The sequence below is a fragment of the Mchenga conophoros genome, linkage group LG3 (genome assembly GCF_057382185.1).
Source record: "Mchenga conophoros isolate Kocher_MC1m ecotype Shallow Benthic linkage group LG3, M_conophoros_male_GT1.1, whole genome shotgun sequence".
Lineage (NCBI taxonomy): Eukaryota > Metazoa > Chordata > Actinopteri > Cichliformes > Cichlidae > Mchenga > Mchenga conophoros.
Window position 1 is genome coordinate 57,586,604 of NC_140528.1, and position 72,089 is coordinate 57,658,692.

The 72,089-nt window shown below is 40.9% G+C and overlaps 3 protein-coding genes across 3 annotated transcripts in view; all 3 read right to left on the reverse strand.

Moving 5' to 3' along the window:
- LOC146579721 (adhesion G protein-coupled receptor F4-like) overlaps positions 1-1,362 on the reverse strand; it is an 11,221-nt gene extending 9,859 nt beyond the window's left edge. Inside the window, exons 1-3 of the mRNA XM_085264298.1 lie at positions 1,248-1,362; positions 846-1,111; positions 700-752 (exon numbers count right to left, since the gene is read on the reverse strand). Of these exons, the coding sequence (XP_085120424.1) occupies positions 700-752; positions 846-1,052 (260 nt within the window). The 5' untranslated portion in view covers positions 1,053-1,111; positions 1,248-1,362. The remainder of the gene's footprint in view (positions 1-699; positions 753-845; positions 1,112-1,247) is intronic.
- Positions 1,363-3,856: 2,494 nt separating this feature from the next.
- LOC146579722 (adhesion G protein-coupled receptor F5-like) lies at positions 3,857-10,298 on the reverse strand. Its single transcript, XM_085264285.1, has 7 exons — positions 10,262-10,298; positions 8,535-8,564; positions 8,051-8,089; positions 7,811-7,849; positions 5,435-5,590; positions 5,171-5,338; positions 3,857-4,212 (listed from the first exon to the last, which is right to left on the reverse strand). The coding sequence occupies exons 4-7, from the start codon at positions 7,827-7,829 to the stop codon at positions 4,175-4,177; spliced, it is 381 nt and encodes a 126-aa protein (XP_085120411.1). The 5' UTR covers positions 7,830-7,849; positions 8,051-8,089; positions 8,535-8,564; positions 10,262-10,298; the 3' UTR covers positions 3,857-4,174.
- LOC146579723 (scavenger receptor cysteine-rich type 1 protein M160-like) lies at positions 9,870-50,052 on the reverse strand. The gene is given in 26 exon segments (XM_085267987.1): positions 9,870-9,881; positions 10,262-10,429; positions 10,596-10,681; positions 14,907-15,074; positions 15,174-15,329; positions 21,251-21,418; positions 21,515-21,670; positions 22,408-22,437; positions 28,065-28,376; positions 28,501-28,839; positions 28,933-29,247; positions 35,774-36,085; positions 36,210-36,533; positions 36,627-36,945; positions 37,022-37,383; positions 38,629-38,940; positions 39,065-39,412; positions 39,506-39,820; positions 42,282-42,593; positions 42,718-43,050; positions 43,136-43,462; positions 43,583-43,906; positions 44,007-44,321; positions 45,050-45,808; positions 45,902-46,213; positions 49,995-50,052. Coding segments are annotated over 26 exon segments (6,942 nt in total).
- Positions 50,053-72,089: the final 22,037 nt, after the last annotated feature.

Consider the following 72,089-nt stretch of genomic DNA (forward strand, 5'->3'; position numbering starts at 1 on the left):
ATTCTTATTTAAAGTAAGGCTCCATTTTAAAACAAAAGAAAATAATAAAATTTGAAAATTTTGTCCTTCAAATTAAGTGGCTAACCTCAGAAAAATTAAATGAATTGGGAAAGAATTTAAATTTCCCCTTTTGTGTTTCACATCCTGACTAAACAGTCTCAACCAGTTTTGCAGATAATAAATCTCATCTTAAGTCTTAATAACTATAGAGTAGCAGGGGCTCACTTTCTCCCCCCTCTTTTAATCAACTTCCGATATTTAGTTTTGATTAAGTTCACTGTGCAGAAAACTCACATTTGTGTGTGGTGCCACACATGGTTAAGATGGATAGGGTGACTTTACTCATAATGGAGGAAGTTATCTCAGGGTGCATTTGGAATAAAAAATGGCAGTTTCTAAGGCCCCAGGTATGTAAAGGTTGTTCTACTTCTTTACTCTTTTGTGTACTTCTTTCTTCAATTCAATTCATTCAGTGCCTTCAACACATCAGTTGTTCTTGGAGGTTGGTAACTAATCTCATAGGGTGGGGATGATGATATTCCCCCCATAACACTTTTGCATAACGTTTTTGCAAAGTCCGTTTTTGTGAACGGACTTTGCAAAAACAAGTGGAATGTTTCAATAACCATACCATAAAAGGAGTGAAGAAAAAACCTTGTTAGGAATTGTGTAGTAATAAAAAAAGACACTGTGAGTTACCGGAATTTAATTAATTTTGCTTGTATTCCTTGATTCAGTCCTTCTTCTGTGATCTGTTTGAGACAGTGGCAAAAACAGGGAATAAATATTAGTAGAAGGAGAAAAAGAGAAAACTAAATAACAAAGAAAAAAAGGCAAAGACTTACGGTTTTGCTAACAGTTTTGTGAAAGTCATTGGTTTCTTGATTGTATTCTTCCTTGAATTCAACATCCATAGTTATTTCAAATGTCTGTGTCATTGGTGTAGTTGTTGTGGTTGTTGTTGTTGTGGTTGTTGTTGTTGTTGTTGTTGTGTTTGGCATTGTTGTTGTTGTTATGTTTGGCATTGTTGTTGTTGTTGTTGGTGTTGGCATTGTTGTAGTTGTCACTGATGGTAATGTAGTTGTATTTGGTGTTATACATGGATTGAAAGCTGTGGAGAATAAATTAAGATCCAAGAAAAAAGAAGGAAATTAACACCAGAGAATTCCAACAGAAATAAATGTATTAAAGATATATTTGAATACATCATATTCAGGTCACATAAAAATTATTTACTGAATTCTTACTTGAGATTGGTTCACAAATTTCTCCACCAGGAGGAAGCTTGTTGATGCACCCACAGGTTTCTGAGGTGACATTACTGCATGCACCATATTCGTCACACTTGTCACATGACCAAGCAAACTGGTCCTCACACTGACACTGCTGCCCTCCCGTAGAGACTGGAGAGCACCCTTTTCAAGACAGTTAAAAGAATGACAAAACAAAGCTCATTCATATAGCACTATATAAAAATAGCGCAAAAATCACATAAATAAGATCAAGTCCTTACATGTGGTGAAGTTCAAGTCTTTTACTGTTAAAAACTCAATTTGAGGAGAGATGACATTTTTCATAACGTCTCTGAGTACAACAGTGATATTTGGGGGCACATTGGTTGCTGAGATGTGCAATTCAACTGCTATATAGAAGACCACTGGTGCTGTGAAGGAGAAAATGAGTGAATGCATCACATGAACCTGTCACAATGATGGGACACAATAAAATGTTGACAACAAGCTCCCATATCAAAAAAAAAAAAAGCAATTTCCACATGGTCAAAATCCTGTTGGCAGCAATCTACAATTAAATTTACCCCAGCTCTCAGTTACACGAGTCACTTGGCAAACAGATTCATTTTTAGATCATTTAAATAGCTGAATTGTTACAACAAAAGAGATTCGATTTATTTAGATTTTACAGTGCAAGTGATAATCTGGAGCATTGTACATTTCAAATATCATACCATTTGTTGATGTAGGTGTTGTTGTTGATGGTGTTGTGACTGTAAAAAAAGAAGAAAAAAAAAGCAGCAGTTCAGGTTTCACCATACTTTTAAATATGTATATTTTTTCTTTTCCCACGCAGCCAGAGAATCTAACGTACATGCTGCAACACTACATATTATATCTTAAACCCAAGTGTTTGCTTTATGGACATGAAACAGAACACTTAAAATCTTTTCAATCAACATATGAGCAGACATGTTGACACACATATTTATTGACAGTTGAAGTGATTTGGTCTGATATTAACACTGTGTGAGCTTTGACACAAAAGCATTTTAAATTTATACAGTCCTGATCAAAATTTTAAGACCACTTTAAAAATGGCAAAAAAATCATATTTTGCATGGTTGGGTCTTAACAATGTTCTTCAACGTGCAACAAGAAGAAATGGAAATGAGACAATTCATTTTTTGAGCATGCAATTTATTGAAAACAATGCTTACACTGAAACAGGCTGTTTAACAGCTGATCAAAAGAACAAAAATCAGAGTTCCAAACATGATCTCAGTAATGAGTAGCTCCACTGTTATTGTCGATCACTTCAAAAATTTATTGCAGAATCCTTGATGCAAGCATTTCCAGGAGGTGAGTGGAAACATTTCTCCAAGTGGTGAAGACAGCCGCTCAATGGACATCTACTGTCTGGAATTGTTGTCCATCTTTTAAACTTCCCTTGCCATCCATGCCCAAAGGTTCTCAATTGGAGGATCTAGATCAGGGGATCACGTAGGATGGTCCAAAAAAGACTGATGTTATTCTCCGGAAAGAAGTCCCTTGCCCTTGTGTACTGTAGCGTTGTCCAGTCGTTACCACACAGACAAGGGCCTCAGTCATCAGGGATGCTCTCTGCAACATCTGGACATAGCCAGGGGCTATGTTTGACACCCCTGCACCTCCTGAGGCTCCATTGTTCCACTGAAGAAAAAGAGCACCCCAGACTATTATGGTGTCACCACCACTGTGGTGCATAGAAAACATCTGAAGTGGCATCTGCTTGGATTTTTTCTCATCAGAGAATAAAACTTTCTTCCACCTTTCAATGTCCAGTGTTTGGTGCTCTCTTGCAAAGTCCAAACAGTCAGTTCTGTGGCGTTCCAGGACAAAAGGCCTTTGAAGATGTTTTTTTATATTTGAAGACCTTCAGTCTCAGATGTCATCTGATGGTTATGGGTTTGCAGTTGGTACCAGTAACGGCCTGAATTTGAGTCGCGGATCGTCCAGTGTCTTGAGGGACAGCCAATTGGATCCTGTGGCTCACTGCAGGAGAAATTGTTTGTTTCTTCCACTCAACTTTTTTGTTCCATAACCCTCAGAATCATTTAAGAAATTCCAAATGACTGTCCCACCTCAGCAGTGATGGTGCACTGCCAGAGACCCTGCTTATAGTGTTTAGCAACCCGAGCATGTTGAAAAAGGGAAACATTTTTTGCCTTTCCCATCAGAACTTAATGACAGTGTGACAGAAAATGACAGTGAATCCACATTTTTGCAAAGATCTGGCATTTTAAAGGCAAGTGGTCCTAAACTTTTCTTAAGTTGTAAAACAGCCTGTTTCAGTTTAAGCGTTGTTTTCAATAAATTCACATTCAAAAAATGTATTTGTGTCACTTCCGTTTCTTCTTGTTGCGTGTTGAAGATCTACCTGAAATCTTGTTAAGATCCATCCATGCAAAATGTGATTTTTTGAGATTTTTCAAGTGGTCCTAAACTTTTGATTGGGACTGTACATGAATATATAAAAAATTTAAAAAAAAACAAAAAAACAAAATCAAATAAAATGCAAGTGATGATCAGGCGCTCACAAAAACATTTATGCTTTACATTTCATATGTTGTAGTAGGCATTGTTATTACTGGTGTTGTGACTGTGAAAACAGAAAAAAGCAGCAGTTCAGATTTCAGCACACTTTTTTGTGTTGTAGATTAATATTTTTAAATGCAGCCACAGAATCTAATTTAAATTACCCTTGCAATGTACATATTATGTCTTTAATATCAAGTGTTTGCTTTAAGGACAGGAGTGCTGTGCTTACATATCATCACCATATAAGCCTTGGTGAAATTGTTGAAAGACTTTAGGTTAGTAAATACAGTGACTACAAATTTTTTAGTGATATTTACTGCAAAACAATACTTTAAAGAAGGAACAAGGAAAGCAAGAATTGTTCACATACCTGGAGTTGTTGTTGGACATGGAGAAATATCTGTGGAGGAAATTCAGGGTTGCAATGTTTATTTTTTAGTATATGACAAAAATTATTAACAGCAAAGAAGACAAAAAAAACCACAAATGACAAAGACAAAAAAAAAACAAATACAAGAACACACCGTTATTTTTAACAACAGAAAGTTTACACTGAAGTTTAATAGATGATTCTAAGTAACCGTAGCTATATATTGATGAGCACATCCTGGCCAGATACATTTAATAAGGTCGTTGGTGACAGCACTTTTCTGAAGCAACCGCGAGAAGATTTCAGTGCTTACTTGTGATTGGTTTACGAAACTCTCCATTAGAAGGACGGAAATATCATCGAATTTTATGTGAAGAATAACATGAAGATGTAATGAAGGGATTTTAGAGTTTAGAGTGGGCGAGTAGGGATAGATATAGATAGAATAATGTGGTGTGGCTTGACATTGGGTGAGTCTATTTAAGAAATTGGATGCATTCCACTTTGCAATAAGTGAAATTCACCACGGACCATGATGGACCTTTTGTGCATTTCCACAAAAGGTATTTAAGGTATTTATTTAATCAGCAACACTGCTCTTATCATCTTAATTCCCATAGAAGCAGTAATATTTTATTAACAGCAGCTTACTTGCGAATTTTAAGTAAGCTCAACAAATATAAGCAAACACAAATTTTGTCTGTGCAGTTTGGATCATGGAGTATCTTGCTATTGCAAATGTACCGTTTCTCTATTTTCTATGGAGAGTAAACAGGAACCTTAATATGCAATAAACAATATAGAGAAAAACATAAGATAGAGAGGACTGGAGAGAAGAAGTTGAAGCTGAAGTTTTGTTTTTTTGCCATACTGTAAAAAGAGTTTAAAAAACAAAACAGGATAATAATTATTTTTGGTTGGTTTGCAATATTGGGGGTGTCTGTGCTGCAGAGCAAAGAGTTAGAAACTGGCTGTGACAGAGGCTTACTTGCGATTGGTTCACAGAACTCTCCACCAGGAGGAAGCCCTTGGATGCATTCACAGGTTTGGGAGGTGACATTACTGCATGCACCGTATCGGCCACACTTCTCACATGACCAGGCAAACTGGTCCTCACATTGACACTGCAGTCCTCCAGTGGAGTTTGGATAGCACCCTGATAAAGACATTTAAGACAATCACCAAACACAGCTCATAAATCATGCACCAGAGTATGAACACATTTAAATGTGACTGAGCACAAAATTCTTACATGTGGTGAAGTTCAAGTCTTCTATTATTAAAGACCCAGTGATGTTTTGGGGAAAGGACACATTTCTCACATAGCCTCTGAATAGATCAATGAAATTTGGGGGCAGACTGGATATTGGGAAGAGCAAGTTCAAGTCTATATTAAACTCCACTGGCTCTGTAGAGGGGACAAGAAGAAAATCATCACAAAACTCTTTCACAAATATGAGAAACAACATTTACATAAATTGTTTATGAACAAACACCCCATCTAAGATGTTTCTACTTCTTTTGAGATGCACAGGATCAGAAGAAGTACAGAAGTGAAGGGCCACACCTCTTAATTTTTTAATTCAGATTTTTTTCAGCTCCATTTTCACAGGTGTAAAAAACAAAACAAAAGAGCATCTAGCCATGCAGTCACCTTTTTCAAACATTTATGAAAGGATGGATCATTCTAAAGAGCTCACTAACTCAATAACTACTGAGGTCCAAACCTCCTCTGGCATCAGCTTAAAGACATGAGTGTCCTTGGCTGGGCAGCTGCAGCTGCTCCAATCGAACATAAATTAGTTAATTTTAAAAAACAACATTGATTTTGATGCAAATGTTTATTATAATGATGAATAATATTCTAAATGTTATTCAAGAAGAAATTTAATAGTAGTTACATATTGCATTTAAATAGTAGAAGCATTCATATAAATCTTGTTGAAATTGGAAATTATTTAAAAACATTAACTCATCGGTTTCAATTGACCTAGTAAACCTAGTCAGATTACCAAAGAAAGTATAACCCTTATTAACAAAATGGTTTTTCCAAATGCTCATTTTTCAATAACAAGTGGATTAATTTTAAGTGATGGAAGTTATCATATTCCTGTTTTTTGGATTATACATAATTCAGATGTCAAGTGTTCATTTAATGTGAGTGAACCACCTTAAAAATGAGTCACAAGAAAGAATTATGGCATTGAAGACTGATCAAATAAATGAAATTTAGGATGATGTATCCATATTGATGACCCATGTCAAGCATATAATGTATAATTAGGAAATGCTGGTTGAAAGAAAAAAAAATTTTAAACTATTTTTTAAAATAGTGAGAATGTCAGAGTATTGAATATTAAAAAGTCTTGAAGATATCAAAAAATATTTTGTAAGAATAAGTACAAAGTGGACAGCTCAGATTTACTTGCTTAATACTAATAATAATAATAATAATAATAATAATATAGTCCTGCTGCAGTTGATTTAAGAACTTGGTGCAGCAGCTCTACACCAAGTAGAGCTTGGTGAGTAATTTCCAAAATGCTCACTATTTTGCTAAAAGAGAGACTCTACTGACACACTAAAATAATAAGCTTATTTCTGCTAATATCCACAATCTAATTTGTTCAGTCACTACACAGAGTTCATGACAACAACTCATGGTTAAAACCTGGATCGAATGCTTAAAGGAACAAATGCTTTGACCACATCAGGTAGCAATTCCTAAAAAAACGTCAACTCTACAAGAACATCAGAGTTGATCCAGATCCACTTAAAATGATGGGCACAGCTGAAAACAAAAGACAGAGAAGATATGAAGGGGACAGAACACAGAATAGTTTTAGTGTCCGGCCATAGATACTCAGGGATAGCAGAATGGTAAACTGAATATGTAATGGCGACAGCCAAAACAGCTTTGAATTTTTTGTTCCATAACCCTCAGGATCATTTAAGAAATTTCAAATGACTGTCTTACTACGGCCCACCTCAGCAGCGATGGTGCGCTGTGAGAGATCCTGCTTATGCAGTTAAACAACCCGACTACGTTAAACAAAAGAAACCTTTTTTGTCTTTGGCCATCGGAATTACAGTGTGACTACCTGACAGAAAATGACAATGAATCCAGCAGTAAAACAGCCCGTTTCAGTTTTTTTCAATAAATTGCATGCTCAAAAAATGATTTATCTTATTCCTATAAAGGAGTTCGAGTCTCCAGAGGGAAAATCCTGGGGTTCGAGTCCCCAGGCCTGTGTTTTTGTTTCTGTCCAGCGACCGCTCACTGTTTGTGTCCAGGCTTTATTAAATGAAAACATCCATAACACTCCCATTCTGTCTTGTTGCATTTTGAAGCTCCACTTGGAACCTTGTTAATATCCATCCATGCAAAATATGATTTTTTGACTTTTTGCAGGTGGTCTTAACCTTTTGATTGGGACTGCATATGAATATATAAAGTATTAACAGAGATTAAAGTTATTAACAAAATCACATAAATAGGGTGTAGTTGCAGATCATTTAAATACGGATGTCGTTACAACAACAGTCATGCAGTTTTTCAGAATTTAAAGTGCAAGTGATGATCAGGCGCTCACAAAAACATTTATGCTTTACATTTCACACTTCATACCATATGTTGTAGTAGGCATTGTTATTACTGGTGTTGTGACTGTGAAAACAGAAAAAAGCAGCAGTTCAGATTTCAGCACACTTTTCTTATATTTCAACCTTCTCTTTTCTAAATGCAGCCATATAAACAGCTGTGTTGGTACAACAAAAGTGATTCGTGTTTTAGATTTTACAGTGCAAGTGATAATCTGGAGCTCACATACATACATTCATTCTTCACTTTACATTTCAAACACCATACCGTTTGTTGCTGTAGTTTCTGGTGTTGATGGTGTTATGGCTATAAAACAGGGAAAAAAGCAGCAGTTTAGATTTCAGCATACTTTTTTGTGTTGTAGATTAATATTTTTAAATGCAGCCACAGAATCTAATTTAAATTATCCTTGCAACGTACATATTATGTCTTTAATATCAAGTGTTTGCTTTAAGGACAGGAAGCAGAACACAACAAGTGCTGTGGTTATATATTATCACCACATAAGCTTTGGTGATATTTATATTTGACTATATAAATTATTAACAATTAGTGTTAATTAATTTATAATAATGTATAATTATAAGTAATTATTTATAATAAATAATTTGTGTTAATTAATTATTAACACAAATGACATTGTTGAAAGACTTTAGGTTAGTAAATACAGTGACTGCAAATTTTGTAAAGATATTTACTGCAAAACAATACTTTAAAGAAGGAACAAGGAAAGCAAGAATTGTTCACATACCTGGAGTTGTTGTTGGACATGGAGAAATATCTGTGGAGGAAATTCAGGGTTTGAAAATGTTTATTTTTTAGTATATGACAAAAATGATTAACAGCAAAGAAGACCACAAATCAAAAATGAAAAACGGAGAAAAAAGGAAAAAAGATCAAGAACGCGCCGTTATTTTTAACAACAGAAAGTTTACACTGAAGCCTATGTTTGATAGATGATCCTTTGTAACCATAGCTATATGTTGATGAACACCTGCTGGTCAGATACATTTATTAAGGTCTTTGGCGAAAGCACTTTTCTGTAGCAACAGCTAGATTTCAGTGCTTACTTGTGATTGGTTTACGAAACTCTCCATTAGAAGGACGGAAATATCATCGAATTTTATGTGAAGAATAGCATAAAAATGTAATGAAGGGATTTTAGAGTTTAGTCTGGGCGAGTAGGGATAGATATAGAAAGAATGATATGATGATGATTTTAAGTAAACAATGTGACTGGATGTGTACATCTGTATTGGTGTATTTGTAGGTGGTATTCCTTTGAGACCTACTTTTAGGCCACTAAAGCTGACCCAGTTAATTAAACTAATGCACCAATCTCAGGGGGAGTGTGGCTGACAGGACTCAACCTGCAAGGCTACTCAGTTTAAAATGTTTGAATGGGTCATTCTGAAAAGCTCATGAATTCTAGAAAGGGTGGTATTGTGATCGTAATAAACAAGTCTACTTAAGAAATTGTATCTCTTCTCTATGTTTCATGATATCTGGGAGTGGTAATATCACAAAGTGGATGCATTCAGCTACAAGTAGTTCATTTGTGATCAGGTCACAGAACTCTCCAGTGAGAGGAAGCCCTTTTATGTACCTGCAGGTTTGTGAGGAGACATTATTGCAGAGTGCAAGATTTTTAAAAGGAGAATGGGAGGCAGGATCTTCAGTTTTCAGACTCCTCCTCAGTGGAAGCATAAAACCAGCTCCAAGATTGGATTTGGGAGGCACTCTCTCTCTAACTTTAAAATATTCCTTTTTGACAGTTAGGAATAGTTGTTTTGAAATGTCCTTAGAATATTTTAAATTGGATGGGAATAATCAGGAACACTATTAATTACTTTTTGGTTAAGAAGTTTATTAAATTAAATTTGTATGAGATAAAATCATTAAAGTGTTGGTTAATTCTTTCTTGTTGCCAGTCTGGAATTGTTTGTGGTGGAAGGTTTGGAGATACTCCTTAAAAACAAGAAAGTAAAGCCATCCCACAGGCCCGTGTACACCCTCAGAAACAACCCTTTTGTCCGTCCCATCATGGCTATGTGGCCATGGTGAGAATTAAGTCAAAACAAGGCGTTTAGCAGTATTGCTGAAGAGAAATGGGAGTCAATGGAGTTATTTTGTTTAGGTGTCATGAAATTTTAAGTAAGCTCAACAAATATAAGCAAACACAAATTTTGTCTGTGCAGTTTGGATCATGGAGTATCTTGCTATTGCAAATGTACCGTTTCTCTATTTTCTATGGAGAGTAAACAGGAACCTTAATATGCAATAAACAATATAGAGAAAAACATAAGATAGAGAGGACTGGAGAGAAGAAGTTGAAGCTGAAGTTTTGTTTTTTTGCCATACTGTAAAAGGAGTTTAAAAAACAAAACAGGATAATAATTATTTTTGGTTGGTTTACATTATTGGGGGTGTCTGTGCTGCAGAGCAAGGAGTTAGAAACTGGTTGTGACAGAGGCTTACTTGCAATTGGTTCACAGAACTCTCCACCAGGAGGAAGCCCTTTGATGCATTCACAGGTTTGGGAGGTGACATTACTGCATGCACCGTATCGGCCACACTTCTCACATGACCAGGCAAACTGGTCCTCACATTGACACTGCTGTCCTCCAGTGGAGTTTGGATAGCACCCTGATAAAGACATTTAAGACAATCACCAAACACAGCTCATAAATCATGCACCAGAGTATGAACACATTTAAATGTGACTGAGCACAAAATTCTTACATGTGGTGAAGTTCAAGTCTTCTATTATTAAAGACCCAGTGATGTTTTGGGGAAAGGACACATTTCTCACATAGCCTCTGAACAGATCAATGAAATTTGGGGGCAGACTGGATATTGGGAAGAGCAAGTTCAAGTCTATATTAAACTCCACTGGCTCTGTAGAGGAGACAAGGAGAAAATCATCACAAAACTTTCACAATTATGAGAAACAACATTTACATAAATTGTTTATGAACAAACACCCCATCTAAGATGTTTCTACTTCTTTTGAGACGTACAGGACTAGAAGAAGTACAGAAGTGAAGGGCCACACCTCTTAATTTTTTATTTTAGATTTTTTCAGCTCCATTGTGACAGGTGTATAAAAGAGCACCTAGCCATGCAGTCCACCTTTTTCCAAACATTTATGAAAGAATGGATCATTCTAAAGAGCTCACTAAGGGTACGTCCACACTAGCCCGGACAGGTTTGAAAACTGTGTTTTCATCTGAAAATGCTCTAATCTACGTGCTACAGCTTTAAGCAGCTGCGCGCGTTCCCGCGGACGGCAATCACTTTCTGGCAGACAATTGCTTTTTGGCACAACACCTGAAGCAAAGGGGGCAAAACAATTACATGAGTGCTGCTTTTTGACTGAGGAAGAATAAAGTAGTCGTGGTAAGCCAATCACATGACCACTTTAAGATGACAAAGCAAAATGGTCATATATACCAGTTTTTAAATTGTGTTGATAGGCCACGTAAAACCAGAGTCATGATAAACAATATATACGCAGAGTTTTTTCCTCAATAGTTTCATCATGTTTACTGTCCAAGGACAGCGCAGCAAGCACTCTCTGCTTATGAGCAAAAAATAAAAAAAAACTAAACAAAAAACAGACCTTTCATGTTGGTGAAAAAATGCGCCATGTCGACCAATCAAAAAATGATATGAAAACATGACATTTGGTTGTTTAGGAAGAGGGGGAGGTTTTAGGAGTGACAGCGAGAGAGAAAGAGAGAGAGTTTTGAGATGTGAGAGATTTGTGACGTTTAGCATGTTTGGGGTGTGTAGTTAATGTGTTGTCTTGTGTATTTAGTGTGTAGTGTTGTGGATAGGTTGGTGTTGTGTGTCAGAACAATGAGGCGGCTGCTGTCTCCAGGTAGAAACAGGAGTGATACACCTGCTGCTGTCAGACCTGCAGGTATCAGGCTGTGATGTTCTCCTTTATAGTGGACAGAAATGATTTTTTGGGAGTCGCACAAATATTTTGTGTGGCATCTTATTGAATGCAGGACACCTGATTGTTATGTAAATAGCTTTAAATGTTTTTGTTTTTTTTAAGGGTGAAAGTTGAATGGCTGCAAATAATTTTGTTGTTTGCAAAACTTGTGCATATGATTTTAAAATTGACAATTTATATTTGCATTTAAAGTTATGAAATATGATTCATTAAAAATGTTTGTGGTTGTTACAGTAAAAAATATAACTTTTTCTACTCGGATGTTATGTTTTTTGTCTGATTTTGCATCAATTGTGTTAATACAGTCTGTCAAAATGAAAACATAACTGTAAATTCAGACACGTGAGGTTGTGCTGAAAAGGATGATACCAAACAAGGCAAATAAACAGTTTTTAAAGGTGAAATGTGGGGAAAATCAAAAGTAGTTAAAAATGGCCAATTATACCCTGGACCCCAGAGGGTTAAACATTTTTTAGTAGTAAAACAATAGTTACTTTTCAAGTAATTAATTTCTTTGTAACTTGTAATCTTGTAACTCAGTTACTTTTTTAAATAAGTAACTAGTAACTATGATTAATTACTTTTTCAAAGTAACTTGCCCAACACTGGTTGGGACTGAAAAACTCAGAAAAACAAAGCAGTAGTTCAGATTTCAGCATACCTTTCTTATATTTCAAATTTCTCTTTTCTAATGCAGCCAAATAAATAGCTGTGTTGGTACAAAAAAAAGGGATTCATGTCTTAGATTTTACAGAGGAACTGATGATCTGGAGCTCACACACAGACATTCATTCTTTACTTTACATTTCAAACGCCATACCGGTTGTTGCTGTGGTTAATGTTGTTGATGGTGTTATGACTATAAAAACAGGAAAAAAGCAGCAGTTTAGATTTCAGCATACTGTTTTACATTTCAAACTAAGAACACTGAAAGTGTTGTTGTTATATATTATGGAAGTGTAGAGCTGCCACCCAGGCAAAAGAAAAATAGAGGTATATCACATTATAACTAGAGATGGCACGATACCACTTTTTTATGTCAGATACCGATACCGATATCATAAATTTGGATATCTGCCGATACCGATATGAATCCGATATAGTGTTTTTTAATCAACAAAACTGTTTTTTAAATATCTTGCTGCATTTTGTATAAGTTCATACTCAAGTTTAAAACAACAACTACACTAAAGCTATTCTGTTATACCTGTATGCAAAAAAAAATTTCATAGTTCAGCAATACTGATCAATCTAATAAACTTAAATCTACACCATCCTCCCTATTCTGGTATTTTAAAGAGTACTTAGCGTAAATATTAAGCAACCTAACTAATAGGGTTCCAACTCCCAGCAACAACAAAAATAAATAAATAAAAAATAATAAGGAACCACCCCTCACGCTCCACCTCATGATGCTTAATCGACGTAATCAACCTTAATTTGATGCAGTGTGAAAAAAAATGCACAGAAATCAATTATTTTTCAAGAAATATTAAATAGATTCAACATCTTTCTTCAACAAAATTGCAGTCTGCACAGATGGTACCTTCCCAAAGGAAAAAGTACTATAGCTTATATATATATATATATAAGCTATATATATATATATATATATATATATATATATATATATATATATAAGCTATATATATATATATATATATATATATATATATATATATATATATTAGACTTAATAGTTACTATATACAGTAATGGACTTCTATTCATTTTACATCAAATTAGAACTTTGGGTGTCAGATAATTATTTATTAAAAGCTCGACATTTTAAATGAGAATAAGAAAGAAAAGTATGTCTTTGTGCTCCCTTTTCCCTGTTCATGCCCTATCGGCCCCCCTGGCTAAACTTTGCTAGATCCGCCCCTGCACAGTTACCAGCCGTCAGCTACGTAGAAAAAGATCCTGGTGTAGAAAGTAATATTAAATACATTCTAACAACAGCTTATCAAGCTTAAATGTGCTGCTGTTGTTTATCCACTGGTTTCCTCTTTCTGGTGCAAAGTGGGCCAAAAACAAACAAGAGAGACGGACTTGCGACAGAAAAGCTGATCAGCTGATCATTAAGCAGTTTCATGATTGAAGTAGCAGCCAGAAGAGGCAGTCGCTCCATATATTGGTTGTTAAGCTTAACGCAGGAATGCTTTACAAACATTCAGAGATGGACTTACACACTTGCTTTACTTCTCTCGGGATAACTTTGTTGGAGATGCTAGCGAAGCTCCACATGCTATCCAGACCACCACAGGTCCCGCATGCCACAGCCGCTCTATCACGTGATGCATACTGCTCCGATGCATAGTGCTAACGTTCTGAGGTGAGTTACGGCGTGTTGCAAGTTTTGTGAGGTGCTTTCGTGATATTTAATGGATAGAATTACATTTTTTATTTTTCTCCGATATCCGATCCAGTAATTTAGGTCAGTATCGGACCGATACGTAATATCGGATCGGTCCATCTCTAATTATAACGTGAAAAGTTTATTGTTCTAACAATATACTTTTCATGGTTGTACAATATACTATCACTACTATCACGTTATAACAAAAAACTTTTATGTTCATACAATATAAATATTATATTTCACGAACATGATAATTATGTATATTGTATTTGCATGATAGTATATTGTTCAAACATGAAGAGTGTAATGTTACAACAGTAAACTTTTCACGTTATGACGTGATATAGGCTCGATTTTTCTTTTCCCTGGGTGGCAGCTCTACACTTCCGTAAAATACAGTGACTACACATTTTTTTTGTAATGATATTTACGGCAAAACAATACTTCAAAGAAGGAACAATGATGCAAGAAGAATGTTCACATACCAGGAGTTGTTGTTGGACATGAAGAAACATCTGTAGAGGGAAATTATACTTTTAAAATGTTCATTTTCTAGTGAATGACAAAAAATAATTAACAGCAAAGAAAAACCAAAAACACATGAAAAAGAGACAAAGGAAACAAGAACACACCATTATTTCTAACTATAGAGAGTTTACAGTGAAGCATATGTTTAATAAGTGATTCTAAGTAACCATAACTATATGTTGATGAACACACGCTGGTCAGATACATTCATTAAGGTCTTTGGTGAAAGCACTTTTCTGTAGCAACAGCTAGAAGATTTCAGTGCTTACCTGTGATTGGCTCACAGAACTCTCCAGTAGAAGGAAGTCCTTTTATGCACCCACATATTGGGGAGATGACATCACTACAGGCACCGTAGACTTCACACTTGTCACATGACCAAGCAAACTGGTCCTCACACTGACACTGCTGCCCTCCAGTGGAGTTTGGATAGCACCCTTTTTAAGACAACACACACAGTTCATAAGTCATGCGGGATCAAATGAACACTATTACATATGACTGAGTACAAAAGTCAATTAAGATCAAGTCCTTACATGTGGTGAAGGTCAGGTTTTTCAGTGTTAAAGACTCAGTGATGGTTTGGGTTAGGGAGACATTTCTCACAATGTGTCTGAGTACATCACTGAAATCTGGGGCCACACTGGATGCTGGGATGTGTAATTCAAGGACTATATCAAAGTCCATTGGTGCTGTGAAGGAAAAAAGGGGAAAATTCATCACATAGACCTGTTACAATGATGGGAGATGTCATTTAATATAAGATATTGTGTTAAGCAGTGTATATGTCAGATTATCAAGGAGTTTAGCTTTGTTTTCCAATAATTTACTCCAGTCAGCTCTCCTCATTCGTTACATGAGACAACCTAATATATAAATAATTAGTGGTGCAACGGATCAAAAATCTCACGGTTCGGATCGGATGAAGGTTTTAAGTCACAGATCGGATTTTTGGATCAGCAAAAAAAGAAAAAACACAAAAGTTTAACATTTACGTATTGAAGTATTTTTTGCCTGTTAAAAACATTCAACTCAAGACTCATTCCACGCAATTATATAAAAAAATTAGGGCAGTACAGTAAAAATAATCTTAATTCTAACCAATATAGAAATTATCTATTAGATTACATTAGTCTTGACACAGCCTCTGCCACCACATTAGATCAATTGCTCTGGGCCCCTTTTATCAGCTCCATCACCTAGTGGGGGTGGGGGGTCATAGTTTGGTCCCGCCTTCACTGTTGTGATTGGTGAGGGGGTAGGGACAGGCTTAGGGCGTCGGGGGGTTCCCCGGAGGCATCTTCCTTGGGGAGCTCAACCCGGGGTAGCGGTCACGTCCGGTTGGGGGCTCTGTTGGCTCTCAGGTGACTGTTTCCTCGCGGCTGCGTGCAGCGGGGCTAGGGGAGGGTCTGTGCTGACGGACGTGGGTTACTGACCTGGCAACCTGGCTGCCCCTGGGTGGGTCCGGGATGGGCGTGAGGTTCTGGGGGCGCTCCGTCTCTGGGCTGGGGCCCGGGCCGGGCCTCGGGGGCTTGGGTCCTGGTTGGTGTGTTGCCGGGGTTGTGGGCGGGTGGGTGCATGGGGGCCCGACCCTGGAGCAGGGTGCCGCCGGTGCGTCGAGCCGCCTGGGGGGCTCTTCAACTGGTGGGGGGGATGGTCACATCTTGCAGGAGCTTTCTTCTCTTCAGGAACTCTCTGCAGGAGGGGGAGATACAGGAGAGGTGGAGGAAGATCTCAGCCTGGGCGTTTACCGTCTTATGTAGTCTGGAAGATGTGTGGATGGTGGGGTGGGTGCAGTTTTCTCTGTGGTGGGGTTGGGTGGACTGTCCAGGGCTCTGTGGAGCCGGGGGGCGCTACTGCACTGGGCCCCGGTCTGATGGGCCTGGGCCCCCCTTCCCTGGCGGGTCGCGGAGGGTGGGAGTGCCTACTGGGGTCAGCGGGGGAGCTGGCCCCAGGGAGGGGTTACCTGCCCCTCCCTTCCTTCCCTCCCCATCTCCAGCTGCCTCCCTCTTCCCGCTCCTCCACAACCACCCACACATGCAGGGCCTTGGAGTGGGGGTATGTCACCAGGGTGCAGAGGAGGCTACCCCCCCCCCCCCCCCCGTCCCCTTCTGGCTGCCTCTGCCTCAATTTTATCCCACAACTTAGACATTCACATTATTCACACTCTCATTACACATACATATAGGATCTTGGGGGTGGGCACAATCACGGAGTCCAAATCACCATCAGGGTGTATACCTCACCCCTGACGTCGTTGCCCACCTCTCAATTTTAAATACACTTAGTCATTGAGGGCTAGCAGGAGGGACTATGTGCTTACCTGCTGCTCCTTGGCAGGTAGCTCCATGCCCACCTGGGTTTTAATTGCACCTTAGAACACATATGCATCAACATTACAATGAGCGGGTGGAGGGAGGTTTGGAGTCTTCTCCCACCCCCATTCTCTGCGACCTGCTGGAGCGGGAGGGCTAGTAGGAGGAGTTGGCCGTCCGACTGCGGTCTGGGGTGTGGGGCCTCCCTGCTGCTGCGGAGTCGGGGTGGTCTGCCTCTCCCCACCACAGGGAAAAGGGTAACACCACCTGGGTCTGGGTGCAATTCCCCCCTCCAGGGGCAAGGGTACCTAGACCCGGTTTGTAGAGTACGCTTGGGGAGTGTGATTGTGTGTACAGCGTCTCTTTATGTCTGTCTCCACGTTGGTTGAGTGTGGAGTGAGTGCATATGAGAGCATGAGGGTGGGAATGGATGTTTGTGTCTGTGTGTGCCTGTATGTCTGTGTCTATATGTCAGGTTGGGTATCAGACGCCACCTCTCTGGGGACACCTCAGGCCCTCCAAGGTTTGGAGGCCTATCTCCACCCACCACCACTTCCCCTGCCGGTGGCGGACTCCCTCAGGTGTCGGTGTGTTGGTGGTTCTTTGTGTCTGGGGGTGGGCGTCCGGGTACACACCGGCTCACTCCTTGGCGGCCGCTTGTCGGGGCCTGGGGCCTGGGGCTCGCTCGGGCCCCTTTGGAGGTGGGGTGCCCCCGGCCTCTCGGCCTGGGGCTCGGTCACTCAGGCACAGCTGGGGGCCGGCGGAGCTCACGGGCGCGTCACTGCAACTCCCCCTGACTTCTGCTCCGCGGCTGCTGGGCGAGCCCTCATCTGGGACTCTCCTCAGCTCTTACTGGGACAGTGGCGCGGCTGCCCCTCTGTTGGTCTTCCATGGTCTCTTGTGTTCTGGGGGCCTCTGGATGTCTGGAGTTTTGATCTCCTCCATACCCGCTTCACACCCTGGAGGACGGGGCTGTGGCCCCCCCACACTCCCTAGCAGATCATTACATGGAGAAACCTTTGGAATGCAAGCATGCTGATCCACACAGGTATGCACACATGGGTATTCACAGACGCGGACTAAAGCTTTCTTGGCTGCTGCCTCAAAGCACACTGTGCGCTGTCTATCTTGCGTGCTGCACAATATCGTTTATTATTTAGTAAATATTGATATCTATGACTAGCTAGTTTATTGTGATGGTGCTTTGTTTTCTCTATTATTATGTTACTCTTTGTTGTTTGCTGTCTCCTCTGTTTGTTTTTTTTGTTTGTTTTTTTTTTTTCTCCATACAGGTGACCCAGGAGTTCTTTTTTTTTTTTCTCTCTCTTCCCCCCCCTTCTCACCGTCTCTTCTCCCCTTTGGTTTTCTTTCTTTCTCTCCCCCTCTTTCTCTCATTCATTCCCCCTGTCCTATTTATTAAAAAAAAAAGAAAAAAAAATGACAAAGGATGAACTGAAGCTCTGCCATCACGTAATGTCGCATACTGCTGTTTCTGATGTCATTTAAGAAAAAAAAAAAAAAAAAAAAAAAGCAGTGTATATGTCAGATTATCAAGGAGTTTAGCTTTGTTTTCCAATAATTTACTCCAGTCAGCTCTCCTCATTCGTTACATGAGACAACCTAATATATAAATAATTAGTGGTGCAACGGATCAAAAATCTCACGGTTCGGATCGGATGAAGGTTTTAAGTCACAGATCGGATTTTTGGATCAGTAAAAAAAGAAAAAACACAAAAGTTTAACATTTACGTATTGAAGTATTTTTTGCCTGTTAAAAACATTCAACTCAAGACTCATTCCACGCAATTATATAAAAAAATTAGGGCAGTACAGTCTTTGTATCACTCAATTCTATTCAATTCCATTTTATTTATAAAGCGCCAAATCACAACAACAGTCGCCTCAAGGCGCTTTATATTGTTAAGGTAGACCCTACGTGCACGTTAGCATGTGCTACTTCCGGTGCGGAAACTCCTGTGGGGAGCTTTGTTTCCGGTGTCCTATTCACGCCTGGTTTATGTCTTGGGCATTTACCCAATATATCTGTAAATGATGTTCATCGACTTGTCGATATTTTCCCCCGCGCCTCAGAGCAAAAGAGAAAAGGGATTCAAATGTTATATTTCTCAGCTGTCCCTCGTTTATCGCGGGTGTTATGTTCTAAAAATAACCAGCGATAGGTGAAATCAAGTAGCCAATTTTATTTTTTGACGGTGCAAAACGTTTCGTGGACATCGTGGACATACAGTACTGCACTTCAGAGTCACACTGCTAGCAATCGATGCAGCGATTCTGTACTGTACAGGAGAGACGTCACGGAGGAGACCATCTGCAGCGATCAGGACGCAGGACACCGTGTTATAGTGAGGGACCACTGTAATTTTGAAGGTAATTCACAACATACCCTTTGTAAATACTAATGTATAGAAACCGTTACCAGCAATCATTCATTTTTTGTGTGGCTTTTTTTCACGGCTTGTTGACATGCTGTGTAGGTGTGTACTTGACTAGCTGATCTCGACATAACGGGGAAACATCTGGTTTGACTATTCTTCAGCTGTAGTTTGAATGCTGAACATTTGCCTGTTTAAATCATAAGACCAGTCACTATACAGAGATGTGCTTCTGAATGTGGACGATGTGTCTTCTGCATGCAGTAATGCAGTACTGCTTGTGTTGAGTGATGTAAACAACTGATCGATCTAAACTCTTTAAACGTCAAAATTGATCATTAGATTTTTTATGACACACAGTGGTGAGTGTTCCCACCTTCTGCTCTTTGTAACTTAACACGATCTTTCCGTTTTCGAGTTTTGGACATGATTTTGGAGTATATCTTAGTAGCGATTGACCGCAAAGTAAAGCTACCAGAAATGTACAACCCTACATCCGGTCTCAAACCAGGAACTTAGCATTTTCTCGTGCACAGGGTCTATAATACATACCGCTCATTATATCGCACTTCCGTTGCTCTGGAGGTCTGAACGATCTTGCCACTAAAGTGGACGCGAACGGGATATCATTGCGTGGCTCAAGCACGTGCATCATAGTTTAAACCCCTTGTTTTGCACAATGAAATACGGCCTCCCGTCTGCAGCTAAACACCCCAGTAGCTTTTGTAATAGCTTTAGCCCGGTCGGATTGGGCAGCAAAGCGCTGCTTAAATACCGCAAACTCCTCTGCTTCTCCACTTGGACCACTAGCGCTGGCCATAACTATCACTTAACAGACCCACCACACCACCATACACATACTTTTTTTCTTCTTTTTCGAATCTTCGGATCACGTGCGTGCCGAACCGTGGAGTGGGATCGGTTCAGATTATGGATCAACCGTAATCGGTTGCACCACTACAAATAATTGATTCATGAACGAACTGTAATGCTTATCTTTCGTAAGTTTTATTACTACATAATTGGTCGAACTTTATCCCTGCAATAAATAAATGAATAAATGCATAAATAACCAAGATGTTTGTCATACCAGGAGTTGTTGTTGGACATGGAGAGATACCTGTGAATGAAGATAAAAATTTAAATATTTCATTTTCTTCTCCCTGTAAAACGGTAATTTCAGTCATAATCAGCACCAGATTTAAAACATATTAAATATGGACACAAGCATTTTGCCACACATTATACTCAGTACTGGTCAGAATGCAATCAGTTATGTAAAAAATAAGTTGGTTTAAGTTAAAAACATTATAAAGAATAACAAAAAATAAACCATGATGATGATTCTAATAACAACCCTTTCACTAAAAGTCTGGCTGGAAACATCCTTGAAAGATATAATTGTGGGAGAATGGGTGGCAGCTATACACAAGAGCCACTAAAGAATGTCTGGCTTATATAATATATACACAGTTATAAAGAGAAAAATTAAAAGAACGATTTCTGGATTAAAAAGAGATTACGTTAAAATGACTTTTCATGTGAGAATGTACTAAAGATAGAGTATAACCATATATGACTGAATGTTGAAGTGGTGGAATTTCTATGTGAAGAATAACATAAAAAATGTAATGTAGTGATTTTAGAGTTTAGACTGGGAGGATGGAGATAGATATAGAGAGACGGATAGGGTGTGGCTGGACATTGGATGATTTTATGTAACCAGCATGATTGGATGTCTAGATGGGGGGAGACAGAGGAGGAAGGTGAGTAGGCACTTGGCAGAGCATAAAAAACAGAGCACCCAGAGACACTCTTTTGTATTCCCTGCATCTCCTCTAAGATGAGCAGTTCAGAGGATTGGATTTGAAAATTATTCTATTTCTTCAGCTACAAGCTGCTTACTTGTGATTGGTTCACAGAACTCTCCACCAGGAGGAAGCCCTTTGATGCATTCACAGGTTTGGGAGGTGACATTATTGCATGCACCGTATAGGCCACATTTGTCACATGACCAGGCAAACTGGTCCTCACATTGACACTGCAGTCCTCCAGTGGAGTTTGGATAGCACCCTGATTAAGACATTTAAGAGAATGACCAAACACAGCTCATAAATCATGCACCAGAGTATGAACACATTTAAATGTGACTGAGCACAAAATTCTTACATGTGGAGAAGTTCAAGTCTTCTAGTATTAAAGACTCAGTGATGGTTTGGGGGAAGGACACATTTCTCACATAGCCTCTGAATAGATCAATGAAATTTGGGGGCAGACTGGATATTGGGAAGAGCAAGTTCAAGTCTATAATAAACTTCACTGGCTCTGTAGAGGAGACAAGGAGAAAATCACAAAACTCTTTCACAATTACGAGAAACAATTTCACATATTTTTTTTATTTTTATATCACATTTATCTCTATGTCTCTACTTCTATTGAGACTTTACAAGTTAACGACTATTGAAAAAGCTGTCATGTTACAGTAATCTGTGGTAAATAGACATTCGTGCTTTAACCTCCCAAGACCCGAACTCTTTCGTGGCATGCATTTTTAATTTCTCTTTGCTATTTGGGCTGATTGGGACCTGATGAATTTAAAAACAAAGAACTATGTGATTTTTTTTAACCTGATTTTTGTTTCTGAGAAAAATGAGATCCACATATGAGGACATTCGGTTTAAATTTCGATAGAACAGTGGCAGTATAACGTCCTTGTAAGTGGATATCAGGCCCTTGTAGAGCAAAATTTAGTAATTTGGTCTAGACAACCCAAAATGTGATGTCCACATATCTGGACGCCAGGTCCTAGGAGGTTAAATTAAATGTGTTATAACATATGGTGATGTCTCTCATACACAACATATTTGTCACTACAGCTATAGAATTTTTGAAACATATTTCATAGCAAACTTCTGTATTAGGCAAATTGAAAAAAAAATCAAACATATGCACACACTTCTTGTTTTTTCTAAAGTGAATGAAGATTGGTGCCATACAATTATCCCACCCTGTTAAATTTAAAGTAAAAGCAATAATTAGAAGAAAATGGATTTTTTTCATACCGGGAGGGTTTGTTGGACTTGGAGAAATACCTGTAAACCAAGATAAAACATTTAATTATTTATTTTTAATACCCAGGAAAACAACACAATAACGGTTTACATACATCATCTTAAGAATTTGCTATTTGGACGGAAGTACAGGCCCATATCTCTTGATTAAAAAAAAAAATAGCATATAGCATCTATTGTTAAAATTGTTAAAAATAGCATCTATGAAAGAATGGATCTTTCTAAAGAGCTCACTAACTCACTAACTACAGAAGTCCAAGCCTTCTCTGGCATGAGCTCAAAGACATGAGTTTCCTTGGCTGGGCAGCTGCAGCTGATCCAATTGAACATAAATGATTTAATTTTGAAAACAACAGTGATTTTGATGCAAATTTTTATTATAATGATACAAACCATTCTGAACATTATTCCAACAATCAATTTAACAATATAAATTTGGAGGTTATTTATATCTTGCATTTAAATAGTAGAAGTATTATTATTATTGTTAAAACTGAAAATTATTTAAAAACATCAACTCATCAGTTTGAAGTGATAGCCATGAGTGAGCCTTTAGTAACAAATAGAAAATGCAGATTTTTTGTTAGGAATTATGACTCTTTTATTATGACAAAGAAATTGGTGTGATGTTTTATGGTGGTGGTGTACAGAAAGATTTTCAGTGTAAGGAAATGTAGGTCTATCAGTATTTTTGGGAAAATATACACCGTAATTGTCGGGCTATAAGCCACTACTTTTTGCACAAGCTTTGAACCCTGTGGCTTTTAGTCAGGTGCGGCTTTTCTATGGATTGTCCATGATTTTTGTGATATCGTAAGAGGATTTGTTTTGTTTTTTCCGCTGTTGTACGGCACTACGTTGCCTGGCAGAAGGATCGGGATTCAAGAGTGGTATGTTGGTCACATGTCCGTCCACCAGGCAACGTAGTGCCGTACGAAGTAGTGCGAAAAACAAACTTCAAAGTAGCGCTACGCGTTCAGCGGGAGGCGTGGATGACGAGCGGCGATAAACTTGCGAAAAGCAAGTTATGCTCAACTCCACCAGTGGAATCTGACAGCGTGGAAATGTGTGAAAACATCCATGATCACCAACAGATTTCTATGTATTCTGTATGATTTAAAGCAGTTATGACATGATATGATTTCTCACCCAATAAAGGAATATTTAATATATCAGTCTACTCTTCATTCTATCAGCAACAGTTATCACAGCTCGTACATTTGCTTTTTCCACATATACGTAAGCATTGGGCCAATTACTGCTGTAATAGCTAATAATGATTAATATAATAACTATAATATTGGCCATATTATATTTACATTACCAAAGTGAGATGACTTTAGTCTCATGAACAACATTAGCTAATTGTTATTTACTAGCTAATCTTAAATGACTGTTCAGTACAGAAATTAAGCCCAAAAATCATGTTTTACAGTCCTGTGGTCTCAGCCTCAGATACTTATCAAATCACACAGAGCTCATGTAGAAACAAATGAACAAAATATGTTCTCCTTCATTTCTGTCAAACAAAGCTGTATGAAACGTTTCCAGCTGTTAGTATCATGGTTGCTAGGCAACCTGGGCAGCGCGACGGAGGCTAGACTGTCCCATTTCACAAGCCTACAAGCCTCGCACTTTCAGCCTTAGCGGTCTTTGAGGACCATTAAGGCTGCGTACTTTAAGGCTGCAGACCCAGAATTGGGATACAGCCATGGGGAGACAACACAAATGAACCAGCAACAAGCAGAAGGAAACACTTATATACACACACAGAGGGAACACACAGGCAGGGTAGACTAGACACAGAACAGAGGGAGCACAGAGTAACATGAGGGGGCAAAGGGAACAAAACCTAGGACCTAGAAATACAAAACCAAAACACCGACAGTAATAATGTGGGAAACATGTAATAAACAATTCAATTCACTGGGTCACAGACCCAAGAACATGACAATATCATTGTTAGGTTTTTCTCTGTACAGTATGTATTATTGTAGGGTCTACCTTACAATATAAAGCGCCTTGAGGTGACTGTTGTTGTGATTTGGCGCTGTAGAAATAAAATAGAATTGAATTGAACTTGGGAGTCCCTCCCAGCTGACCAAAATCATTCCTATTTTGCTATTTTGGATGGGCCCGTGGCTGGATTGGTAAAGGGCAGAGAGCTCCAGTCCGACTCAGATGCCAGCAAGGTGGAGGTGGAGTACTGGTTTGGGCTGGTATCATCAAAGATGAGCTTGTGGGGCCTTTTCGGGTTGAGGATGGAGTGAAGCTCAACTCCCAGTCCTACTGCCAGTTTCTGGAAGACACCTTCTTCGAGCAGTGGTACAGGAAGAAGTCTGCATCCTTCAAGAAAAACATGATTTTCATGCAGGACAATGCTCCATCACACGCGTCTAAGTACTCCACAGCGTGGCTGGCAAGAAAGGGTATAAAAGAAGAAAAACTAATGACATGGCCACCTTGTTCACCTGATCTGAACCCCATTGAGAACCTGTGGTCCATCATCAAATGTGAGATTTACAAGGAGGGAAAACAGTACACCTCTCTGAACAGTGTCTGGGAGGCTGTGGTTGCTGCTGCACGCAATGTTGATGGTGAACAGATCAAAACACTGACAGAATCCATGGATGGCAGGCTTTTGAGTGTCCTTGCAAAGAAAGGTGGCTATATTGGTCACTGATTTGTTTTTGTTTTGTTTTTGAATGTCAGAAATGTATATTTGTGAATGTGGAGATGTTATATTGGTTTCACTGGTAAAAATAAATAATTGAAATGGGTATTTATTTGTTTTTTGTTAAGTTGCCTAATAATTATGCACAGTAATAGTCACCTGCACACACAGATATCCCCCTAAAATAGCTAAAACTAAAAACAAACTAAAAACTACTTCCAAAAACATTCAGCTTTGATATTAATGAGTTTTTTGGGTTCATTGAGAACATGGTTGTTGTTCAATAATAAAATTATTCCTCAAAAATGCAACTTGCCTAATAATTCTGCACTCCCTGTATCTGTAATCTTGTAAGTTCTTTAACCCTTTAAGACCTACCATAGAACCAAGTCCCCCAGAGCTTATATTATATTTTTACATGCTGTAGTGCCATTTTTGGGAGCATTTCAAGTTGCTATACTTAAATACAACCACTATAACCCAAATTTTAATAATATGTATGCATTAAGTGCATAGTAACTACATAAATTGCAAAAAAGTGCAATAAACTACAAAAAATTGAAAATCGTTTTTGTTTTTTTAACATATATTTCTAGTTAGAGAAATTTAAGAGGCTTCATAGTTTTACTTTTGAAATACACCAATTTTTATATACTGCAGGAAAAAACGAAAATAAATATTATAATGCAAATTTGCAAAAAAAAACAGCATATGCATCAATTTAAACTATTTCCAGAAGTGTAATTTGAGTTGTAAGCATCCCAGAAATGATACAGAAGGGTCATAAAGTCAAACATAACTTTTAAAAACATCAGTATAGGCTCATAAGGCCCTGAAGGTAAAGAACTACATTTCTGCGAAAATGACGTCACTTCCGGTTTCATGCAGGTAATAGTGGACATGCAATAGTTCGCGCTGACGTCTATTCCAACGTAGGAAGTGTTATGAACAGCTGATCGGATCGGCAAAGCGTGTTTCTGGAATATTATTTTTTTGTTGCTGCAAGTGCTTTTTATGCAATTTTTGCAAAGCTACATGTGGAAGGAAACCGTGACCGAGGACAAGCTGATGGCATAAGATGCAAGTACAACTCCTCCGGTTTCATGTGCAAAAAAATTATTGCGCTAGCTTACATGGTTGCAGTGCTACAGTGATTTAAAAATAGTTACGCAAAACAGAGCGTGCCCACTCCGACCGGCTTTAAAGGGTTAAACTTTACTGTATTTCTCTTTAGATCAAAGCTGCATTTTTAGAGAAAGGTTCAACATTTCCCCAATCAAATATTCCTCAGTAGTGATGTGTCATTCACTTTGTAGTGAATCAGAAGAACCAACTCCCATCAAGTGAGAGTCACCTCACCACTTTTTGTTTTTAAAAAGGTTTCTTGTGTTGCCACAGTATTGATTGATTGATTGATTGACTGATCATACTTTATTCATCCCGAGGGAAATTGGGTTAAGGCTGCCAACCGTGCCAGCGCCGTGTTACCCTTCCGACCATTACATACATTACACAAACATCACATGGGGAAGACAGGTCAGAGGGGTATAACATGGAAAAAGCACAACATGAGGAAAGATAAGGAGAAAAAAAATAACTCCCCCCAGACTGAGCTGCAATAGGGAGATCAGTTTGAGAACAGAAAAAAACACCTCTGCACATAGCACATGAAAAAAAACTCTTAATACACCAAAGAAACACATGACAAGCAACAGGGATGGGTAAAGGGTGAGAGACAGCCGATTTAGTCAGTACATCCGGGCCTGCAGCCTATGCGCTGGTCTCCTTGATCCACCGTCAGCATCGGAGGGTAATAAGCGTCGAAGGCGTTTGGAGGGGAAGGGGGGATGAGTGTACATCTGCATGTGTATATATGTCTGTGTGCATGTGTGTGTGTGTCCAGAGTTCAGCTGAGACAGTGTCCTTCGCCCTGCCAGGCTAAGTAAACAGTCTTCCAGCCAACCCAGGTGGCCTTGCATAGAATGGGAAGAACACTCTAAACACAGTCGTGTTCTTGTTTGGCTCCAGCCTTGAGGCCGCAGCTGGCACCGAGGGGGTATCCGCATGAAGTGATGGTGTTTTTTACTTTAGTGCGAACAACTCATATGAATTTCAAAGCTTTTCTAACAGTCCAACACTGGTCTCTCAATCTCCCGTTGGAGAGCCGTGAGATTCTCCATGATGTTATCAACCTTAAGCTCCGTGATGTTGTCATTCTTGTGCTCAAAGAGCCTATTCTGAGAACTTACGACCGCAGTGAGCTGCTCCAAGATTGAATCCAATGTACACTCAGAGGTCTTGTTCTGCGTATTCACAGCAGCCGTAAGCTTCTCCAAGATCTTGTAATTGCTGCACTCAATGAGCCCATTTTGAGAAACTCACGCCTCGTCCCATCGTTTCAATCCCAGTGGGCAGCCTTGTGGGGGTTTGAACAGCCGGTTCCGCTTTCTTAATTCTTCGATAAGTCAGGGCCAAACCAGCTCCGATCAGCAAGAACCCTGTTATCATGGTTCCGAATAGGTAGATATCTTCAGCACTCAGGCTCACCCAAGCCCAAACTTCTCGTTGAGAAAGGGGTGTCAATTGCATTCAGGGACCAGATGATCAAATCCATAATTCCTCTTTTAGGTTTTAGAGAACAGACTGTGAGAGAATGTTCCAGGGAAAAGTAATACAAAAAACACGAGACTAGACAAGGACATAAGAGGCTAAGCAGGGAGAGGAGGAAGAGGAGAAAAGTGCGACTGCCTTTGTCAAGAGCAAGAGTCTTCCCACACAAAATAATTTGTGCTAAATGTAAGCGCAGATATGATCTGTGAAAAAAAGTCAAGATTGTGTGTTTTGTGGTCTAAGGTTTTGTGCCCAGGGTTTCTCATTGTCTCACACATTTGCCGAGCCTTAGCAAGCACAGGAATGAGAGGCGGAGGCGATTAAAGTTTATATTAACAGGTTATTAATCAAAAGAATATCTCACCTGAACAGATGACAGCAGCATCCTGACCATGTTCACATCTGTTTGATCCAAATCCACTGTGCTGACACTCAGTTAGAGAACTTTCATTTCCTGAACAGGTGACATTGTCAAGCCAGATCTGTCCAGTTCCTGCACCAAAGTGAGCTGATTGAGGAACTTCCAGTGCCGACCCACAGTTTAACTGTCTGCAAACCACCTGAGCATCATTTAAGTCCCAGCCATCATCACAGACTGTTCCCCAGCTGTTATTGTGATAAACTTCAACTCTGCCAGAACATCGACTTGATCCAGATCCAGTTAATCTGATTGGACCTTTTAATGAAAAACATGTGACACAAACGATGTTTTAATATATGTCTCTTAAAGAAAGCAAAGATACATATCACACAAAAATACATTAACATGCAGTATGTTCCATGCCAAAAAGTGATGTCACCTGAACAGATGACACCAGCATCATAATAATGTATATTGTAGTAGTTGTAGTAGTAGTAGTAGTAGTAGGGATTTCCCCATCCAGGGTGTTGACATTCAGTTAGAGAACTTTCATTTCCTGAACAGCTCACACCACTGAGCCAGATCTGTCCAGTTCCTGCACCAAAGTAAGCTGATCGAGGAGCTTGTAGTGCAGACCCACAGTTTAACTGTCTGCAAACCACCTCGGCATCATTTAAGTCCCAGTTATAATCAGAGACTGTTCCCCAGACATTATCATGATAAACTTCAACTCTGCCAGAACATCGGCTCGATCCAGAACCAGCCAACCTGATCAGATCTAAAAGGGAAAGAACATGAAAAACAGTTAAATACAGCTTTACATCAAAAAAGACTATCTTGCAATATCATGTTGATCCAGCAGTTTTCACACCTGAACAGATGACAGCAGCATCCTGACCATGTTCACATCTGTTTGATCCAAATCCACTGTGCTGACACTCAGTCAAAGAACTTTCATTTCCTGAACAGGTCACATGATCAAGCCAAATCTGTCCAGTTCCTGCACCAAAGTGAGCTGAATGAGGAACTTCCAGTGCCGACCCACAGTTTAACTGTCTGCAAACCACCTCAGCATCATTTAAGTCCCAGCCATCATCACAGACTGTTCCCCAGCTGTTATTGTGATAAACTTCAACTCTTCCAGAACATCGAGTTGATCCAGATCCAGTTAAAATGATGGACACAGCTGAAAACAAAACACAGAGAAGATATGAAGGGGACCAAACAAACAATACTTTAAGTTTCCAGCCATAGATTCCAAGTTATAGCAGAACGGTAAACTGAAAGGTGTAATACTGTCAGTCCACACAGCTTTAACACTAATAAAACAGTCTATAAAAAGTCCAATGGATTCACTCCTGATCTACAAAGACATTCAGCTCCCAAATTTGTATTATGACAGAGTTTGTGAGGACTGCTGAACATCCACATTAAGAAAGTTGAAGCAGGAGACTTTGTTTGAATTGTTTCAATTACAAGACCTGAAAAGAACTAAGAAAACTTCAAGTTGCAGACTTTATCAAATCTTTCAGGGGTATGGTCTCCCTTAATCATGCACACACACACTCACACACAGACACACACTCACGCACAGACACACACACACACACACACAAGCCCGGTCAGCAATCTTAGTGAGGACCTTCATTGACATAATGCTTTCCCTTGCCCAGGGGTCAGCAACCTTTAACACCCAAAGAGCCACTTGGACCCAGTTTTCACGCAAAAGAAAACACTGGGAGCCGCAAATACTTTTTGACATCTAAAATGAAGATAACACTGTATATATTGATTTTTTTTTACCTTTATGCTTTGTGTGAACAACTAAAGTAAGTAAGTAAAGTTTATTTATTAAGCACTTTTCACAGACAGGCAGTCACAAAGCGCTGTACACAAATATTAAAATAAACAATACAATCAATAGACATTATACACAATGTAAAAGATCAAATGTAAATAATGTAAAGAATATAAAATACGTAGATCAACAAAAGGCTTGTTTGAACAGAAAAGTTAAACTGCTTTTTAAAAGAATCCACAGAGCAACTAAGGTGCGTTACTTATGAAATCCATGAAGTGCTAATGAGAAAATTACATTTTATTTATGTAATTAACACATTTTGAACTCTTAAAGAAATATAACAAAAGGAAAGACACCCAGCTGAACTAAAATGATCCATGTAGCAAACAAAAACTGTTGTGAGCCGCCACCCTTATATCGCCTTTGGGCTTTTGGAGCCTTGACCTGACTTTTAAAAAATAATTGGAAAAAAAGAACTATGCTGCTAAAAGATGAAAAATGGATATTTGCATAATTCTGCCTAAATATGTATTTTACCTGGTTAATGTGTGTGGCGGGGGGGCTGCAGCGCTGCTGCATGGGAGTCGGACGCACCTGAGCGGCACCCGCAATCACGCCTCGCCACCTCAAAGTCTGTGCTCTCTCTGCTGTTGCTTTGGTGTGTGTCGGGCTGTGAGCTGAAAAGCTACAGCCGGCTGTATGCGTACAACAACCGTGTGTGAAAAGTGGTCGATAAAGAGATGCTGAAAAGCATGTTGATGGAAACATCGTCGGGTCTGCCGTGATATGTATACAATAAGACTTATGGTCCCGAACCTCTGCGCACAGCGCCTGCAAATCGGGGCTGCATGAAGTCACTTTCATCTTCACGCAGGACTGTAAGCTGTCATCTGTGAGGCATGAGCGGTGTTTGTTTTTAACATAGTTCACGGTGGAGAACAGCTAACGACATAATAAGGATCAGAAGATCCATAATTGGCCTACCTGGGGTTGAAAGTCTCGATAAATGCACAGCGTTTCGGCGGGTATACTGGCTTCCGCGAGTGTGACGCTTATTTTGAGCGATGAAAAAAATAATAAGATATAATTTTATTTTTATATTTCAAAATCACAATAATCTTCCAATTTAGAACTACAAGTTAAAAAAAGAACTAAACACAAATAAAATACACTTCAGCTAAATACTTCTAATTGTCACGGTTCTGGGTCCGTTGGACCCAGTATTTTGAGTTTATTGTGTTTTGATTTAAGTTTTCATCAGGGATTGTGTTCTTGTTCTCTTGTCGTGTTATGGTGATGATTATGATTTCTATTATTAGAGTTCCATGTTTCTGTTTATCTGGGTTTACGATGTGAGTTTAGTTTCATATGTCATTTCCTGTCTGTCTCTCAGTGTCAGGTCTGCGTCTTGGTGTGGTGTTCTCATTTCCTGTTTTATTGTGAAGGTCTGGGTCTCATGTGAGTGTGTTCAGTTTTACCTTTGTCTCGTCTTGTTGATTATTCCCAGCTGTGTCCACCACCTGTGTGTAATTCCCCTGTGGTTCTCTGTGTATTTAAGTCATGTCTTCCGTCATTGTTGTTGCTGGTCCATCTGTGTATTCCACCCTGTCTCATCTGTGTATCTACCATGTCACATCCGTGTGCTCTCCCTGCTGTCCATCGTCATTCTCCTCTGCTCGTTCTCATTCAGGTTTGTGCTTTGTAGTTTAGTTGTTTCCCAGTATAGTTTAGTTCCAGCTCCATTTGCCGTTTGTATTTACTTTCATGTTCAATAAACCACCTTTACACCTTCACGACTGCCTGCACTTGGATCCTCCTTCATTTCCTCCACACGGCTCACCTCACTCGCCGTGACAGTACGGACCAGCCAGATATGGATCCAGCGGCATTCACCCCACCCACGGAGCTTCGGGACCTCATCACGAACTCCGCTTCACAAATAATCAACCTGTGGCTAGAGCATGAGGGAGAAGCATTCCTCCACGTTCTGGAAGCCAGACTGCAACAGCTGCTCACGGATTATCCCTGGCTATTGGACTCACTACACCCACTCGTGCAAGACTTCATCCTTCACGAACTTCACCTACACCCACCAGCCGCTATCGCTTCCCAACCCAGCCGGACGCCGGAGGTTTTGCCCGGCCCGCCGGAGGTTTTGCCCGGCCCGCCGGAGGTTTTGCCCGGCCCGCCGGAGGTTTTGCCCGGCCCGCCGGAGGTTTTGCCCGGGAGGAAGCGACGATCGCGCCGTCGGCGCGTCGCCCCACAGCTGGAGAATAGGACTTCAGAACTGCCGGCTGTGGTGAGTGGAAAAGACGCTCTGTCTGTTTCACCAGTTCATATGACTGTTTATACCGGGGCTGTGTTCGTTGACTCAGCTGCTCAGCCGGTAGCTCGGTTAGCTGCCCAGCAGTCACTAACCCAGTCAGCCACTCAATCATCACCTCCATTACAGTCACAGTCAGACCCAGTAGACGCCATGTTACAGTCCATAGCCCAGTCAATAGCCCAGTTGGCAAGAGATTCATCAGCCTTATCAGTTCAGCCAGCCACTCCACCTGTTACTACTTTGCTACCTGTAGCTCAGTTGCCACCAGTTCAGCAGCCTGTCCACTCACTTACCCAGCCTTTATCCTCACAGCCTCATTACAAGCAGGGAACACACTTCACACAGACTTTAACTGGTTCATTTAAACTGGCCATCTCAGAGACAGTTGCTCCCTCTAGGGCCTCCCCAGAGGTAGGGTGCCAGTCACCAGCCACCTCTGGACCCCTAGAGGTCGAGATGCTAGCACCAGTGGCTTCATTAGAGGACTTTACTGAGCAGTCTCAGCCGTCGTCCCCTGCTGAGAGCTCCAGTGAGTCCGCCCCTCTACCCCTGTCCTCCGCTGGAGGACCAGAGGGACCCATTCAGCCGTCAATCTCAGCTGGGGGGCCCGAGGAGCCCGTCCAGCCTCAAGTTTCGTCTGCTGGGGGTTCGGGAGAACCCAGCCAGCCTCATGTTTTGTCTGCTGGGGGTTCGGGAGAACCCAGCCAGCCTCATGTTTTGTCTGCTGGGGGTTCGGGAGAACCCAGCCAGCCTCATGTTTCGTCTGCTGGGGGTTCTGGAGAACCCAGCCAGCCTCATGCTTCGTCTGCTGGAGGGCCCGAGGAGCCCATCCAGCCTCATGTTTCGTCTGCTGGGGGTTCTGGAGAACCCAGCCAGCCTCAAGTGTCTTCTGCTGGGGGTTTAGGAGAACCCAGCCAGCCTCAAGTGTCTTCTGCTGGGGGTTTAGGAGAACCCAGCCAGCCTCATGCTTCGTCTGCTGGAGGGCCCGAGGAGCCCGTCCAGCCTCATGCCACGTCTGCTGGAGGGCCCGAGGAGCCCGTCCAGCCTCATGCCACGTCTGCTGGAGGGCCCGAGGAGCCCACCCAGCACCACGCCTCGTTAGCTGAGGGTCCTGGAGGACCCAGCCAGCACATCCTCACATCTGCTGATGGTCCTGGAGGACCCAGCCAGCACGTCCTCACACCTGCTGACGGTCCTGGAGGACCCAGCCAGCACATCTCTACATCATCACCTGCAGCATTCACGCCACCGCCTACAGCATTCACATCACCGCCATTCGCATCACCGCCTGCAGCGTCGCTGCCGTCAGGTTCCGCAGCCGTCCCGCTGCCGTCAGGTTCCGCAGCCGTCCCGCTGCCGTCAGGTTCCGCAGCCGTCCCGCTGCCGTCATCCACGCCTGGTCCAGCCTCCGCTTCAGCCTCTGTCTCGTCTGGTCCAGCCTCCGCTTCAGCCTCTGTCCCGTCTGGTCCAGCCTCTGTCTCGTCTGGTCCAGCCTCCGCTTCAGCCTCTGTCTCGTCTGGTCCAGCCTCCGCTTCAGCCTCTGTCTCGTCTGGTCCTCCCTCCACGCCTTCATCCACGCTTGGTCCTCCCTCCGCGTCTTCATCCACGCTTGGTCCTGCCTCCGTGTCTTCATCCACGCTTGATCCAGCTTCAGCCTCCGCTTCAGCTTCAGCTTCGCCTGGTCCAGCCTCGGCTTCGCCTTCGTCTGATCCTGCGGTTGCCACACCGCCGTCGGGGCCAGCTCGACCCGTTCTGCCTCGCCTCTGCCGGCCGTTTTCCGGGTCTCTAAGAAGGCATCATGGCCTTCGGGGACGGCCTCCGGAAAGGGTTCGTCGCCGCCGCTGGCATCGCGGCCGTCCTCCGGACCTGCTCGGTGGCCGCCACTACCTTCCAAGTGGTCGGCCTCCAGAACTGTTTGCCCGTCGCCGCCGTTGCCGTGTGCACGGTCGGCCCCCAGAACTGTTTGCCCGTCGCCGCCGTTGCCGTGTGCACGGTCGGCCCCCAGAACTGTTTGCCCGTCGCCGCCGTTGCCGTGTGCTCGGTCGGCCCCCAGAACTGTTTGCCCGTCGCCGCCGTTGCTGTGTGCATGGTCGGCCCCCTGACTGTGTTGTGGACTGGTGAACATTCGTGTTTTGGTTCTGGTTTCTCGTGCTCCTGGTTTTTTGTGTTTCAGGCCCTCCTTCCTGGGCCCCCTCCGCCCGCCCTGGCTTGGTGCTTGTGCTTTTTGTTTGGGGCTGTCGGGAGCCAGCCCTTTGAGGGGGGGTACTGTCACGGTTCTGGGTCCGTTGGACCCAGTATTTTGAGTTTATTGTGTTTTGATTTAAGTTTTCATCAGGGATTGTGTTCTTGTTCTCTTGTTGTGTTATGGTGATGATTATGATTTCTATTATTAGAGTTCCATGTTTCTGTTTATCTGGGTTTACGATGTGAGTTTAGTTTCATATGTCATTTCCTGTCTGTCTCTCAGTGTCAGGTCTGCGTCTTGGTGTGGTGTTCTCATTTCCTGTTTTATTGTGAAGGTCTGGGTCTCATGTGAGTGTGTTCAGTTTTACCTTTGTCTCGTCTTGTTGATTATTCCCAGCTGTGTCCACCACCTGTGTGTAATTCCCCTGTGGTTCTCTGTGTATTTAAGTCATGTCTTCCGTCATTGTTGTTGCTGGTCTGTCTGTGTATTCCACCCTGTCTCATCTGTGTATCTACCATGTCACATCCGTGTGCTCTCCCTGCTGTCCATCGTCATTCTCCTCTGCTCGTTCTCATTCAGGTTTGTGCTTTGTAGTTTAGTTGTTTCCCAGTATAGTTTAGTTCCAGCTCCATTTGCCGTTTGTATTTACTTTCATGTTCAATAAACCACCTTTACACCTTCACGACTGCCTGCACTTGGATCCTCCTTCATTTCCTCCACACGGCTCACCTCACTCGCCGTGACACTAATTTAATTTCCCAAACCACCCGGAGCCGCAAAATAAAGACTAAAGAGCCGCATGAGGCTCCGGAGCCGCGGGTTGCCGACCCCTGGCCTAACCGTAGCCCTTACCCTAAACCTAACCATAACCTAATTGTAACCCTGACACTAAAACCACATTTTGAGCATCAAGAATGCCTTTACAAGCCTTCAAACTTTTGAGGACCGGTTTGTGTGTTCTCACAAGTGACTGTTGGTTCTCACAAGTGTAGTAGAATAAAGATGTCGGTCCTCACAAAGATAGATATACAGGAACACACACACACACACACATATGTCAGGCTGACTTTCCCTCTCTGAAAATATCTTCCATGTCCCGCTCATAAATGTTCATTTGAAACTATTAAAATGTTCCTTTAAGGTATTTAAATGAAATCTCTAATCTTATAAGTTATTTAAAAAGTAATGTATAGCTCTCTGGATCTGAGCTGCGTTTAAAGAGAAAGATGCAAACATTTTACCACTCAAATATTCTACAGTGTGGTTCTTGCACAGGTGAGTTTGACTGTTCACACTGAATTTCATTATAAAACACACTAATAAGTGGAAGACGGAAGTCTAAAAAAAAGGTTATTTTTACAGTGTTTAACATTCATCAGATCATCAAAAGAATATCTCACCTGAACAGATGACAGCAGCATCCTGACCATGTTCACATGTGTTTGAACCAAATCCACTGTGTTGACACTCAGTTAGAGAACTTTCATTTCCTGAACAGGTCACATTGTCAAGCCAAATCTGTCCAGTTCCTGCACCAAAGTGAGCTGATTGAGGAACTTCCAGTGCCGACCCACAGTTTAACTGTCTGCAAACCACTTCAGCATCATTTAAGTCCCAGCCATCATCACAGACTGTTCCCCAGCTGTTATTGTAATAAACTTCAACTCTGCCAGAACATCGACTTGATCCAGATCCAGTTAATCTGATTGGACCTTTTAATGAAAAACATGTGACACAAACGATGTTTTAATATATGTCCCTTAAAGAAAACAAAGATACATATCACACAAAAATACATTAACATGCAGTATGTTCCATGTCAAAAAGTGATGTCACCTGAACAGATGACACCAGCATCAGAATAATGTCCATTGTAGTAGTAGTAGTAGTAGTTTCCCCATCCAGAGTGTTGACATTCAGTTAGAGAACTTTCATTTCCTGAACAGCTCACACCACTGAGCCAGATCTGTCCAGTTCCTGCACCAAAGTAAGCTGATCGAGGAGCTTGTAGTGCAGACCCACAGTTTAACTGTCTGCAAACCACCTCGGCATCATTTAGGTCCCAGTTATAATCAGAGACTGTTCCCCAGACGTTATTGTGAAAGATTTCAACTCTGCCAGAACATCGGCTCGATCCAGAACCGGCCAACCTGATCAGATCTAAAAGGCAAAGAACATGAAAAACAGTTAAATACAGCCTTACCTCAAAAAAGACTATCTTGCAATATCATGTTGATCCAGTAGTTTTCACACCTGAACAGATGACAGCAGCATCCTGACCATGTTCACATCTGTTTGATCCAAATCCACTGTGCTGACACTCAGTTAGAGAACTTTCATTTCCTGAACAGGTGACATCATCAAGCCAGATCTGTCCAGTTCCTGCACCAAAGTGAGCTGATTGAGGAACTTCCAGTGCCGACCCACAGTTTATCTGTCTGCAAACCACCTCAGCATCATTTAAGTCCCAGCCATCATTACAGACTGTTCCCCAGCTGTTACTGTGATAAACTTCAACTCTGCCAGAACATCGAGTCGATCCAGATCCAGTTAATCTGATCACACCTTTTATGTAAAAGACATAACACAAACTATATTTCAATACATATCTTAAAGAAAATACAGATGCATAACACTCAAAAATACATTAACATGCAGTTTTTTTCATATCAGGAAGTCATGTCACCTGAACACATGACACCAACATCATATGAATGTAAACTGTAGTAGTAGGTGTAGTAGTTTCCCCATCCAGAGTGTTGACATTCAGTTACAGAACTTTCATTTCCTGAACAGCTCACACCACTGAGCCAGACCTGTCCAGTTCCTGCACCAAACTTATATGATGGGGTAGCTTGTAGTGCAGACCCACAGTTTATCTCTCTGCAAACCACCTCAGCATCGTTTAAGACCCAGTTATGATCAGAAACTGTTCCCCAGACATTATCATGATAAACTTCAACTCTGCCAGAGCATCGAGATGATCCAGAACCAGCTAATCTAATCAGATCTAAAAGGGAAAGAACATGAAAAACATTATAATAAATCCTTACATCAAAAAAGACTTAATGGAAGACACAAATGAACAGACTAACTGAATGTTTTCTAACCTGAACAGATGACAGCAGCATCCTGACCACGTACACAGCTGTTTGATCCAAATCCACTGTGCTGACACTCAGTCAAAGAACTTTCATTTCCTGAACAGGTCACATTGTCAAGCCAGATCTGTCCAGTTCCTGCACCAAAGTGAGCTGAATGAGGAACTTCCAGTGCCGACCCACAGTTTAACTGTCTGCAAACCACCTGAGCATCATTTAAGTCCCAGCCATCATCACAGACTGTTCCCCAGCTGTTGTTGTGGTAAACTTCAACTCTTCCAGAACATCGAGTCGATCCAGATCCAGTTAAAATGATGGACACAGCTGAAAACAAAACACAGAGATTATATAAAGGGAACCAAACAAAGAATACTTTAAGTTTCCAGCCATAGATTCCAAGTTATAGCAGAACGGTAAACTGAAAGGTGTAATACTGTCAGTCCACACAGCTTTAACACTAATAAAACAGTCTATAAAAAGTCCAATGGATTCACTCCTGACCTACAAAGACATTCAGCTCCCAAATTTGAATATTGACAAAGTTTGTGAGGACTGCAGAACATCCACATTAAGAAAGTTAAAGCAGGCGACTTTGTTTGAATTGTTTCAATTACAAGACCTGAAAAGGACTAAGAAAACTTCAAGTTGCAGACTTTATCAAATCTTTCAGGGGTATGGTCTCCCTTGAACATGCACACACACACTTACACACACATACAGATGTCAGGCTGACTTTCCCTCTCTGAAATTATCTTCCATGTCCCGCTCATAAATGTTCATTTGAAACTATTAAAATGTTCCTTTAAGGTATTTAAATGAAATCTCTAATCTTATAAGTTATTTAAAAAGTAATGTATAGCTCTCTGGATCTGAGCTGCGTTTAAAGAGAAAGATGCAAACATTTTACCACTCAAATATTCTACAGTGTGGTTCTTGCACAGATGACTTTTATTGTTATTGTTAAGCACTTTGTGCAGCATCGGCTGTTGGAAATGTGCTATATAAATAAATCTGACCTTGACCTTGACCTTGACTTTGACTGTTCACACTGAATTTCATTATAAAACACACTAACAAGTGGAAGATGGAAGTCTAAAAAAAAGGTTGTTTTTACAGTGTTTAACATTCATCTGATGATCAGAAGAATATCTCACCTGAACAGATGACAGCAGCATCCTGACCATGTTCACATCTGTTTGATCCAAATCCACTGTGTTGACACTCAGTTAGAGAACTTTCATTTCCTGAACAGGTCACATTGTCAAGCCAAATCTGTCCAGTTCCTGCACCAAAGTGAGCTGATTGAGGAACTTCCAGTGCCGACCCACAGTTTAACTGTCTGCAAACCACCTCAGCATCATTTAAGTCCCAGCCATCATCACAGACTGTTCCCCAGCTGTTATTGTGATAAACTTCAACTCTGCCAGAACACCGACTTGATCCAGATCCAGTTAATCTGATTGGACCTTTTAATGAAAAACATGTGACACAAACGATGTTTTAATATATGTCTCTTAAAGAAAACAAAGATACATATCACACAAAAATACATTAACATGCAGTGTGTTCCATGCCAAAAAGTGATGTCACCTGAACAGATGACACCAGCATCAGAATAATGTCCATTGTAGTAGTAGTAGTAGTAGTAGTAGTAGTAGTAGTAGTAGGGGTTTCCCCATCCAGGGTGTTGACATTCAGTTAGAGAACTTTCATTTCCTGAACAGCTCACACCACTGAGCCAGATCTGTCCAGTTCCTGCACCAAAGTAAGCTGATCGAGGAGCTTGTAGTGCAGACCCACAGTTTAACTGTCTGCAAACCACCTCGGCATCATTTAAGTCCCAGTTATAATCAGAGACTGTTCCCCAGACATTATCATGATAAACTTCAACTCTGCCAGAACATCGGCTCGATCCAGAACCAGCCAACCTGATCAGATCTAAAAGGCAAAGAACATGAAAAAAAGTTAAATACAGCCTTACCTCAAAAAAGACTATCTTGCAATATCATGTTGATCCAGCAGTTTTCACACCTGAACAGATGACAGCAGCATCCTGACCATGTTCACATCTGTTTGATCCAAATCCACTGTGCTGACACGCAGTTAGAGAACTTTCATTTCCTGAACAGGTCACATGATCAAGCCAAATCTGTCCAGTTCCTGCACCAAAGTGAGCTGATTGAGGAACTTCCAGTGCCGACCCACAGTTTAACTGTCTGCAAACCACCTCAGCATCATTTAAGTCCCAGCCATCATCACAGACTGTTCCCCAGCTGTTATTGTGGTAAACTTCAACTCTTCCAGAACATCGAGTCGATCCAGATCCAGTTAAAATGATGGACACAGCTGAAAACAAAACACAGAGATTATATAAAGGGAACCAAACATAGAATACTTTAAGATTCCAGCCATAGATTCCAAGTTATAGCAGAACGGTAAACTGAAAGGTGTAATACTGTCAGTCCACACAGCTTTAACACTAATAAAACAGTCTATAAAAAGTCCAATGGATTCACTCCTGATCTACAAAGACATTCAGCTCCCAAATTTGTATTATGACAGAGTTTGTGAGGACTGCAGAACATCCACATTAAGAAAGTTGAAGCAGGAGACTTTGTTTGAATTGTTTCAATTACAAGACCTGAAAAGAACTAAGAAAACTTCAAGTTGCAGACTTTATCAAATCTTTCAGGGGTATGGTCTCCCTTAATCATGCACACACACACTCACACACAGACACACACTCACGCACAGACACACACACACACACACACACAAGCCCGTTCAGCAATCTTAGTGAGGACCTTCATTGACATAATGCTTTCCCTTGCCCAGGGGTCAGCAACCTTTAACACCCAAAGAGCCACTTGGACCCAGTTTTCACGCAAAAGAAAACACTGGGAGCCGCAAATACTTTTTGACATCTAAAATGAAGATAACACTGTATATATTGGGTTTTTTTTACCTTTATGCTTTGTGTGAACAACTAAAGTAAGTAAGTAAAGTTTATTTATTAAGCGCTTTTCACAGACAGGCAGTCACAAAGCGCTGTACACAAATATTAAAATAAACAATACAATCAATAGACATTATACACAATGTAAAAGATCAAATGTAAATAATATAAAGAATATAAAATACGTAGATCAACAAAAGGCTTGTTTGAACAGAAAAGTTAAACTGCTTTTTAAAAGAATCCACAGAGCAACTAAGGTGCGTTACTTGTGAAATCCATGAAGTGCTAATGAGAAAATTACATTTTATTTATGTAATTAACACATTTTGAACTCTTAAAGAAATATAACAAAAGGAAAGACACCCAGCTGAACTAAAATGATCCATGTAGCAAACAAAAAAACTGTTGTGAGCCGCCACCCTTATATCGCCTTTGGGCTTTTGGAGCCTTGACCTGACTTTTAAAAAATAATTGGAAAAAAAGAACTATGCTGCTAAAAGATGAAAAATGGATATTTGCATAATTCTGCCTAAATATGTATTTTACCTGGTTAATGTGTGTGGCGGGGGGGCTGCAGCGCCGCTGCATGGGAGTCGGACGCACCTGAGCGGCACCCGCAGTCACGCCTCGTCGCCTCAAAGTCTGTGCTCTCTCTGCTGTTGCTTTGGTGTGTGTCGGGCTGTGAGCTGAAAAGCTACAGCCGGCTGTATGCGTACAACAACCGTGTGTGAAAAGTGGTCGATAAAGAGATGCTGAAAAGCATGTTGATGGAAACATCGTCGGGTCTGCCGTGATATGTATACAATAAGACTTATGGTCCCGAACCTCTGCGCACAGCGCCTGCAAATCGGGGCTGCATGAAGTCACTTTCATCTTCACGCAGGACTGTAAGCTGTCATCTGTGAGGCATGAGCGGTGTTTGTTTTTAACATAGTTCACGGTGGAGAACAGCTAACGACATAATAAGGATCAGAAGATCCATAATTGGCCTACCTGGGGTCGAAAGCCTCGATAAATGCACAGCGTTTCGGCGGGTATACTGGCTTCCGCGAGTGTGACGCTTATTTTGAGCGATGAAAAAAATAATAAGATATAATTTTATTTTTATATTTCAAAATCACAATAATCTTCCAATTTAGAACTACAAGTTAAAAAAAGAACTAAACACAAATAAAATACACTTCAGCTAAATACTTCAAATTTAATTTCCCAAACCACCCAGAGCCGCAAAATAAAGACTAAAGAGCCGCATGAGGCTCCGGAGCCGCGGGTTGCCGACCCCTGGCCTAACCGTAGCCCTTACCCTAAACCTAACCATAACCTAATTGTAACCCTGACACTAAAACCACATTTTGAGCATCAAGAATGCCTTTACAAGCCTTCAAACTTTTGAGGACCGGTTTGTGTGTTCTCACAAGTGACTGTTGGTTCTCACAAGTGTAGTAGAATAAAGATGTCGGTCCTCACAAAGATAGATATACAGGAACACACACACACACACACATATGTCAGGCTGACTTTCCCTCTCTGAAAATATCTTCCATGTCCCGCTCATAAATGTTCATTTGAAACTATTAAAATGTTCCTTTAAGGTATTTAAATGAAATCTCTAATCTTATAAGTTATTTAAAAAGTAATGTATAGCTCTCTGGATCTGAGCTGCGTTTAAAGAGAAAGATGCAAACATTTTACCACTCAAATATTCTACAGTGTGGTTCTTGCACAGGTGAGTTTGACTGTTCACACTGAATTTCATTATAAAACACACTAATAAGTGGAAGACGGAAGTCTAAAAAAAAGGTTATTTTTACAGTGTTTAACATTCATCAGATCATCAAAAGAATATCTCACCTGAACAGATGACAGCAGCATCCTGACCATGTTCACATCTGTTTGATCCAAATCCACTGTGCTGACACTCAGTTAGAGAACTTTCATTTCCTGAACAGGTCACATTGTCAAGCCAAATCTGTCCAGTTCCTGCACCAAAGTGAGCTGATTGAGGAACTTCCAGTGCCGACCCACAGTTTAACTGTCTGCAAACCACTTCAGCATCATTTAAGTCCCAGCCATCATCACAGACTGTTCCCCAGCTGTTATTGTGGTAAACTTCAACTCTGCCAGAACATCGACTTGATCCAGATCCAGTTAATCTGATTGGACCTTTTAATGAAAAACATGTGACACAAACGATGTTTTAATATATGTAGGTTAAAGAAAACAAAGATACATATCACACAAAAATACATTAACATGCAGTATGTTCCATGTCAAAAAGTGATGTCACCTGAACAGATGACACCAGCATCAAAATAATGTATATTGTAGTAGTAGTAGTAGTAGTAGTAGTAGTTTCCCCATCCAGAGTGTTGACATTCAGTTAGAGAACTTTCATTTCCTGAACAGCTCACACCACTGAGCCAGATCTGTCCAGTTCCTGCACCAAAGTAAGCTGATCGAGGAGCTTGTAGTGCAGACCCACAGTTTAACTGTCTGCAAACCACCTCAGCATCATTTAGATCCCAGTTATGATCAGAAACTGTTCCCCAGACTTTATTGTGAAAGATTTCAACTCTGCCAGAACATCGGCTCGATCCAGAACCAGCTAATCTAATCAGATCTAAAAGGGAAAGAACATGAAAAACATTATAATAAATCCTTACATCAAAAAAGACTTAATGGAAGACACAAATGAACAGTCTAACTGACAGTTTTCTCACCTGAACAGATGACAGCAGCATCCTGACCATGTTCACATCTGTTTGATCCAAATGCACTGTGCTGACACTCAGTTAGAGAACTTTCACTTCCTGAACAGGTCACATTGTCAAGCCAAATCTGTCCAGTTCCTGCACCAAAGTGAGCTGATTGAGGAACTTCCAGTGCCGACCCACAGTTTATGTGTCGGCAAACCACCTGAGCATCATTTAAGTCCCAGCCATCATCACAGACTGTTCCCCAGCTGTTATTGTGATAAACTTCAACCCTACCAGAACATCGAGTCGATCCAGATCCAGTTAATCTGATCACACCTTTTATGTAAAAGACATAACACAAACTATATTTCAATACATATCTTAAAGAAAATACAGATGCATAACACTCAAAAATACATTAACATGCAGTTTTTTCATATCAAGAAGTCATGTCACCTGAACACATGACACCAACATCATAAGAATGTAAACTGTAGTAGTTGTTGTAGTAGTTTCCCCATCCAGAGTGTTGACATTCAGTTACAGAACTTTCATTTCCTGAACAGCTCACACCACTGAGCCAGACCTGTCCAGTTCCTGCACCAAACTTATATGATGGGGTAGCTTGTAGTGCAGACCCACAGTTTATCTCTCTGCAAACCACCTCAGCATCGTTTAAGACCCAGTTATTATCAGAAACTGTTCCCCAGACATTATCATGATAAACTTCAACTCTGCCAGAGCATCGAGATGATCCAGAACCAGCTAATCTAATCAGATCTAAAAGGGAAAGAACATGAAAAACATTATAATAAAACCTTACATCAAAAAAGACTTAATGGAAGACACAAATGAACAGACTAACTGAATGTTTTCTCACCTGAACAGATGACAGCAGCATCCTGACCATGTTCACATCTGTTTGATCCAAATCCACTGTGCTGACACTCAGTTAGAGAACTTTCATTTCCTGAACAGGTCACATGATCAAGCCAGATCTGTCCAGTTCCTGCACCAAAGTGAGCTGATTGAGGAACTTCCAGTGCCGACCCACAGTTTAACTGTCTGCAAACCACTCCAGCATCATTTAAGTCCCAGCCATCATCACAGACTGTTCCCCAGCTGTTATTGTGGTAAACTTCAACTCTTCCAGAACATCGAGTCGATCCAGATCCAGTTAAAATGATGGACACAGCTGAAAACAAAATACAGAGAAGATATGAAGGGGACCAAAAATAGAATACTTTTAGTTTCCAGCCATAGATTCCAAGTTATAGCAGAACGATAAACTGAAAGGTGTAATACTGTCAGTCCACACAGCTTTAACACTAATAAAACAGTCTATAAAAAGTCCAATGGATTCACTCCTGACCTACAAAGACATTCAGCTCCAAAATTTGTATTATGACAAAGTTTGTGAGGACTGCAGAACATCCACATTAAGAAAGTTGAAGCAGGCAACTTTGTTTGAATTGCTTCAAGATCAAAACTTCAAGTTGCAGCCTTTATCAAATCTTTCAGGGGTATGGTCTCCCTTAAACACACACATACAGACTCACTCACAGACACACACACACAGATGACAGGCTGACTTTCCCTCTGAAAAGATCTTCCATGTCCCGCTCATAAATGTTCATTTGAAACTATTAAAATGTTCCTTTAAGGTATTTAAAATGAAATCTGTCATCTTGTAAGTTATTAACAAGTAATGTATAGCTCTCTGGATCTGAGCCGCGTTTATAGAGAAAGATGCAAACGTTTTACCGCTTAAATATTCAACAGTTTGGTTCTTGCACAGATGACTTTGACTGTTCACACTGAATTTCATTATAAAACACACTAATAAGTGGAAGACGGAAGTCTAAAAAAAAGGTTGTTTTTACAGTGTTTAACATTCATCAGATCATCAAAAGAATATCTCACCTGAACAGATGACAGCAGCATCCTGACCATGTTCACATGTGTTTGAACCAAATCCACTGTGTTGACACTCAGTTAGAGAACTTTCATTTCCTGAACAGGTCACATTGTCAAGCCAAATCTGTCCAGTTCCTGCACCAAAGTGAGCTGATTGAGGAACTTCCAGTGCAGACCCACAGTTTATCTGTCTGCAAACCACCTGAGCATCATTTAAGTCCCAGCCATCATCACAGACTGTTCCCCAGCTGTTATTGTGATAAACTTCAACTCTGCCAGAACATCGACTTGATCCAGATCCAGTTAATCTGATTGGACCTTTTAATGAAAAACATGTGACACAAACGATGTTTTAATATATGTCCCTTAAAGAAAACAAAGATATATATCACACAAAATACATTAACATGGAGTGTGTTCTATGCCAAAAAGTGATGTCACCTGAACAGATGACACCAGCATCAGAATAATGTCCATTGTAGTTGTGGTAGTAGTAGTTTCCCCATCCAAAGTGCTGACATTCAGTTAGAGAACTTTCATTTCCTGAACAGCTCACACCACTGAGCCAAATCTGACCAGTTCCTGCACCAAAGTAAGCTGATCGAGGAGCTTGTAGTGCAGACCCACAGTTTAACTGTCTGCAAACCACCTCAGCATCATTTAGGTCCCAGTTATAATCAGAGACTGTTCCCCAGACGTTATTGTGAAAGATTTCAACTCTGCCAGAACATCGGCTCGATCCAGAACCGGCCAACCTGATCAGATCTAAAAGGCAAAGAACATGAAAAGCAGTTAAATACAGCCTTACCTCAAAAATGACTATCTTGCAATATCATGTTGATCCAGCAGTTTTCACACCTGAACAGATGACAGCAGCATCCTGACCATGTTCACATGTGTTTGATCCAAATCCACTGTGTTGACAGTCAGTCAGAGAACTTTCATTTCCCGAACAGGTCACATCATCAAGCCAAATCTGTCCAGTTCCTGCACCAAAGTAAGCCGATCGAGGAGCTTGTAGTGCTGTCCCACAGTTTATCTGTCTGCAAACCACCTCAGCATCATTTAAGCCCCAGCCATCATCACAGACTGTTCCCCAGCTGTTATTGTGATAAACTTCAACCCTGCCAGAACATCGAGTCGATCCAGATCCAATTAATCTGATCACACCTTGTATATAAAAAGATATAACACAAACTATATTTCAATATACATCCCTTAAAGAAAATATAGATGCATAACAGTCAAAAACACAGTGACGTGCAGTATTAGGTCTTCGTATCGCAATTGATTTCTATAATTTATTCAATACCAATTCGATTCAATTTTGACTCAGAAAAATCAGAAATATTATAATTATCATGATCATCATTATCATGTACATAACTATATTTTTATATCTATGTATAAAAATAAAGGTGACAAGCATGGAAATTCGTAAGAGGTGTAAACACCACAGCAGATGTGTCACTGTACTGGGTCACGGACCCAGTGCTTTGTGTTTATTGGTGAACTGACAGTTCAGATTATTATTAGGAGTTATGGTTCTCTGGTTACGGTACATCCCTGGATTGTGGTTTCTGTTTTGTGTCATCTCTGTTCTTCAGGTTCCTAGATTTCCTTTATCTTTTTTCTTTTCTTTGTAGTGTGTAAAGTGTAAACAGCAGTAAATACTAAATATTGAATGCTGTTGTGCAGCACGCAGGACCGACAGCACACAATGTGCTTTGAAGTAGCAGTCAAGAAAGGTGTAGTTTATCTCTATGAACAGTGAACACCCAAGTGCACACCTGTGTGGATCAGCACGCTCATATTCAAAAGGTTTCCCCATGTAACGGTCTGCTAAAGGGTGTAGAGAGCCATAGCCCCACCCCCCAGGGCATGAAGCAGGCATGGAGGAGATCTAGGCTCCAGACATCCAGAGACCCCAGAGTGCGAGAGCCCAAGGAGGACCACCGGAGGGGCATCCGTGCCACCCTCCTGGGAAGAGCTGAGGAGAGCCCAAGATGAGGGGTCACCCAGTAGCCACGGAGCAGAAACCAGAGGGGGCTGCACTGGCGTGCCCGCCGGCTCTGCCGGCAGCCAGCTGTGCCTAAGTGAATCAAGCCTCAGGCCCAGAGGCCGGAGGCCCAACGGCCCCCTACGCCCCGGAAAAGGCCTGACCACACAACAGTCGCCAGGCCCCGCCAAGTAGCCACCGGGTGTGAGCTGGTACATACCTGAGCGCCCAGCCCCAGACACCAAGAACCACCAACGCACCAACCCCTGAGGGCATCAGTCACCGGCAGGGAGTATGGTGAGGGGAGATAGGCCTCCACACTTTGGAGGGCCTGGGAGTTCCCAGAGAGGTGGAGTCTAAGATCCGACCTGACATATAGACACAGACAAACAGGCATACACAGACACAAACATGCATTCCCACCCTCATGCACACATATACAAATACTCAGCACTCACCCAATGTAAGGATATACATAAATGGACATGTACACACAATCACACTCCCCAAACATACTCTATACCCCAGGTCCAGGTATCCACGCCCCCAGAGGGGGAAACGGCACCTAGACCCAGGAGATGTTACCCTTTCCCCCGGGGTGGAGGCAAGCAGACCGCCCCAGGCTCCACAGCAGCAGGGAGGCCCAAGATCCCAAACGAACGGCCAATACCTCCTCCCAGCCCCCCTGCCCCGATGGCCAGCAGAGAATAGGGGTGTGTGAAGACCCCAAACCTCCCTCCTCTCGCTCATGTGTAGTGTTGCTGCGTGTTGTTCTAAAGTGCATTTGAAACACAGGAGAGCATGGTGCTGCTGCCAGAGATTAGCAGGTGTTAGCACGGTCCCTCCCGAGTCACAACCAGAGCCACTAACCAGGTTATGACCACAAACCCCAGGTTAAGCCCTCCAGGCAAAGGCGGGACCAAACCACAACCCCCCAGCCCCGCTATGTGATGGAGCCGATCACAGGAGCCCAGAGGGATTGATCTAATGTGGTGGCAGAGGCTGTCTCGAGACTAATGTGATCTATTAGATTGTTTCTATATTGGCTAGAATTAAGATTATTTTTATTTTTCCAGTTCATGAGGACCGTTTTCTTGGCAATGCATAGGGCAGTAAAAACATGTGGGCTGTATTAGTTTCTGTAGTGACATCATCCAATTTGCCCATCAAGCACACTAAAGGGGAGGTTGGAATTTTACATTTCAGACACTTTGATAAGTCTTTACATATCCCACGCCAAAACTTCTGCACTGGTGGACAGAACCAAAGAGCGTGCATGTAATTGTCTGGTGTATTGCCTTGACAGTGTGAGCAGTTGTTGGAAGATGTAAAGCCCATCTGGAACATCCGATGACCTGTATAGTGCACTCTATGTAGTATTTTGTATTGTATTAATTGCAGACTGGGATTTCTAATCAATTTAAATGTTTTTAAGCATACCTGAGACCAGAAGTTTTGGTCTAAGCTGACTGATAAATCTGCTTCCCACTTTGCAATAGGAAGAGATATTGATTCATCTATTTTAGAAAGTGTTCTGTATATTTTAGACAATAATTTGGGGGCACTTAAGAGTAATAAATTGAACCACACTTGGTGGTGTTTGTAATTCAACTTGACTGAGGTTAAATTTCTTTTTTATTATGGATTTAATTTGTTGATATTCTAAAAATCTTTTCTTGTTGATCCCATATTGTATAACTAGTCTGTCAAATGGAATAAAGTCTGTTCCTTCTAATATATGTTCCAAGTATTTAATTCCTTTACAACTCCATTCTGGAAAATTAATCATATTATTGTTTTGTAATATGTCAGGGTTATTCCAGATAGGTGTACATTTGCATGGGATTAATGAAGACTCCGTTATTTTTAGAAACTCTCACCATGCTGTCAGAGAAGAGCTGATGCTGACGCTTTTAAAGCATTCATGTCTTTTGATGTTTGAGCTGATAAATGGTAGGTCTGAAATCTCTAGATTATTGCATAGTGCCTGTTCAACCTCTAGCCAGGGCTCATCTAAGAAGGTATGTTTTAACCATCCTGAGATTAACTGAAGCCTGTTGGCTAGGAAGTATTGTTGAAAGTTTGGCACATCTAATCCTCCTTTATCCTTGGTTCTTTGTAGCGTTTTTAAACTGATACGCGGGGGTTTATGTTTCTAAAGGAATTTAGAAATATACGAATCCAGAGATCTGAATCAATCTTGTGATGGCTTGTTGGGGATCATTGAAAATAAGTAATTTATTTTTGGCAAGACCATCATTTTTATAGTGGCGACCCTTCCCATGAGTGATATGGGTAGAGATTTCCATCTAGTCAGATCACCTTCTACTTTCTTTAGAAGTGGGATGTGGTTTAATTTAGTTAAGTCTGAAAGCTTAGGAGAGACATTAATACCTAAATATTTAATATTTCCAGATTGTAGTGGGGCAGAAGAAGAATTATGGAAGGAGCAGTTAAAATCTACAGAAGAACTGTAGATTTTGATCTTGAAAACCAGTTTATTAGAGTAATTACCTCAGAAAGGTTGGTTTGTGAGCTTTGGAGAAAAAGCAACACATCATCCGCATAGAGACTGATTTTATGTTCTACGTTCTTACATTTTATGCCCTTAATTGTTGTAGCTTGTCTAAGTGCTGCTGCTAGTGGTTCGATAAAAATTGCAAAAAGTGAAGGGGAGAGTGGGCACCCCTTTCGGGTGCCCCTCAGGAGACAGGAGCTGGAGGATATCTGGTCATTTCTTCTAACACGAGCTGTTGGGGAATTATATATTCTTAGCCAGTTTATGAAAGAGTTTCCAAAGCCAAATTTGTTTAAAGTTGCAAATAAAAAATTCCAGTTAACCCTGTCAAACGCTTTCTTCATCTAGAGATAATATTGTGGTTAAAATGTTTTTACTGTATGAGTAGTCTATTAAATTAAGTAATCTATGTGTGTTTGTTGATGATTGCCTACCTTTTATGAAACCTGTTCCTAAGGTTCCTGTTTCCACATCGTAGTGTCTAGTCTGCATCTTGGTACTTTGTCTGAGTGTCCTTTTTTGCTTAGGTAGTCCTTCTCCATTGTTTATGGTTTCAGTTCTGGAATTCTGTTATCCCAGCTATGATTCCCTCCTATCTCTGATTCCCTTATTACACCAGCCCTGTGTTTTTCCCTGTCGTTCCTCAGTCGTCATATTTTGTCAGGTTATGTCATGCCACATCATGAAATCCCAGTTTTGATCATCCTTCCTAGTTTGAATTTAGCTTTTAATTCTTGTGCTCGTGTATTGTATTTCTAAGTTTGTTTTCTGCCAGTGAATAAAAACTGCCGCCTTCAAGTTAAATATTCCTTGTCTGAGTCCTTTGCGTCGGTCAAACCTCTGCCTGTCACACAGCTCACCATGACAAGATGCTTTTGTGTCAAAGTGACTGCAGCTAAAACACAGAAAAGCATGATTGGGATTTGGCTTGGCTTTTAATAGCAGATAACCTGTAAAAATACTCTGCAGTAGGTCAAAAACGGAAGAATACCACAAATAAACATATGAACATTACCTGATGCTGCTGAAGTGAAGCAGAGGAATTTTACAGAGGTTTATTAGAGACACAGCTGAGCGTTTTGCACTTTGGCATATTTTTCAAAAGTTTACATTTCTCTGATTTTTAACAACCCACCCCTATGCAGTATGTTCCATATAAAAAAGTTTTGTCACCTGAACAGATGACACCAACATCATAAGAATGTCCATAGTAGTTGTAGTAGTTTCCCCATCCAGAGTGTTGACATTCAGTTAGAGAACTTTCATTTCCTGAACAGCTCACACCACTGAGCCAAATCTGTCCAGTTCCTGCACCAAATTGAACTGATTGAGGAACTTCCAGTGCCGACCCACAGTCTAACTGTCTGCAAACCACCTCAGCATCCTTTAAGTCCCAGTTATAATCAGAAACTGTTCCCCAGGTGTTATTGTAAAAGATTTCAACTCTGCCAGAGCATCGAGTCGATCCAGATCCAGTTAATCTGATTGTGGATGTACCTGAAAAAGCAAACCATAAAAAACCTAAAAATTACATACAGTAGGCTATAGCAACTGTTTTCTTTCTTTTTTTAAACTTTCTGAACCCATATATTGCTGAAAAATACTTTGTATACTTTGTTTCTTTCTACTAAAAAGACATCCTTAGCCTTAAGTTCCGCTGAATTATTTTTTAAGGAAACTAAAATTACACCGTAGCACCAAAAATTTACATGAAAAATGCAAGGTTTGATTTAGAAGATTGCACACTAAGTCACGGGCTGTATTAGAAAATGTAAGTGATGGTGGCATTTCTGTCTTGTTATCAAATATGTAAAAAAAACAAAAAAAACAAACATCAAAAATGAAACTTGATGATTTTGTAAATTGTAACAATGCTTTTTTTTGCTCACCAGGCAGCTGTGCGTGACAACCTGAAAAGTGGAAAAAGACAAAACCAGTTTAGAGCAGAAGATGTCTTGCACTTGTGAGAAAGCAAATATGTGAAACTTAACAGTAAAGTCTTTTTTTCATAATTCTTAAATCAAAATATTTTTCACGAAAAAATCAAAATCTGACAAACTCCATTTAATTTTAAACTGCAACCCTGGCATATCTGATAGGAATTTCGCACAGTTTTTCTAACCACCCATTACAAAAAATTGCCCGTAATAACATATTATTTAATAACTGATTAAACTCTTGAATACTGTTGAGATTAAATTATTTGAAGTACCTCAATTCTATGCTTTGGATTAACTAAAATGCCATATAACCATATAGTGTAGTATTAAGTGGACACAGCCCTGAAAAATAAAGGCATTAGACTACGTGTCCTTAGGGGGTAGATTCTCACCCACGCTTGCCTGGGGGGAAAAAAGTCGATAACAGGGCTCCATCTTCTAGTGGAAAGTTACTGAAGCACTGGTGTTTAGACTCGAATGAGAGAGCTAGCAATAACTGTTAGGGGTACACCCTCATTTTGAGGTCTGCTGCACTGTGTCATGCAGAACACCTCTCCCTTCTAGAAGTAATTGTGTAAGAGAAAAAAGTGTGAAATTGTCTACTGAGCAGTGTTTTGTCTTCCATCAGATGCCTATGACGAGTCAAAAGAACTTGGTGAAGTGTTGATATTTAACAATTGGGGGCTCGTCCGGGATTCCAATACTAGGCTAAGAAAGACAGATTAAGCGGTTTGGGGGGTCAACCAGCAAAGCGAACAGAGACCCTCATTCTCATTTTAAAATAAAGGTAAGCACCACCTGTTCAAAGTCAAAATCAAAGCTTGCATGTTGGAGCTTATCTAAATTGTCTGTTCGCTTAGTTGATGGAATTCTCAGAGTCAATTTGCTGCAGTAGACAAAGAGATGATGTGTGATCTGTCTCAGTGTGTTAGAGCAACTAAATTGTGGGTGTAATAAGCCAAGTAAAACTAATTGGCTGTTGTGGATAGTGACTGAAAAGAGTAAGAGTAATTATCCTTAGGCGTGGTGGCTCCACTTGCTTTGGACGTGAGGCGAAACCCATGGGACCGGAATTAGGGTGGCAACCTGGGCAGGTGTGGACCCCCGAACAGCTAAATCGAGGTGAGGTATCATCGTCACAGTTGACGGCCTACACAAGAGCAGTCCAAAGTTTCTCCGCTGGCCAGATTCCGTGCGGGGAGCGGCGAGCCCATGCAGCGGCGTTAGATTGCGTGTGTGAATGTGAAAGAGCGAAAGGTTGCGTCTCGATTGAAATTGAGTAGTTAAATTCGCCATGGTTGACAGCATGTATGAGAGTAGGCCCGAGTTCTTTCACTGGATGGATCCCAAGCTAAGATCGTTGGCCCGCTCTAGTGCCTCTAGACTGTGTGCGTGTATAAAAAAGAAAAGTTAAAATTTCCTACAGTTGACAGTCTGCTTGACAGTGGGGCTAAGTTCTTTTGCTGGTTAGATTCCGAGCTGCGATAGCCCGCTGTAGTGCCTAAAGACTGTGTGGGTCAATTTTGGGTTAGTAAATTAGGCTTAAAGTTGAAACTTGCGTCTAAAACCGTGTGTTTGGGTGTGTGCAAAGTGAGATGCGCTCTGCAATAGTGTGTGAGCACTACAATAGTGCGGAGTTGATGTCTGCTGGCCATAAAGTGTAAAATTGACTGTGACTGTTTAGATTAAAAGGACTTTAAGAGTCTCATATGTTGTGACCTGTCTCACAGGAAAGTGAGTTATTTTGTGTTGTTAAATAGCAGCTGAAAAAAGAGGCAGGTTGGATTGGCATAGTAGATCTCCGCAGATGTGTGTGTGTGTGTGGAATAGAATGTGACAGGTATCGTGTCACATTCTAGGAGAGGAGAAGTGTTTCTCAGAGTGGAGTGAGCCAGACTGACAGAAGGAGGAAGAGCAAACGGCCCAACTCAGAGGGGAGGAGCTGAGTGTGAGGTGGAACCAAGGAGGAGCTAGGAGAAGCAGTCTTTGTGACAGCGGGGGAAAAGTGCCTAAAACAGAGAGTCAAGAGCAAAAAGAAGGGGGGGGATTATTATGAATTATGCACAAAAGCTGAAGCAGAACAGGATGAATTGGAAAAATATTTAAATTAGCAACAAAGAGAAATGTATTTCAAGAGTGTCAAATAACGAGGGATGAAATATTAAATAAATCTCTTAGTGTGTTAATACAGGTGACTACAGACCTGGATCAACCCCCTCCACGAGCATATCGGCCAGAACATAATGATAGATATAATAATTGGAACCACAACGAGGCCATGTTTTGGCTGAAAATTCACAGCTTCACCTTCATGTATATGTTATTCTGAAAAGAAGCTTCAAGGACGGTCAATCTCTCCCTGAAAACAAGGGGCAGCTTCAGAGCAAAAGCATCAACGTTAAGAGTCAACACCAAGTGAACAGATAACAGCGCTGCCCTAAAACTTCAAAGGGTTCAGCAGCATGTACAAATACTATTGCAGATGGAAGCATGCGTTCTCTATCACAGGCTGAGAGGATCACCTGCAACATCATTGTGTGCGAATGGAGTTGAGAAGACGCTCTGAGTCTCACATTTGAAATGGCTAAGGAAGAAAAGAATGAAAGACATAAGACAAAGCTGAAGAGGAACGGCCCACTGGGCCTCTGACATGTCAACAGCCGAGAACTGCCGCAGATGTGGGGGAGGAGACAGCAGTTGTGAGGAGTGAGAAGAGAACATGGAGGAAAAGGAAGGATGATGTTGTTAAAGTGAGAGAATATGAAAACTGTTGAAAAGTAAGGCAGATGGAGTTGTGGAGGATTGAGAAAGTGTCCAGATTATCACAATAAAATGGACAAAAAAAAGAGAGAGAGAGAAAGAGAGCACACACACAGACATGAAATGCTTTTTGGAGAGAATAGGGAGCTGGGGGAGACTGTTTCAATCCACAGCTCCACCTCCGCCTACTAACCATACATGCAAAGAAGACCAGCTTACACTCATGAACACGCCCATATCTCTCATTAATGCTAAAATAGACTCAACAGACACTTGCTATCAAACGCTGAGTCTACTGCTAATACGTAACTCTCTGGATTGCAGGACAACAGGTTGACATGTGTGAAAAGAAAAAAAAAGAAAAGGAGAAAAGAAAAGAGGAAAACTGGTATGACCAACTGGTAATTAGGTAATAAATGCACTTTCAACATAGTAAATTGTGAGATGGGAGGCAGGAGGAGGAGAGACCCGAGGCGTCCGAGTGTCAGGTGAACTGAACTTCAGGTAAGAAGTTATGACCTGCAGTCTATCTGGGTCAGATATAAACAATGTTTAGGTGGAGTTTATTTTCGTTGTGCTGACTTTTTACAGTCAGTTACAATAACTCGTACTGCGTACTAGCTAGCATGACGGAGTTTCTATACAGCTGGGTGGGTGCTATGATGTTATTGATAGTGAACTTTATTTAATTCATAAGGTTAGTTAGTAGAGTTTCGTAAAAAAACGAAATTGTCCTGTATTCAGAGAAAATATTACGCAAAGATTGTCCCAGACTTCAGCTAGAATGGAAAAAGACACAAAGCTGGATTTATTCTGTCTTTATGCTGAAGCTGCCTCTTCTTCTCTTATTCTCTCTCCCTCCTTCTCCTGTTGCTACTTCAATCATGCAACTGATCAATGATCAGCTGATCGGCTTTTCTCTCTTGTTTATTTATCGCCCACTTTGCGCCAGAAGGAGGAAACCAGCAGATGTCAAGCTAAACAACAGCAGCACGTTTAAGCTTGATCAGCTGTTGTTAAAATTTATTTAATATTAATTTCTAGTACAGCTGATGTTTGCTGGAGCCACAGCTGTAAAGCTGCTGGTCATGATGTCGGTTTGAATATGTGGTGAGAGGGAAACATGAAGATGAAACCAGGAGATGTCCTTACTGAATCATCAGAGCTGAACAGGAATGGAGGAACAGGTTTACCTTTTAGGTGACATGAATGAGTTGAAGGGAAGTTATGAACTGTTTCTGAGAGACAAATAACACCAGGATCCTTTTCTAAGTAGCCGACAGCTGGTAACTGTGCAGGGGCGGATCTAGCAAAGTTTGGCCAGGGGGGCCAGGTAGGGCATTAACAGGGAAAGGGGGGCACAAAGAAGTACTTTTCTTTCTTATTCTCATTTAAAATATCTAGGTTTTAATAAATACTTATCTGAATCTTACAACCAAAGTTTTTATCTGATATAAAATGTATAGAAATCATACATATACCAACAAGACTGTACATCACTGTCACAACAGCATTTGTTTTCATTCAAAGGCTTTATGGCTTTTCCTATAATACCTGGTGGGCCGGTCTCTAGTCTAATGCCCGGTTTTTTGTCCCAGTCCAGCCCTGGGTGGAACTATGCCAGCTGACCCCATACTCTCCAGAATTGTGGAGCACTTGTGGGCAACCAGTAAATATGATGTGGGGAAAATGAACAGAGGTAGTGACTCTCAAGTCTCAGTTCAGACCAGGTAAGCATCAGCAATTAAATAAAGCAAGGAGCAGTGACAATAGCACTGCCTGTTATGGTAGCGAGAGTTCTAGACCCTACATCATATTGTCTTATTAGGAGTGGAAGGTTTTATGGTTCATTTGGTGAGAGGAAAATAGTTTACGTTTGGGCGTGTCCTGAAATAGGCTTAATAGTTTATATATAACAGTGCACTTAGAAGGACCTGTCAGGCATCATTCTCCGGTGGTGATGTCTTGTTGATAATTGACTAATCATCTCTCTTTCTCTTTCTCTCTCTCTTTCTCTTTTAAGCAGGCTTGCAAGATTGGAATTAACAGTGCTGTAAAACATTTTCTTGAGAGCAAATATAAGGTGAGCTTCTCCAAATTACAATGGGCATTGGAGAAAGTTATCTATGTGGGACACGATTAGATGGTAAGTCCCTGCCTAAAAGGATTGCAGCGAGTCAGTCCAGTCCAAAATCATAAAGAATTGTTTTTTCTTTTAAAACTGATGACATCATCTTGTTGTTAATGGATACGCGAATATTTTGCGCGTGAGACTCCATTATCAGCAATACCTGGTATGGATGCGTGTCAATGAATACGTGTGACTAGACTGAAGATGTGGACTAAAGTTTTGACAGACTTGAAAATTGAGATTAAAGACTGGACTTATTTTAGGATTAGTAATTTCCAATGCCCAATTCACCCTAGTGGTAAAAAGAGTGTATTTAGGTGTGTTTTCAGTAGGAGCAGGAGGACGAGAGACCAGGGGATAACTGTAGCTTCTCGTGAGTGTGTGGAACTGCAACCCTTTGGCTGCTAATTTTGAGTTATTGATTTTTACATGAAGAGAACTGTGTTTTATTGGCTGTGTTTTGATTTGGGTATCAAATTGTATTGTTGGGAGATGCCAAATGCTACAGTGAAGAAAACGTTTGACATCGCTCACGTGACATTTGTGTATATATGTATAAACATTTTAATAATTCAATAATAATTATCACTTAAGTAATAATTTATGGTTGTTTTAGGTCAGTCTGTCCAGTATTGTAATAATAATTATCTTAATAATATTCTGATGGCCTCAGGTCGACAATTATTTTATTTTATATATTATGCATTTGTTAATAAAAACTTGTAATTGTGACAGATTTACAGTGAGCTCATTCTCACTCTCTTGTCAAAGTGTTTCACAGACAAAGTGTGCTTTGTCCTTGGTACTGTGACACTCCAAAGGTGAGACTTGTCTGATCACTAACATATCTCATGGAGATATTTACAGCAGCATTTACAAAGAGAAAAAATTATTTAGATTTTTGAATTGCCAAAAGAATTTGTACCACCTCCAGGTTTACTGTTGGATCATACACCAGCGCCAGGACCATAAATCATTTGTGATAATAACAGTATTACAAACTTCAGTTTTATTATTGTGATAGCTATCCAAAAAAATCATTAACCATATTACAAATACCATGTTCAATTATACCATAACACAACATGTCAATAGTTAATCAACAAATTGTTAACAGGATAATAAAATAAAATAATCTTCCTAAGTTTAATTAGGAATTAAGTAAACTAGAAATTTTATTAAATCTGCACTGCTAGTGATCACTTGTCAGTATGAACACTGCAAAATATAACCTGCACAGCTAACAAAACATACTAACCTGAAATCCTAAACTAGTAAAGAAGAAACTGGCTAAACTGAGTCAAACACATATTATATTCTCAGATGTCTTCTCAGTGTGAACATTTGCGTATGGTTTCAGATTTTAAACAGTCAATGAGTTTAACTAATTTACTTTTATAACATTATAATGTTAGACGATGATGATGATGATTATTATTATTATGACAGTATTAGAATAGTTAGAATAGTTTAGAATAGTTAATATTTATGCTTTTAATTAATTCTAATTAAACTAGTTAATGAGAAAGAAATAAGTAAAGAAAAATCCTCACCTTTGCAAAAGAGTATGATCATCAAATTAAACCAGCACACAAGCTGTTGCAGAGCCATTGCCGACTACACCTCTTTCACATTGTCTTAGACTTTAAATCCCTAGAAAACTTGCTCCGCCCATGGCGACATTCTTTACTCCTAAACCATTATTAGCGTCATGAGAAAAAGGTCAAACACAATGGTCTTGGTACCTGTATAGTCTGGTGAAAAAATGCATTCACTGTGATGTTGTGTAGCCAGTTGGACCACATTTCTACACAAAGCTCCTTAACGGACTTTAGTCTTTAAAACTATGATTCAGAAATGATTGTTTTTACTATTGTTGATGTTGTTTTGTTTTTTAAAGCAGGTTTGCTTTTGTTTTATTGTCAGTAGTATTGCCAACTTGTATTTGATAGTCATGGTCCCAGCACTTCCTGGGGTACACTTCCCAATCTTAATTTCGTGTATTGCTCTCTCTTTTCTGGGGTAGTTATGAGCTGGCTGTTCTCGCTGCATGGAGCTGCCTGCTGCTAGAGATTCTAGTTTTTCCAGCCTATAGCTGTTATACCTGTTTCTTGCCTCCTTAGGACTGGATGATAAAACAATAAAGATAATATTCCAGAAAGAACTTTTTCTCAATAAAAATATGAGACACGGTTTAAAAAGTCCATAGAACACAGTCTATACATATTTTTTGACAGAAACCAAGACAGACCAGCAACAGCAGGTGTTGTGCCAAAAGATGATTTCCGGTATATAAAACTATTGTGACTTATTGGACTATGATCTGTGAAACATATACCAAACATATCTCTCATTATATGATTAAAATGTCTTTTAAGAGCGCCCTGGTCATGAGAGCAGCAGAAATAAGCAACAATTATAACAGTTATATAAAGATATTTTCAGTGGCCAAAAACGACTGGGTGGAGTCATACAAAAGGCAGAAGCAAACAAATACACTTGCAAATGCATTATTCCTTTATTTTATATATAAACTCTTCAAAAATTCTGTTCACTACAGTCTACTTACCAATATAAGGAAAGATATGACACATAAGGAAATTATAGTAACTTATTGGCCAAAGTTTGATACGCCAGAAAACCCTGCATGTAAAAAAAACAAAAAAAAACACAAAAAAGACAAACATACCAGCCCCCACTTTATGTTATGCCCAGTCTAGGGAGACAGGAAAGCAACATAAAGTGACAGGCTGATGATGCCATCTCCACTGCACTCCACTCGGCACTCACACACCTGGACAAAAATGACTCATATGTTCGAATGCTGTTCATAGATTTCAGTTCAGCATTCAACACCATAATCCCCCAACAGCTCACTCAAAAACTGGTCCAGCTGGGGCTCAACACCTCACTGTGCAACTGGCTGTTGGATTTCCTCACCGGAAGACCTCAAGCAGTACGGGTTGGCAGTAATACATCCAGCACCATCATTTTAAACACGGGGGCCCCGCAGGGATGTGTGCTGAGCCCCCTCCTCTTCACTCTGCTGACCCATGACTGCACTCCATCATACAGCTCCAACCTCTTCATCAAGTTTGCGGACGACACAACGGTGGTGGGTCTCATTAGCAACAGGGATGAGACCGACTACAGAAGTGAGGTGAGACGCCTGGTCACGTGGTGTGCTGACAACAATCTCTCTCTGAATGTGGAGAAGACGAAGGAGATTGTTGTGGACTTCAGGAGAATGCACACCCAACATGCTCCTCTGACCATTGACGGAGCGTCTGTGGAGAGAGTGAGCAGCACCAAGTTCTTGGGTGTGCACATCACAGAGGATCTCTCCTGGACGTACAACACCACAGCACTGGCCAAGAAATCACAGCAGCGTCTCTTCTTTCTCCGCAAACTAAGAAGAGCAGGAGCACCAGCCCCCATCATGTACACTTTCTACAGAGGCACCATCGAGAGCATCCTGTCGAGCTGCATCACTGTGTGGTTTGGAGCCTGCAATGCGTCCTGTCATAGAACCCTCCAACGCATAGTGAGAGCTGCAGAGAGGATCATTGGTGTCTCTCTCCCCTCCCTCCAGGACATTTACAGCACCCGTCTCACTAAAAAAGCCCTTTGCATAGCGGCTGATCCCACACACCCAATGCAAAGCTTCTTCAAGCTGCTGCCGTCGGGGAGGAGACTGCGGAGTCTCCAGGCCAGGACCAGCAGGCTGAAGGACAGCTTCATCCATCAGGCTGTCAGGAAGCTTAACTCCCTCCCGATTCTGCCCCCTCTCCCCTCTCTCCTCCACGGTCTCACTGAACTCTGTCACACACACACAAACACACACACTCTCTGACTCACTCACTGGCCTGCACCAGTTACCAGTCACTTTGTGGAGCATTGGACTGCCATTACCTCATAAGACTTTGTTGTTACACTTTCTCTTACCGTACACTACTAAATCTCCATTTGCACTATTTGCCTATTTGCACTACTCTGCCTGGTTTACACTCAATGTCACTTACCCATTATATTGTATATTATATAGCTTTCTTGTTATATGTAAAATTGTATTTATTTAAATTTTTACTTTTTAATTATTTTACTTGCATTTTTTAATCACTTTTATATTTAAATATATTTAAATGTTCATTTGCTATTTATCTAGGGATTGAAGAGTAACGCAATTTCTATTCTCCGTATGTCCTGTACATGTGGCAGAATCGACAAATAAAGTTGACTTTGACTTTGACTTTGAAAAAAAAAAAAAAAAAAAAAAAAAAAAAAAATAAGAGTTTAAAAAAAGTGCCTCCACTTTGGTTCCCAAAGCCAGAAACTTAAAAGCCCATTCACAGATAGAGGTGATGTTGATTAGTACACTATTTATACCAAAACTGAAAGCATAATCTCCAGGGTGAACCAAAGTCAAAACAACAAACAAAAAAAGCTATTCAAAAGAAGTGCTACCTAAACCCTATGTCAAAACAAAGACAAGCAAAAGACAAGCACTATCCCCATACACAGGAAATCATTCCTGGCTGTGGCATCTCTCTGTACAACTCATCCATCTAATACATTGTAAACGCTGCAATAGTTACATCCTTTTGCGCACACTCCTTTCTTACTTGGTAGTAAGTAAGTAAGTAAGTGTTCGGTAACCAAGCAAGATGGCAGCGTGCACAGATGCAGCGGCTCACTGCTCTGCATATAGTGTACTTTGTTTTTTACTTTTTCTACGTGCATATGTGTGGCTGCATGTGCCACGGTTCTGGGTCATTTTGACCCAGCATTTTCAGTTCTTATATTACTTTGTCAAGATTACAGCGTCAAGTCTGCGTGTTCCCAATCTTATGTCTCCTGGTTTGGGTCTTCTTCTCCTGCCCTCACAGAGCACACCATGACAGAACGACGTGACCACCAAATAACAACCCTAAACTGAAAATACAAAGCTACTAACAAACACTTGGAACCGGAAGACATAAGACTGGGACCATGTAGGCAAAACACATAGCCTGTTGAGGGTACGACGCGACAGAGAGCACAGGAAAATGCAGGGCACAGGGAAGTGAACAGGGAATGAGAAACAGGAGGGAGACACAGCTGGGAGAGTTAGGGCTAACGAGACACTGGGAGCAAAGCTAGACACACTGACATGAGACAACCCTTCACAATAAAACAGGAAACAAGAAACAGATGCAGACTTGACACTGAACCTATACTAAACACGAGACACAACCTAAGAACTAATCCCTCACTAAGAATAACAGAAACATAGAATACTAATAAACAAAGCATAACAAAAGCATCAGGATACAAACCATAATACAAAGTAATATAAGAACTGAAAATGCTGGGTCAAAATGACCCAGAACCGTGACAGTATGTGTCTTTTATTATTATACATTGAGTAGAGTCCACTTACGTCAGGACCTTCTGAGTTTGGGATTACGCTGTGCGAGGAACATTACGTCGGACTACCACCATTTTTTTTCACCTGTCCTGTTTGGTTCTTTTGCCATCAGAATTATTGTCTAAAGGCAAAGAAAGATGCCCAATGGATTTGCTTTACCAAACGGACCGTCAGCCTTTCCGTATTGGTCTATTTGATTCACCTTTGCTGTTAATGTTTATTTTATTTTATTTTCACTTGCTAAACACGGGACAGACTTGACCGGGGAAAAGAAAAGAGAGAAAGAAAGAGGGAAAGAAAAACAGGGTGGAAGAGGAACAGTGATAAAGGGCAAAAAACAAAAACCAACAAAACAAACAGACAAAAAATACATACATCAATCACCTGGATCACCTGTTGAGAAAGAAAAAAGAGAAAACAAACAAAAAATAGAGAGCAATATAATAAACAACATCATCGCGATGATCTATGGTTACAAATAATCTTCTTATGGCCTCTGACAGTGGACTCATCTCTGTGCTTGTCCTGCTAAACCTTAGTGCAGCATTCGATACTGTCGACCATAATATCCTATTAGAGCGATTAGAACTTGCTGTAGGTATTACAGGTACTGCACTGCAGTGGCTTGTATCATATCTATCTAATAGACTCCAGTTTGTGCATGTAAATGGAGAGTCCTCTTCACACACTGAGGTTAATTATGGAGTTCCACAGGGTTCAGTGCTAGGACCAATTCTGTTTACATTATACATGCTTCCCTTAGGCAGCATCATTAGAAGACATAGCATACATTTTCACTGCTATGCAGATGACACCCAGCTCTATCTATCCATGAAGCCAGATAACACACACCAATTAGTTAAACTGCAGGAATGTCTTAAAGACATAAAGACCTGGATGGCCGCTAACTTACTGCTTCTTAATTCAGATCAAACTGAGGTTATTGTACTCGGCCCTGAAAATCTTAGAAATATGGTATCTAACCAGATTCTTACTCTGGATGGCATTACCTTGGCCTCCAGTAATGCTGTGAGGAACATTGGAGTCATTTTTGACCAGGGCATGTCCTTCAACGCACATATTAAACAAATATGTAAGACTGCGTTCTTCCATTTACGCAACATCTCTAAAATTAGAAATATCCTGTCTCAGAGTGACACTGAAAAACTAGTTCATGCATTTATTACTTCCAGGCTGGACTACTGCAATTCATTATTATCAGGATGTCCTAAAAACTCGCTGTAAAGCCTTCAGCTAATCCAAAATGCTGCAGCAAGAGTCCTGACAGGGACTAGAAAGAGAGAGCATATTTCTCCTGTTTTGGCTTCCCTTCATTGGCTTCCTGTTAAATCCAGAATTGAATTCAAAATCCTGATTCCTCACATTCAAGGTCTTCACTAATCAGGCCCCATCTTATCTTAATGAGCTTGTAGTACCATATCACCCTATTAGAGCACTTCGCTCTCGCTCTGCAGGCCTACTTGTTGTTCCTAGAGCAGGGGTGCTCACACTTTTTCCGCATGTGAGCTACTTATAAAATGACCAAGTCAAAATGATCTACCCACTACAAAAATCCAAAACATATACTTATTTATAAATATATTGAGGATTCTTTATATCTACAATGTATATACATGCATAACCGCAATATCCAATATTTCACAACACAATTAACTATGTAAATTTTTTGTCATTACCTGAGTTTACTCTGATGACTTGCACTGAATTGAATCAGCCAGGGATGCATAGTCCGGACAGTAGCTGCTGACGGCCAGGTTTAAGAGAAAAAACCGAGAGCTAAAAATTGGAGTTAACTCGCTGACTAGCTTGTCAGTTTTACTACACTTCGCGCCGCTGTTTGCGCATGCGCAGCGACCTAAGCGTCAGAAAAAAATCTGATGTCATCTGACTGGCTTCCCTGTATCAATCAAGTGACGGGATGGATGATAGGCTGGCATCTATTTTTTTAATGCCATGCGATCTACCAATACTACCTTTGCGATCGACTGGTCGATCGCGATCGACGTATTGAGCACCCCTGTCCTAGAGTATTTAAAAGTAGAATGGGAGGGAGATCCTTCAGTTTTCAGGCCCCTCTTTTGTGAAACCAGCTTCCAGTTTGGATTCGGGAGACAGACACTATCTCTACTTTCAAGATTAGGTTTAAAACTTTCCTTTTTGCTAAAGCATATAGTTAGGGCTGGACCAGGTGACCCTGAATCCTCCCTTAGTTATGCTGCAATAGATGTAGGCTGCCGGGGGATTTCCATGATGCATTGAGTTTTTCCTTTCCAGTCACCTTTCTCACTCACTATGTATTAACAGACCTCTCTGCATTGAATCATATCTGTTATTAACCTCTGTCTCTCTTCCACAGCATGTCTTTTATTCTGTCTTCCTTCTCTCACCCCAACCGGTCGCAGCAGATGGCCGCCCCTCCCTGAGCCTGGTTCTACCGGAGCTTTCTTCCTGTTAAAAGGGAGTTTTTCCTTCCCACTGTCGCCAAAGTGCTTGCTCATAGGGGGTCATATGATTGTTGGGTTTTTCTCTGTATCTACTGTACAATATAAAGCGCCTTGAGATGACTTTTGTTGTGATTTGGCGTCATATAAATAAAATTGAATTGAATCTATGTGAATATAACAGTAAATACTAAATATTGAATATTATTGTAAGATCGACAGCGCACAGTGTGCTTTGAGGTAGGAGCCAAAAAGGATGTAGTTTGTATGTGTGAGCACCCGTGTGTACACCTGTGAGCATGAGCGCGCTTGTATTTAAAAGGTTCCTTCATGTAATGATCTGCTAGAGTGGACCTTCCCAAAGTGTGGGGCCCGCCCCCTAGGGGGAGCGCAGAGCCATGGCAGGGGGGGTGCGGTATGAAAAGGGAAAAAAACAAAACGCTTGGACACTGCTAGCACGGGGCGCCCACAGAAACGCAAAGCAGGAGATGAAGCATCGCTGAACATGTTTCCAAACCAAATTCATTCTAAGCCGAAGACTAAAAAATATGGTGAAGCATATCTGCCCTTTGGTTTCACCTGCACAAGTGTCAAGGTCGGTCTCCCCTGCAGAATTGGTTTTCCCTTCGTTGGGAGCACCGCTGGGCTGTTTAAATCACGGACAAACAGTATCCCACATTCTTGATTTTTAGTTCACAAACGCTTGTTATAATAACTAACTACTCCTGACATTTTGGAGATGTTAGCTCTTTATACAGTAAAGTTACAGCTGGATACAAATAACATCAGGCGGATTCTGCCACGATTTGTTCCCTCGGTTCAAATCACGGACAAACAGGATCCCACAGTTGTTTATGTTTTTAAACCCATTTTGCACAGAGAGGCATTTTTTGAAAAATTTATTGACAGCAATGTTGAATATTATTACACAGGACAAAAAACAACTACACGTAAAATAATCACACTGTGACGCCTCTGCATTTGTAAATGGAGGGACATTAACTGCGTGTCTATATAAGCGTGTAAAACCTGCAGATAGTCAGATTAACAGTATTTCATCTCTATCTGCCATTCTGCAATTCAGCACGTAGTAAAAGTAAAAAAACAAAGCACAGCGTGACGTGAAAAAAGGCACATACTTTTGACGTTGCATGACAAACTCTGTATTCCTCGTGCACACGTAAACGCGAAAAATGAGTTTTAAAAATCTCAGTTTTTGGTGATTCGAAACGCCGTTTACGTGTGGACGAAACAGCTGCGTTTTCAAAAATACCCGTGTAGGTGTGGACATAGCGTATAAGAGTTAGTAGTTTATTTTATTACTACCTGTAATTTATTGCAGATTACTTGTATTTGCTTAATTGTTTACTAAATGTTTGAGGTGTTAAAAAAAACCCGCAATGGAGCAAAATATGGGCGTGTGTGGTTGGAGGATGTGTTTGTGCGTGCGGGCTTAAATACGCTGAGGGATAACAAGGGAAATCAGGCACAGGAGAAGAGCACAGCTGGGAGTAATTGGGCAGGAGAAGCAAAACCGATTACACTGACGTAAGACACGGACGTTCAGAGTAAGACAGGAAACACACCAACTGAACTCACAGACACAGACTCAGAGACACGGGCTTCACACAGACACATGGCTGACTTGGAAGCAGGGAAGATAGAGACAAGAGTGACACAGGAAAAGTACAGAGTACACATGGGAACAGAGACTAAACACAGGCTAAGATAAATACTAAGGGAGGAAGAAATCACTAAGAACTAATGAAAACCAAAAACTACGGACAACAATAGTCAAGAAATATAATTACAAGGGCTGAAACACATATACTGGTTCGGAGACCCAGTACCGTGACAAGGTATCTATATAAGCATATACTGTAGTCTATAGCACAAAGGAGTATTAGGTTATTACTTACACATTGTTGAGTTGTCCTGTTGCAGCTGATGAAATGAAAGAAATTAGCATGCTGTGTGTGCAACAGCGCGACAAAACGTTACCTCTTCTTTTAACTGCACAAGTAGTGCTGGGTTGTAGCTGCTAACTAACTGAGTAAGTAACTGCCTCATGCCACTGTAGCTCTGTCCACTGTTTTAGGGAACATATTTCATTTGAAAGTAAGTTACAGGGCTTTTCCTACCTTTTTGGGGGGCTTTGGTGTGGTGGAGGTGTGGTCTTTGGCCTGCTGCAGAGGAGGGGTGGTGCAGTGAGCTCACAGGGCAGAGCTGTACCTTAATAGCTAGCACGCTAATCATAAATATATTGAAGATTTATTGAAGATTTGGTTACTTTTGACCAAGAGGCTGCTTCCAGTGCTGAAAAACTAAGCAGACACTGAACAGTCTCAATAGAGACATACTTTTAAAGCCACTTTATCTGATTGACATGTTGAACTAAGGAGCTCATTTTCCCTGGAAGTTATTGGAAGGTATTTTACATGCTACAGATGTATCCAACTCTGCTGAAACTCAAATGAATGAGTAATAAATCATCTTGGGCAAGTCATGAAAGCTAACAGTGTATAATATCAGTGAAACTGAAACAATAACACACCCCAACAATTCAGTGTGAAAGTAATATATAAAGTAATACAGAATTCTCACATTTTCACATGTTTGGGAACGGACCATTACCTAATTGTAAAAAATAAAAAATAGTCAGCAGCTTTAAAAAATCCTGCATATTCCTATTAAATAAAATTAATATTTTGTAAGTTACAAGTTTCACCAAAATCAGTGACCCAGCTGCTTGTCCCACTGTGGAAAGTGCTGCTTTCTCAGGCTAAGCAGATTGGCTGAAAGTAGTCTGTGAAAGTCACAGGAGCTGACAGCTTCACAAGACAAATGTCATTCTCGTACGTGATGTTGTTGAATGCAGGATGCCAGATTAAATCTTCCACTGTCTGAGACACTTTGTTAGAGCTTATATTTGACCCGCTGTAGCAGCCCAGGTCAGGTTACTAAATTAAAAAAAAATGTTGCTTAATATCGTAGTTCAAAGCAGATACTCATAAACGTTCATGTGATATTGATAATGTACACTTTGTGATTGAAGGCACATCATGTGCATGACTCGTAAACCATTTGTAGCTTCATGAGATAAAGATCAAACATAATGGTCTTGATACTATCACTTGGTCTGCTGAAAGAATGCATTCACTGTGATGTTGTGTAGCCAGTTGGACCACATTTCTACACAAAGTTCCTCAACGAACTGTAGTGTTTAAAGCTACGATTCAGCAATGATTGTTTTTACTATTGTTGCTGTTGTTTTTTATGCAGGTTTGTTTTTGTTTTATTGTTAGTAGTATTGGCAACTTGTATTGGATAGTCATGGTCCCAGCACTTCCTGGGGTCCACTCCCCAATCTTAGTTTTGTGTATTGCTCTCTCTCTTCCCAGGTACTTGTGAGCTGGCTGTTCTTGCTGCATGCACCCGCCTGCTGCTAGAGCTTCTAGTTTTTCCAGCTAATTAAGGACTGGATCAGCAGATACTCACAAACGTTCATGTGATATTGATAATGTACACTTCGTGACTGAAGGCACTCCATGTGCATGACTCGTAAACCATTTGTAGCTTCATGAGATTGTTGTGGAAGTTTTCCATTTAAATAAAGCCTGCAGACGAACGGTGAGCGGTAGCTAACATTTTTTAATCAAAACACACAAACAACAGACAACCAAGCTTGTGGAGAGCCTACATGACCGCGGGGCAGACGGTCAACAGAGTCTCCCTGAGCCTAGCATGGCTCTCAGTTAAATACCTTCTTCAGGAACAAAAGGCAGTACACAGCTGTTTCACACCTTAAGGTTCACACTCCCTTGCTACCTCCCAGAGTCCTCGAAGAGACAAAAGTTTCTTCCTGTGGAGTTGTCTGCTTCCCCCAACTTCCTTACTACACCCCCACCATTTATCTTACTGTATGAGTGTGAGACTTGTTAAAATCCAGTGGCACCAAGGTATCATACAATAAAATAATGTGATTAATACATAAGTAAAATAAATTAAGATAAGATAAGATAACCTTTATTAGTCCCACACGTGGGAAATTTGTTTTGTCACAGCAGGAGTGGACAGTGCAAAAGTTATGAGGCAAAAATTAGAATACAATAAGAATAAATACAGTACACAACTGTACAGAATAGAATAAAATACTATATACAGTAGAATAAAATAAAAAAAATATACAATAAGATAAAAATAGAATACAAATACAAATACTATATACAACTGAGTAAAAATACAACGATGACAGAAAGGATTATTGCACTTAGTATTATTGCATATGTATGGATGTGTGTGCTTGTTCAGTTAAAGTCTTTGTTGTGGAGTCTGACAGCAGTGGGGAGGAAAGACCTGCGAAATCTCTCCGTCCCACACCGTGGGTGCCGCAGTCTCCCACTGAAGGAGCTGCTCAGTGCTGTCACAGTCTGCTGCATGGGGTGGGAGATGTTGTCCATCAGGGATGACAGCTTAGCCGCCGTTCTCCTGTCACTCACCACCTCCACTGTGTCCAGAGGGCATCCTAGAACAGAGCTGGCCCTTCGGAGCACCCTGTTCAGTCTCTTCCTGTCCCCAGCAGAGATGCTGCCGCCCCAGCAGACCACGCCATAAAAGATAGCAGAAGCCACAACAGAGTCATAGAAGGTCTTCAGGAGTGGGCCCTCCACTCCAAACGACCTGAGTCTCCGCAGCAGGTACAGCCTGCTCTGCCCTTTCCTGTAGAGGGTGTCTGAGTTATGAGTCCAGTCCAGTCTATTGTTCAGATGAACACCAAGGTACCTGTAGCTGTCCACAGCCTCAATGTCCATACCTTGGATGTTCAGTGGTTGCAGTGGAGAATGCTTGTGCCTGCGGAAGTCTACCACCAGTTCCTTGGTTTTACTGGCGTTGATCTGGAGGTAGTTCAGCTGGCACCAGTCCACAAAGTCTTGGGTCAGACCTCTGTACTCCTTGTCGTCCCCATCAGTGATGAGGCCGACTATTGCAGAGTCATCAGAGAACTTCTGCAGGAAGCACTGGGTGGAATTGTGGGAGAAGTCTGCAGTGTAGATGGTGAAGAGGAACGGAGCCAGAACCGTTCCCTGTGGGGCCCCCGTACTGCAGACGACCCTGTCCGACACACAGCCCTGAGTCCTCACATTCCTATACAATCCCACCCTTTGATTCTTAAATCAAGAATCACATTAATACCAGAATTTCTTTCCTGACATTCTGTATATCACATCAACATTATTGTTCACTTAAAGGAGTTTCACACTGTGTATCCTCACTTCACTGTTCTCTCACCACCCTTTGTTCATCTTTAATCACCCCCACAATCTAAGCTGTCACATGCAAATGGAAACAACAATGACACAGAGGAAAGGCCTTCTCCAGAGTGTCAAAATACTTTGCATGGCAAAGTGAAACAGCATTAGGTGGTCATTCTCAGTCACAGTCATGGCTCCTGGTGTCTGTGCCATCTACAGAGTCATAATTCCAATGCTGGTCTCCCTCTGTGCTGTCACCTTTGGAGCTTGGCACGCTCTCTTCACATTTCTATTCCAACGCGGCTGTAGATGAGGAGCAGAGCATTTTGTACATGCCTGTAGTCTTCCTCAACATCAACGTAGAAACTCTTTCATTTTATTTTAAGATTTTGCTGTTCTCCTCATGACAATCTTTTGGAAGCCCAGTGGTGCAGCCCACTGTCGTTTGTCAGTTGTCCTGGAGATGGTTCCTGCTTCTCACTGGTCCTCTTGAAGCCTTCTCTCCCAGTCACGGTCTGCATTTGCACCTCAGTCAATCCTTCCGTATCCCTCATGTCACGGTCCCTGCAATTTAAAAATGAAAGCTCCCCGGAAAACCCTCTTTTGCCCTATGTCAGCTTATTAGGAAGTTGGGGGTGAAACATTAGCCAGCAGTGTGTCCTGCTGTAAATCATGTGATTAGATCCGACGATTAACCCTCTGCTGTGGAAAAAGTGATATAGATGTTAGCGCAGCGCATCTGTATGCACACTTTCTCACAGTGAACTCTGCACTGTAAACAATACAAGGTCATGAATAACACACTGCTGGTAAATTCACAAAGACACTGAAAGTGGCAATTAAAAGGTTAAGTCAGCACGGCCCAAAAGCTCATGCAACCTGTTGCTGTCACCTTTCTGCTCCTATAAAAAGAAACAATACATACATCCACCCTTTTGTCACTCTGGGTGGAGGTGCAGTCAGTCAAGCTTTTTGTCAGTCCAGTCAGTCCCCATTTTTTATTTGCTGACAGTAGAACCTCTCGTGACGCAATAAGTTTCTACTGCCAGCAATGATGTCATTTCAAAAAACAAAAAAAGAATTTAGACTGGATTACCTCGCTGAATCCTTTTTGACAGGGACTTGTTTTCTGATTGTCCCAAATAAGTGGCTTTCTCCCGAGCCCATTTTCATTTTGGAGAAGCTCACTTGCTACATGTTGTGTAGCGCTTTCGATTCCGATCTTGCAGCCTGCTTGAAAAAGAGAAAATTGCCAAACAAAAAATCTCAGTGCACTGTTAAAAATCAAAAAATATGAAGGCCTCTTTTTAGAAGTTGTCTAAGCATACTCTCTTAGAATGATAGATCAAAACTGGCAGGTTCAAAGTGGTACCAAAGGAAAATGCATCAGTAAATCTCCAAAACTTTCATCCACCAGTCACACACCTCACACAACGACAATATTCTATCAGATTTTCTATCAGAGTTTTTGTTTTCCCCCATGTACCCAGATGTGTGTCATGATAAAACCTCCCCCACACATCAGAAACAAGAAACTATTAGTCTCCACTCATCTGACCCCCTGCAGCATTCTGTTCACCCCTGCTATGATTCAATCATCCTTCCTCAAAAATAATACTAGTTCACTAGTCTATGTATCACTTCTTAACCTGCTAAGTGAACCGGACAAAATGATGGTAACAGAAATGCATGCTTAATACTGTTTGATCTTCATGAGCTTCATTGCATGTGTGTTTGTGTTAGTAGGATTAATGCATTTTTCTGTTTGTGTAATTTTTGTGTACCTCTCCTCTTTGCGGTGCTCCAGACACTTTTCAATTCTCCACACAAGGCAGTCATTTTTTCTTCCCAGTTTCCTAAACTCAAATTTCATTCCCACACTAAAACAGCCTTCCTCCATGTCCTGCCCTGCTCCTTCCACTGTGGTCTCATCTCATCTCCCCCCCCCCCCCCCCCCCCCCCCTTAAGGCGGTCCAGTGAGAGTCAGTTGTCTTTCAGCTTTGTCCTGTTTTCCACTGTCTCATCTTGCCATTTTGCTCCAAAAGTGGCAAATGTGCAACTCAGGCAGTCCTTTCAAAGTCCATTCACACACAGTGAAGTTGCAGCTCGTTGGAAATGCACATCCATCCATCCAGTCATGATGATGCCATTTTTCTCCTTGCTGCCGCTGTCTTGCACAGTTGCTGCTGGACCTTTTCTTCACTACTCAGGATGCTGCTGTAAGCTCTTGATATCCATCTCGTTGTTCTGGAACTGCATTTCTTGTCTTCAGGGAGAGATTCTTGGAGCTTGTGTTCTCAAGGTAACAAACACATGGAAGTTAAGCTATAATTTTCTTCTGACTGCGGCACGTGGAAAATTGATCCGGGTCTGCTCTTCACCTGTGACACACTGAGACATTTTGATCATTCTTATCACTGCTTAAAACAACACATCTCCTCTCTCTGATTCTGAACTCCCCTTTCTTAAAAACCCAGAGAGATTGTAGTTGTTCTACATTGAAAAACACCAAACCCTCTTCCTATTTTTTTTCTTTTTTGCTTATTTTCATCAACAAGTCTGCTAAAAAAGACCTTT

Coding starts and splice junctions, on each gene's coding strand:
- LOC146579722 (XM_085264285.1), bottom strand. Junction 5,339..5,434: donor AGACTTGAACTTCACCACAT/GTAAGAATTTTG, acceptor TGTCTTTATCAG/GGTGCTATCCAAACTCCACT. Junction 4,213..5,170: donor GTTCTGTGAACCAATCGCAA/GTAAGCCTCTGT, acceptor TTTCCTCCACAG/ATATTTCTCCATGTCCAACA.